This window comes from Protobothrops mucrosquamatus, unplaced genomic scaffold, assembly GCF_001527695.2.
Source record: "Protobothrops mucrosquamatus isolate PMUCROS unplaced genomic scaffold, P.Mucros_1.0 scaffold600, whole genome shotgun sequence".
NCBI classification, from domain to species: Eukaryota; Metazoa; Chordata; class Lepidosauria; order Squamata; family Viperidae; genus Protobothrops; species Protobothrops mucrosquamatus.
Window position 1 is genome coordinate 55,565 of NW_015386899.1, and position 62,408 is coordinate 117,972.

The 62,408-nt window shown below is 37.3% G+C and overlaps 3 protein-coding genes across 6 annotated transcripts in view; 2 read left to right on the top strand and 1 right to left on the bottom strand.

Annotated features, from left to right (window-relative positions):
* Positions 1–10,529, bottom strand: part of MBTD1 (mbt domain containing 1) — a 44,833-nt gene extending 34,304 nt beyond the window's left edge. Inside the window, exons 1-4 of the mRNA XM_015817511.1 lie at positions 10,490–10,529; positions 5,039–5,240; positions 3,632–3,765; positions 121–235 (exon numbers count right to left, since the gene is read on the bottom strand). Coding sequence (XP_015672997.1) covers positions 121–235; positions 3,632–3,765; positions 5,039–5,240; positions 10,490–10,510 — 472 coding nt within the window. The 5' untranslated portion in view covers positions 10,511–10,529. The remainder of the gene's footprint in view (positions 1–120; positions 236–3,631; positions 3,766–5,038; positions 5,241–10,489) is intronic.
* Positions 10,530–11,427: 898 nt separating this feature from the next.
* Positions 11,428–25,155, top strand: UTP18 (UTP18 small subunit processome component). The gene is made up of 14 exons (XM_015817512.1): positions 11,428–11,679; positions 13,402–13,532; positions 14,420–14,515; positions 15,083–15,165; positions 15,290–15,381; positions 18,059–18,184; positions 18,602–18,776; positions 19,170–19,270; positions 19,705–19,795; positions 20,601–20,724; positions 21,786–21,960; positions 22,631–22,773; positions 23,194–23,238; positions 25,065–25,155. Exons 1-13 carry the CDS (start codon positions 11,449–11,451, stop codon positions 23,216–23,218), a joined length of 1,593 nt encoding a protein of 530 aa, XP_015672998.1. The 5' UTR covers positions 11,428–11,448; the 3' UTR covers positions 23,219–23,238; positions 25,065–25,155.
* A 4,409-nt stretch (positions 25,156–29,564) lies between these two features.
* CSNK1D (casein kinase 1 delta) lies at positions 29,565–60,628 on the top strand. 4 transcript variants are annotated; one of them, XM_015817515.1, is made up of 10 exons: positions 29,677–29,786; positions 37,244–37,354; positions 38,196–38,344; positions 38,814–39,042; positions 39,969–40,139; positions 42,705–42,853; positions 44,810–44,981; positions 48,793–48,932; positions 56,979–57,043; positions 60,156–60,181. In XM_015817515.1, the coding sequence occupies exons 1-9, from the start codon at positions 29,711–29,713 to the stop codon at positions 57,009–57,011; spliced, it is 1,230 nt and encodes a 409-aa protein (XP_015673001.1). In that variant the 5' UTR covers positions 29,677–29,710; the 3' UTR covers positions 57,012–57,043; positions 60,156–60,181. The 4 variants fall into 4 exon arrangements, with proteins under 4 accessions (XP_015673002.1, XP_015673001.1, XP_015673000.1 ...); XM_015817516.1 differs by lacking the exons at positions 56,979–57,043; positions 60,156–60,181 and adding an exon at positions 54,640–54,864 and having other exon boundaries at positions 29,565–29,786; XM_015817514.1 differs by lacking the exon at positions 56,979–57,043 and having other exon boundaries at positions 60,156–60,628.
* The last annotated feature ends 1,780 nt before the right edge of the window (positions 60,629–62,408 follow it).

A 62,408-nucleotide genomic window follows, 5' to 3' on the forward strand; every position in this document is an offset into this window, starting at 1 on the left:
TTCCTGGAATATATTGTATATTTTAATCTAACCATTCTTTAGAAGGTTATTCCCTCCATTACAAAACTGGGAAAATTTTCCCCATAATTGTTACTTGGTGGTGATTAATAACAATGTTACCTGTTTTAGTCTTGGACTGGTTCTGTACCGTTGCTTGGTATTGAGCATATGCAGCTAATTTAGCAACTAAAGGTTGTTTTTGTAACACTTTAGCCTTCTTAGTGGGAGGTTTTCCCTGAAACAACAAGAGCTAAATAAGGTTCTTTTCAAAAACACAACACAAACGTTTGAAGCGGTGATTCTACTGGATAAAGCAACACTTTTGTTTTCAAATTTATTTGATATCCATTTATAATAATGAAAATTCATGACAAAAATTTGAGAGAAAAACATTTACATTCAGAGAAAAATTAATTAAAGTGTCCCACATTTTTAGGTTGACTCAATTTACCTTTTCAAACCATTTGCAAAAGATTCTAGCAACTGCTATTTTGATTTTAGATTTTTTTAAAAAATGTAATAAATAACAGTTCTGCCATGCCAAAAATGGGAAGATCATCTGGAGAAAATACAGATTTTTCACACGCTACAAGACTGATCAATGCAATAGTGTTTAAGAATTGGGTAAATAAATGCCACTTTGCTTCTTGAAGATAATGTACTAGTTATTCCTGCAATTTGAGTCGATGGTGCTATTCTCTTGCACCAGTTATCTTGCCTGGGTGCAACAAGCACAGCAAGAAAGGGGAGAATCAAGAGATGCTATCAACAAATTTATGGGATGGAGAGAGATCAGGCCATTAGGGTAAAGCTGTGAGATGGTTAACTGACTTTCTCACTGTTGTCCTGGTTCCCACATTAAAAAGTCTTTGGTTGTCATGTTGACTTCCATTCTGATCTAGCTACATGATTAATTAGTACTAGTTCCATCCAGAATAGAGATTCAGATGAGAGCAAAAATGAATTTTTCTGATCTTTCATACCTAACAATTATAGCTGAAAATACATTTGAATTCTCTGTACAAGAATATTTAATGCAACAAGTGCAATAGGCCTATGACAGTCAAATCATCTTATATTCTTCTTCCTAGAGTACTATATTAAAAATGCTGTTAAAATTAGTAGTACAGTTCATAGATAATTTCAGCACAGACATTCTTATTACTTTTTATTGAAATCCATAAAAGATATTTGGATAACTGAACAGTAAAGCAACTTTCTCACTTTGCCAAGGAGCAGCCATTGAACTAGCAATTAGACTCCTCCAAGCTGAGTCACCCATATATTTAGTGAACACACTTATGCTGATATGTATAGCGCATTTATTGCAATCACTGTAATATGAATGGAATATTTGTCAGAAGGGGATATGTAAGAAAACTTTCAGAAATTAATCACACTAGTTTGTTGCTAAATGGTAAAATGAAAAGGTTAACCTTCAATACTATGCACACCTATTTAGGAATAAGTCTAATTGAATCTATTGGGACTTATTTGTATAAGCATGCAGATAGGCAAACAGAACATATTTGTTCTCTTTGGTATAACTAAATTTATATGTTCTCTATGTTTAGTTTCATTGTTTATGCAAAGCCATGACATACATTCGGATGTAACATTGGAATTCTGCCACAATTGGTTAAATAAATACCAATATAGCATTGGGTAAATGAGGAAGTTAGATCCAAACTAGCTACATTTATTCAGGACACATTTTGAAGTTAAGTAACTAAATTAAAACACAAAGCTTTGGAGAATCAGAAATAACTTCTATGAGCATATCCTTATTCCAGCTTAGCAAGATTACAAAAACCTAAGTCTTGTCATGGTAAATGCTGACTTTGGAATTCAGGAAATGTTCAGTTAGGTATTACATGCAAGGAGGCTAAGAAATGCAGACATTCTTTAATCTAAATCAGAGTCTGGAAGCTTAGAGAAAATAACTTTTAAATATGTCAATACTGAAAAATAAATAATCCCACTGGTAACATTTTTAGAAAACAGACTGAAAGCATGAAGTATTTTAAAAAATCAGTACTGTAGTTATGCTTGCAGGTATACAGAGTGCTTGCATATTTATGTAGTGAAACACTGCCTATAGAAATATTGTATAAAAGATAAGAAATTCCTAGATAGGGAGGCACTTTACATGTCACTTACACCCTGGTCCCCTCATAGGAGGCTCATATTGAAGACCATCTGGAAGCTTCAACTGGTCCAGAATGTAAACCCAGGTAACACCTTTGCTTTACAAGCTATGCTGGTTGCCAGTTTGCTTCCAGGTGCAGCTCAAGCTGCTGGTCATTACCTATAAAATCCTAATTAGCCCAGGACTGGTTATTTGAGGGACTAGTTGTCTCCCATAGATTTAATCTAGTCGGGTGGTTTGCACACTCTGGGTTCCTTTGAATAAACGATGCCGAATATTGTGACCCTAGAAGCACACCTTCTCAATGGGCAAAACCTGTCCTCGAGAATGAGGCTCCTCCATGAGATCTGAACGGGTTCCATCCTGTTGTTTTGAAAGGCCTTGAAGACCTGGCTCTATATTCAGGTCATTAGCAAGAGTGCTCGAAGCCTCTTTTTTTGGGATTGCGTGGGCCGGTTTCTTTTTCATTCCTGTACAATTTTTGTTATCTTTGCCATCTTTTCTTCTTGTTTTTGTTTGTTTGTTTGTTTTACTTGTGAACTCCCCAGAGTAATTGAGAGGCGTATAATTATTATAAATCACTCAAACTGTTCAAAAAGCAAAGTGCTAATACAAAATTATCAGAAGATGAAACGTTCATATAATAATGAATTGAAGAGGAAAATCTGTTATGATGTCAGAGGACAATCAAGAGTCACTTATCAATGAGATGGGTGGCATAGAAATGTAATAATAAATAAATTACTAAAATGCTTATGGGTACTTACAAATCATATCCTATGTATTCATCCTGAGCTAGGCTGCTGAGGGTCCCCCACTCTCCATGAGGCAAAAGAAACAGTGGCCAGAAGGTATACTTCTCCAGGGCAGCTCTCTTACTATGAAATAACTTGTCTCATTAAGTACAAGGAGATATCCTTTTTTGCCTTTCAAAAGGCAATTAAAACCATGCTGTTCCATCAAGCTTTTGCTATGGGTGGTGGATCTTGCTACTGTATTTTTTTTTTTAAATCTGTGTTAATATTTTTTTATGAAGTTCTATTATAAACCCTACTGAGAGTTATATAAACAAACAAACAAGCAAACAACTAGACCTTATGGCATGTTATTGACAGGATGCAGTGATGGCCAAAGGATTGTGCATTGTAAAGAAGGATTCAGTAACCCCTCCAGGAATCTGTCTCTCTGCAGCTATCTTAGAATGCTCAGAATCACTGTACAATTGAATCCAGTTCTTAGCGATAAAGTAAGAAAGCTCACATTTGTACCCTTCCATATGATTTTACAGGAGGTCTTTTGATGGCTACAATTGGAAATTAAGTGCTTGATTCAGACCTTTGGACTAATCTTTTTTTTTTAATTTTTATTTTTTTAGTATTTTTGTTAGGATGAAAAGCCGTTGTTATGTATTAATCTGAACCATAGCATACCTTATAAGACTTTATATAGTAAAGATAATAAAATTTGTGACTGTACCGTTACCTGAAGTCTGGCCAGAATGCTGGCCTTCTTAGAGTTCGATGAGTAGCTTCTTGAGCAGGAAACACTGCAGAAGCGCTTGGTCTTGGAGTAAAAGGCATCTCTGACACCAACCATCCCGCACATTTCACAGGTAGCTAACGAGAAATATAATAAATGTAGGTTCAGTCTGCAGCTCACATAGAAGCTAGTACTATATCATCCACATCCACATCCCCTTTCCTTCAAGAATCTTATTCAGCATTTATTGGTGTATTAGTGTATTTATTGTGTATTACTAATCTTGCAGATGCCAGGTTAATTTCTTTCTTGACTTTACTACTTTCCTTGTAGACTTTAGACTCAGATAGTTATATTTCCGCTAGAGACTAGGCAATTGTTTGCAAACAAACATTTTCAAACAGTCAGATATTTTTGAATTTTCCAGATATTATTTCTTGCAATGTAAGCAATCACTTTTGTAATCTGCCTGTCGTACTTACAGTATTGCTATAGCGTTTTCCTGAATTTATGGTGAAAATTAGTTTAAGCAGTGAAACAACATATATTACTACATAAATAATTACTGTACTATTTATTCAATTTGTGTGGCTGTCCATCTCATTTAAGCGATGGTATACATAGTGCATTTTGTGAATATCTATCAGCCACTGTATCTCATTTATGGCATTTGTGTCCTGCTTATTAAAGCAGCAAAACACACAATTTTTAAACAGCCTTTCTATGGGAAGTAAATCATAATATTAAACATTACATTTGCTAGGCATTATAGCTTTATTATCTCATAAAGTAAGAAGTAATATTTAGTTAGGATACTTAAATATAAAATAATAGAACAGTTTACTCTGCCATGAAATTATGCCCTGTTGTATAAAAGGTTGGTCACCGCACCCACGTTTTAATAACCTATCTTTCCATTTTTTCTAAATATAGATCAAAGCCAGCCAATAACCCCATCAGGCTTAATATATTTGTATATATACATTCAAAAGGAAAAATGAAATCTGGACCGAGCTTAGAAAAAAATCAAAAGCAAAACATTTATGGTCCTGAATTTCTTCATAAAGACTACTATGATTTGTTAACATTTTTAACATGTTCAACTTGAATCCATCTTCCTATGTCCAGATAAAACAATATATCAGAATTATCTTAATATCAGGCAAAGCCTAAATGTTGTATAACAATAAATGCATGTACATTTAGTAGTGCATTTGTATAATATTATGGTACAAACATTTTTATAGTAATTTAATGCTAACAAGGAATATTCCAGCATTAACAAACTTATCATTTTTTGTAACAGATACACAAAAGCCACAATCTTTGGTTTCTAATAAGAAGAATGAACCTATTAATAATCTGCTTGACTGAACACTTCATTGAAAAATCTATAATATTTGCACTCACCCATGCCAGATTTGCCATCTGGATAAGTGTAAACCTGCCCATTGTTCTTGATTATTGGGAGATTGGAAGGTAAGGGAGAAACCTCTTCTTCACTTTCATCAGAACTAGAACTACTACTTGTATCCTCACTGCAGCTATCATAGCCATCGAACATCCCGAATGAATCACGTCTCTTCCTTTCTGACCTTGAAGGATGTTCAGTCTAAAATGAAAAAAAAAGCAGAAACCACTGAAGTATATGAATAAAAAGATGTGGACAAAATATTACAACAATTTAACAAGCTAATAGTAAACACATATGCCATTTCCTCTTTTAAATGGCACTGTACACAATTTCAATTGTTGAAGCAACTCATTACGTAAACTGTAAAAACCTGTGACATGTTGTTCAGCTACAGTTCCCGGCATCCTTTATCATTGGGCTTATTGGCATTTGGAATTATATCTTAGGAATAGGAATTACATTTTAGTAATATCAGAAAGCTATACAATTCCCTCACCTAGAATTAGAAGAACAAACAAAACATTGCAAAAGTTATATTGAGAAAAATCCATAATGTGGCTAGCATAAATTTTGTGTGTGGGTTTTAACCCAAGGAAATTATTCTCAACATAAAAAAATTATTATTTTATTATTGATATCCTTTCTTCTACTGCAGATCTCAAAAGAAAGCAACAAAGGGCTTTGTTATAAATAAGGAAATGTATATAAAATATGGCATCAATTTAATATACTATAATATGATGGAGGCCCCTCATATTATAGCCTCTCCAGTCATCTCTTCTCCAAAATATCATAGAGAGGTTAATGAATCAAATCAGGTAAACTCTATAATGTGGCTGTGGGAGAAAATAAGTTCCTAAAAATTGGAATGAAATGAAAAAAAAAAATGGAAAAATGAAAAAAAAATGTTCCTGATGCTCATGGATTCCCTTTTTCACTTGCCGTATTTTCCGGCGTATAAGACAACTTTCTAAACCCTGAAAATCTTCTCAAAAGTCGGGGGTCGTCTTATACGCCCAGTCGTCTTATACGCTGGAAAATACGGGTATTTTATTTTATTCCTTTACACATGTGGTTTGGCATATTACTCATCAAGTTTTCTCTCCCCCCACTCTCGCTCAAACTCTATATTTTAACTGGAAAAGTTGGGGGTCGTCTTTATACGCCCAGTCGTCTTATACGCCGGAAAATACGGTAACTCCCAATACAAAATCTCTGGGATTCAATAGTTTATGATCCTTTGTGCTAAATTTTTAGGTGGCTGAAAAGGCTTCCTGAGGGAGGAGGTCTACTTGCACTAGTCATTTTGCCTCTTACTTTAAAAGATTTCAATTAATTCCTTTCCTCCAGGACAGCAAACAAGTCACACTTGAAGTCCTATGACAAAACTCCACAAGCTACCTTACTAAAACTGTGCCTAAACTCTTATTTTCTGCCATTTTCCCAGTGGTTTTTAAAACAAAATTCTCTATTCCCACTAGAAATAAAGAAAAACAAACTCCAGAAAAGTTATCATTTATATTCTTCCAAATCTCTAGGGTTCTGATTCTGCTAATCACTAAATACTGCCAGCTTCTGAAATGTTTCTCTTTCAGAGAGTTTAAACTACTCTCATAAAGTTGACAATTTGCCACAGAAACATCACCATGGCAACTGACAGAATGAAAATGCAAGTATCACAAAACAAAACTTAAAAATCTGTGCGAATGTGGGTTCCATGCATCACCAGAACTATTCAGAAAGATTTTTCAAGATATTCTAGAAATCTTCATTCCAGATATTTCATATAGCAAAACAGCATAAAATAATATATGTGTAGAAATAAAAGGATATTTGGAATTGCATCCAGTAGTATCCACCACTGACAGAATGGTATCCACACATTAAATGAAATTGCTCCTGTTTTGTACTTCTCCATATCACATATTCACGTTTGTTTGGATTAACAGAGGCACAGTGAAAATAAGAGCTAGCAAATTCCATTAGTGAAGCACTGAATGAAATTGTTTTACAGATAAGAAAACTGGACCAGGAAGACCACAGCACAATTAACATTTTCACAAAACTAAGAACATTTCTTTTCCACACCTCTGTCTAAATTCAACTTGAACAAACTAATCCTTTTGGAGCCCAAAAGTATACAAGCTTTCATGAGTTACATTTTGCTCCTGAAACAGCTGCAACAGAAATCCTTCATCCAAATATTGATTACACTACTATAAAATGCATTCTACATAATCACTCCAATTGTCACATGTAAATACTGAAAAGCTTTGAGACATGTTATGTTCTTGCAATATTCCATACATCTGCTCCCCCTGCAGTCATTCAGTGGTATCTTCTGAAAGTGACCCTTTGATAAGAAAGTCTGTACTGTATACTGTACTGTATAAAATTGGAAAAATTATTACTAATGGGAAACATAGTACAATTCCATGTTCCCTCTTGTTTTATCTTGAATAGGCGCTTTCGGATCACTTGAACATTTATAAATATCGAAAACTTGGGAATATTTTTCTATATTTAAATAGTCATAAAAGGAATGCATTTGGGGGGAGGGCACCTAAAACAGGAAAATAATTCCTTGCACTGCTCAAACATCTTGAACTAAATAATTGATCACTTGACATGACTGGCAGCATCAAGAAGGCATTATTTGAACACTGATAAAATACAGTAATCCGTTACTATGAAGAGAATCAATTTATAACTATTATGTGTTTAGTACTGATTTTAAAGGCCTAATCCTGGAATTACTGAGACTTTATTTTATGATACACATAATAGTATCTTATAAATCTTCTGAATAAAAATTAGCTTTACAGACAATTCTATCCTGGTATTAATTTCAATAAAATAAAATGTAATAATTTTAATAAACACAAACATACATACATTGTTGTTTTCTCCATAGTAGTAGGCAGAAAAATCTTAAACTGAGTTATAAATTGAGATACAGGGAAGGAGATGAAATAACAGATTTGCTGCTTCATTCATAGCTTTATCAACTATGAAAAGATGGGAGATGGAAATTATTTTACATTTTATTTAACAAGACTAATTTGGTGGTTTGTTATTAAATTTCCCCTTGGGTGGTATACAGAAACCTTCTGTGGCTAACCTTAGGCTGAGAGTCTTGAATTGGGCTGTTTTTAATAGAAAAGAGTGGTGAGCAGGAACTTCCATCCTACAGGCACAAGAAAGATCTGTCCCTATCAAAATATGATACCTCCTGGAATATATCATTCACCACATAATAGTGTACCTATTTCTTAAACAGAAAAATAATCATGGCTTGTCCTTTACCATAACTAATCTATATTATAAAAAGACAGTAGTTTAATTCTCACAGGTCCTCATTTGCATGATTTATTAGTAGAACAGATTGTTTGAACTATGCTCTTTTACAGACTTACAACTTTATTAATTATCAAATATAAGCTATGCTTTAGATCAGAATAAAACATATCCTAGTTGGTATTTAGCACATTCTGACTAAATTCACCATCTAAAATAAGAAACATAGTTTGTTTTGGCTTAAAATGACCTTGATAAACAAACTATGCCTAAAAGACCTTGGCTTAGCATTGTTTAGATGGCCACTATCAAAGATTTTCACTATGTCCTATAATCAATGAAACTTTTTTACAACTCCATTTTCTGAAAAATCTAAATGCATTATAAACATCTATGGAGTTAACTGTAAATATAAATTTTGTTCATAACAATTTATATTAATCAGTTGATCAAGTATCCTGGAGATATTTATAATTGGAAAATCCAGATGAATTGTGTTTCAGAAAAATTAATTTCCCATTAATTTCTTATTGAAGATGACAAATTTACAAGACAAAATTCTTCCATGTTAAATATTTTGAAATACAGTGAGAATGGCCAGAATGGGAACATGTTAATAATCTGTGTTGAGTCTTTGAAAGAAAAAGAAACAGATATGCTTATAAATTCTTAGGCCGTTTGGAATAAGAAAAGGCATACATGAACAGTTTACACATTCAAATGGTAAACAAGCTTATACTGAGCACTTAAATGAAAAAGCAAACTAGCTAAAGAAAGTGAGAAAAAAATGTAGCTTAATGTCAACAAAACCAAGGTTACTTTGACCCAGGGTAAAAGGAAAGATGTTATACTTTTATGTAGCTGCCCTTTTCTACATACCTTAGAGAAATCTATTTTGACATATTGTATCTTGTCTAATGAATATCTTAAAGTACATTATATATAGCCATACATTGAATTCAGCATTAAATTGAAACTAGCAAATAAAATTCAGGAAACCCATTTTGCCCTTAAAAAGCTCTATATTTAAACACATAATGAAACTAGCATATGGCCAACATACAAGGCATGTTTATTTGACCATTTCCTTCTAATGTCCAATATTTATATTTAAAAAGCGATACAGTATATTGTAGTTCGGGTCATTTTAAAATTAATTTAGTTGTACATGAACCTAGGCCTTCCTCATTTATTTAGTTTAAAAGTTTAAAAAACACTGAATTAGTCCTCCTAAATTATTAGGTTTCTCTTTTCCCTAATAGCCATATTATCCACAGATTGTGACGTCCAAATCATTTTACAAACCCTTCTTTTTTTCCCCTTCGCATTCTCTGGGTGCTACTTTCTGTTTTCCCAAATAACAGATAAACCAAATAAACACAGGAAAAATGTAACTGGCTGTTATTTGTTTTAGCACTGTGTACATTTCCCTCCAAAGCATGTTTGCCGCAAATGTTACACATGGCCAAACAGCATATATACCTTCCTTAGGACCGCCTCCACTTCCTCCTCTTCTCCTACCACTTTCTGACCATAAACTGCTGCTGCTCAATGCAGCTACCACAAAAGAAAGGAACTGCTCTGTTCGTTACACAAGGGCTCTTGTACAACGAGAGAGAGGGGGGAAAAAACCCCTCTAAGTTATAAACCTTCTGACGGCATTTACACAGGGTAAACAACTTCACCAGGGCTTTGTTTCTGTTTTGTTTCTGCCTTTGGAGGAAACAGGCAATATGCCCCCAGGCTGTTCGGGTAAGTTAGCAGCTCAACGTTGTGCAAACCCGGAAAATGGGTTAAAATGCTGCACCCAGGCTACTACGAGCACCGAACCGACCGAAAGGAAACCTGGCAGGGCGAAAGACTTTTTCTCAAAAAAAAATAATAAATAAATAAAAAAGTGGGGGAGCAGAGAGGCTACCCAGCCTGGGGGGAGGGTGACCGAGTTTCTTCCCGACTCCCCCCGCTCTTGGGTCCCTCTCTTCTCAGGATAGGGGGGGGAAGAGACGCTGCCCTGACACTCTCGGCCCGGGACGGAGTAGGTGCCGAGGCGCCCGGCAGCTCGCTCTCTCCTCCCAACGGCCGGACGTCTGCCGCGGGTCCTGCCCACGCCGCGCTGCCCCTTCGCCGGGGCTGGCGGGAGCTCCACTTACCAGATCCTTTGTGTTTTCCATCAGGCCCTCATGGGCAGGGGATGCCTCCGACCGTCCCCGCTCTCCACCCCCCGCCCGCCCCTTCGGCTCAGCCCCCTCCCCTTTCCGAGGGGCAGGGCCAGGGTGGAGGAAGGAGACCGTTCAGCCTCCCACTTCTGCGAGAGAACCCGGGGAGCGAGAGAAAAAAAAAACAGTCCACTCTAAGCTCCAGAATATCAACAACATTAGCATAACTGGACCGCGCCTGCGCAGAACGGCCCCCCCTCCAGGGCGCGTCCTTATTGGCTGCCCCGCTGTTTGGGTCGTCCTCCCTCGCAGGACGGTACTGGCGACGTCATCTATGATGCGGAAGTGGGTGAGGAAGCAGGCGGTGGGGGGGGTGGAGTTCGGAGGCGGTTAAACCGCGAGATTAAGGAACGGCGCTGGCTGACTCGAAATGTGCGTCCGAGATGCAGATGGGCTTTCATAACCTCAGAAGAAAGAGACGTTGGTTATAAGCTTTTAAGCAAAATGATTTCTTTTCGCACCCCCCTCCCCATAACCTCGTAAGCAATGGCGCAACCCTTTGAATCTTTTGAAGGGGAAAAAAAAATGGGGGAGTCTGAATTGAAAAATGGATATCACGTGAGAGGAGGGCGGAGCTCGGGGAGTCACGTGAGACGGCGTCTCAAGAGAAATTAATTCGGAAGCCTAAAGAGTTGTCCAAATCGTACACTTCCGAGCCTATTTTGAACGTTACTATGTACGGGAAGGAAGGAGCGGAATGCGCTAGAGTGGTCCAGCTCCTCGGTTCAACTTCTTCAAAAGCCCCTGAAACAGCGCCCCAGCGGCAGGCGGCGTTTCGCATAAGTGCATTTATGCTGGGGGGGCAACTCATCCGAAAAAGACTTCCGGTTCCTGCAAAAAAAGAAAATGGACCTTTTCACTTCCGGTTCGCGTTTCCCCTATGAGGAGAAAGCATGGAGGCGAAAGTTGGGCTTCAGTCCGGCAAGATGCCGAGTCGAAAAAGACTTCGAGTGGGAGAGCGTCGGCGTGAAGAAACCGTATCTGAAGAGGACGACCGCCGAGCTCACCACTTGGCTCTTCTGGCGGAAAAGCCGCCCTCCGAGCGTGGCCTGGAGGAGCTGGTCTTTGGCGATGTGGACGAAGACGAAGGTCTGCTGCGGCGTTTTCAAACCTCGGGCACCCAGGTAACGGGTCAGGGGCCCTTTCTCACATGATAGCCCAGCTTTGCTATTTCTGTGTTGTTCCCAAAACTGGGTCTAAGCTTGGTGTTGAAGCCAATTGATCGCCAAACCCAAGATGTGGAAAAAAAACATTTTATTTTGGGTACCAAGAAATAAAAGTGATCTCGGCTTTGAAAGCCACCAAGGCCCCGATTACAGTCTTACAGCAGTTTTTATAACCAAAGGTGATTCTCAGACACCCCTCTGCACCCCCCCCGATAAGACACACATAACATATAATATTGGTTACCTGGATTGCAGCCCCCTAAAGCTTTCTCGCTCTTCCTATGCAAAATAGCTAAATGCCACGCCACCTTAGGTCACGGGAATCTTGCAAAGCTTCTAGTTTCCTGTGCCAGCTATGTGATTTCAACATTTCTTGTAAGCGAGCTCAATATCCTGGCTAAGTGGTTAAATCTATGAATCTGTCTCACTTCATTGTCCCTGCAGCCCCCCATCCCCCCCAGCCCCCCTAACATGTCAACTGTTAGCAAGCTTATACTGCAAATCCCTCAATGAGCAGAAAGGAAAAAAGCTGCCAAAGAAAAAGTTATTTAAGAGTAAATGTTCTCAGAATTCATCTTCCTCACTCCCATGTCCATCACAAACACACCTGGGTCCTATCTCCACATATGACCCTTCTTCTGATCCCCAGGGCTTCATGTGCACGTACATTCTTTCATTTGACCATCTGCCCTCCCCTTTTTTTTCAACCTCTCTATTTCTCTAAAACTGTATTTTTTACACTTGGCAACTGGGAGTTGAGGTCCACACATCGTAAAAATTGCCCAAGTTTGAAAAACACTGCTCTAAAATTTGTGTGTGTGTGTGTGTGTGCAAGCAGGGATTCAACAGGTAGCTCTTTCTTTATATGAAATGGAGCGATAATCCGCAGAGCATCAAAATATTTTAATGCTGCTGTTGTACTTTGAAGGTTATTTCTCCATTTACTTACTCCTTGCTAATGCTGATGATGTTACCTCGTTTGAGTATTGAAACGTCTAAAAGAAAACCAAGCTCAGGGAGCACCAACGACCCCTCAATTTCTCCATTTAGCCTAATAGTTAGTCCCTAACCTTCTGCACTTGAGTTGTGTTACATGTGAAGAAGAGGTAAAAGTGTTAATGGAATATTCTATTTATCCTGGGAGAGAGTGTTGATTTTTGAAAAAAAAATAGTGGTTTAGTAAATCAAGAGAAATGAAATATACTTAATTCCTCTGTGCTGTTTCATTTAGGGATACAGAATACAGGTAGTCCTCAACCTATGGCCACAATTGAGCCCAAAATTTCCATTTCTAAACAAGACGGTTGTTAAGTGAGTTGCCCCATTATCACTTCTTAGCCACAGTTAGATGAATCACTGCAGTTGTTAAGTGAATCATTTGGTTGTTAAGCGAATTTAGCTTTCCCCATTGACTTGGCTTGTGGAAGCCGGCAGGGAAAGTTACAAATGGTGATCACATGACCCCAGGACAGTGCAGCTATCATAAATACATGCCATTTGCCAAGTGCCTGAATTTTGATCATGTAATTGGGACTGGCATTTCCATTATTGAGTGATGCAACTGTAAAGCATGATGTCCAATGACCACTTTGCTTAGCTACATCAAAAATAGATTAAAAAACGTTTAACCTTTCTGCTTTCAAGTTTTCCTTTTAAACAGTTTCGCTTTAAAAATTGTAGGGTGGTAATGTGGTTGGCAGTAACTTTGGAGAAGAATCTGGTGATTCTGAAGCAGAGATTGATACAGAAGACAACTTCCTTCCACTGAAAAAGCCAGTATGGGTAGATGAAGATGATGAAACTGAAGAAATGTATGCAATACTCAGTAAATTGATTTCAGTCAAATGATGTCATAAGCAAATTGTATTCTTTGCACTTTCCTTTAATATATTTAAATATATTGGGGTGTAAATGTTTTTAACTAACTTTTTTAACTTTTCAATTTAAGAATTAATTTTAATGCCTTCTTCGCATTTTTAAAAATATTGCCCAACTACTCTCTTTCACTTGGGTATTCTTGTTGTTAATCAAATAATGTTAAATGTGAATACAGACTGCTGTTTGCATTATATACACTGACTTTTTCCATTTATGCCTTTCCTCCAGTGAGCAAAATATGTTATATAATTGCTTCGCCATCCCTCTTATTCTAACAGTAGCCAGATGAAATCAGCTAAACTGTATGGAAAACTGTTTAGTGAATTTGTGTGTTGAGACCTGAATCTTTACTTATATCTGGTATTTCAGCCACAATGAAATATTAATATAGGATCTACACAGTATTATAGATTTTCTCAACTTACTCACCCCGGCCATGCTGAGAATTTTGGGAGTTGTAATCCTGATTAAAGAAATCTGATCTAATATATAATAACAGTATTTTGTCACATTTTTATATAGTTTAACAATCATACTGCCCCGGACATGTTCCAATCTATTAAAATATATATCATAAGGATAAATAGAATAATAATAAAGGCAATGGTAATATGATTGTCATGCACTACATCATTAAGCCATTTAAAATTGTAGAAAAAGATCCTGGAATAAGGTACAGAAAATCATTTCCATAGCATTGCCAAAATTTGCCTGGATGTGTCAGTTCAAAGGAGTGAAATTTGGAATCTTTACCTTTTAAAAATATTAATATGAATAAATAGTCAAGTGAATGAATTTAGTATATGGCTTTTCCCCCCAGAATTGACATGACACACCGGCATCGGAAGAACATGATGAAAAGTGATGCTGAAAATAAGCTTTCGAAAACAAAACTTCAAAGAAGATTTCAAGAAGAGTATGTTTTATTGGTAACATAAGTTATTTTATATAATGCTATCTTTGGAGATTTTATTTCAGTTACAATCTGAAATATTTGTGTTGAATGCAAGAAGTAGTGACACTTCTTTTGCCTACTAAACATGGCTTTCGTAAACATTTTCTTACAATCATCAACATGAAAATCAGTTTATATATCATCATCATTTTAGCCATTGTCTATCCACTGCAGGATGAAGGCTTCTTCCACATTCCTAATAAAAGATTCAGTGATACAAAAGTCAAATTTGTAGAATTCAGAATGTATACAGCATGTACTATACAAAGTTCTATATAAGTTCAAGTGTGCTATCATTCATTTAAATAATTCTTCCGTCACAGCGTGTGGCTGGGAGGCGCAGGGAAGAAAGATCATATATTGCTGGGTAACAATGGTCACCCATTTCTTGCCTTTTGTCCCTCACTTTATCTGCTGCTCATTCTCTGTTTCTTCATATTTTGCTGACTGTAACATTAACTACAAATTTTTGACTTATCCTTATTTGACAAAGGCTACTTTGTCTTTAGTAATAATACTTCTTTACAGGTTTCAAGGTGCTATGGGAACAACTCCTTCTTGGGCACTGAGAGGCATGAAGAACAAAACCAAAAGGAAAACTGAACACGAAGGTAACTGAAGCTAGTCTTTGATCGCCTGTATAAATAGAAGATGCAGTCTTGTGCAAACTTACTGTTTGCACAAGATATCTAAGCACAGATTATTAATTATTGACAAGGACTTCCTCTGCTTAAGGTGACACTGAGGATGAAGAGGATGATGATCTGTTGCACAAGACAGGCAATTTTGTGATCGCGTCAGACTCTTTACCAAAAGGCATTTTACAGGTAAATAAAATTTACTGCATTTTTATTTATTACTGTTCTGGCAAGCTTATAAATGGGAAATGGTAAGTATGGGGGCATTGAGGATTTGTGAATGCTGTCCTAATGCTACTGATGCCATTGTTATATCTTGAATATATTGTTAAGTCGAAGTGTAATATAGTTGCATGGAACTTCAGCATTGAAGGAGAACTTTTTGCATCATGTTCATCAGCTCAAGGAAAGGAATAGTCTTACTGGGTGCATTTTTATGTCAAAGAGTAAGGTAAACATTTTTAAAATAAAACTTATGTTAAAGGGAGTATGTGCATAAATAAGAAACCCTTAGAACTTGGAACAAAAGAAACCTCAAGATAGAGTGAATCTTCTGCCTTGAAGAGTAGTGGAAATTCAAAAGTTCTTTGGTCCTTTCTTTCTCAGCCTACTCTTTGTTCATATTACTTGCAGCCAACCTACAGAAATATTAATGTAGACTTATTAAAAAATAAATAATGAAACAACACTGAATCAAACTGTTAGTACATTGGCTCAAAAAGTAAGCAGACATTGTTTTTGAGTTTTGCAACTTGGACACATAGCACAAGATAGCCATGCACAATCACAATGCTTAAAGCACAATGTAATGTATAATCACAATATAGGTATAAACATTTGTTTAGTGACAAGTTACAATGGCACTGAAAAAAATGACCTATCTTTCGCACTTCCGACAGTTGCAGCATCCCCATGGTCACATGATCAAAATTCAGGCGCTTGGCAAAAGGCATGTATTTAAGAAGGTTGCAGTGTCTCAGGGTCATGTGATCACCTTTTGTGATCTTCTGACAAGCAAAGTCAATGGGGAAGCCAGATTTAATTGACAACCATGTTATTAAACAACTGTAGTGATGCACTCAACAAACTTGGCAAGGAAAGTCATAAGATGGGGGAAAACTCACTTAACAACTGTCTTGCGTAACAACAGAAATTTTGAGTTCAGTTGTGGTTGTAAGTCAAGGACTACCTATATATGCTATATAAGACCTACAGAATCTACAAGAGCAAACTGATACAGTAGTCCTCAACTTACAACCATTTGTTTAACCACTGTGCAGTGTTACAACACTGCTGGAAAAGGTGCTTACAACCGGTCTTCACATGAACATTGCCTGTGTCCTCATGGTCACAAGATCAAAATTCAGGCACTTGGCAAAAGGCATGTATTTAAGAAAGTTGCAGGGTCCCAGAGTCATGCGATCACCCTTTGTCACCTTTTCAGAGAGCTTCCAACAAGCAAAGTCAGTGGGCAAACCAGGTTTGTTTAATGACTGTGTGATTTGCCTAAGGACAAGAAAAAAGGTACCGTGTTTCCCCAAAAGTAAGACCTACCCTGAAAATAAGCCCTAACTTGATTTTTGGGGGTGGGCCTAATATAAGCCCTACCCAAAAAATAAGCCCTAGCTTTGGGGCGAGGTGCATGCGTAAAAATCAAGCTGGGGTGGGGCAATGGAGCTGCCCCACATGCCCTGCACCCGCTTACCTTAGGACCGCTGCAGGCCTCCCACACCCTGACACCTGTCGCACTGCTGCCTGAGTTCTGCAGCTGCACTCTACATGGCACATCATCCTGCCACTCGTGGTGTGAGGCTTATAAGGCCATTGCTCACACCGCAAAGCTCCTTGCACCGCTACCGCCGCTCGCATCACAGGTTTTGTCACGCCCCTCGCGCCGTTACTGTCACTTACACCGCAAGGGTCATCACGCCGCTGCTGCCGCTTGCAGGAGGCCGCACAGCTTCTCACATCGATTACAGCGCGAACAGTGGTGCAAGCGGCCTGATGAGCCTTGTGCCGCAAGCGGTGGCAGTGGTGCAATGTGCTATGTGGCGTGCAGCCTCAGAAGAACTTGGGTGTCGGCATGACAAGTGTCAGGGCGTAGGAGTCTGGCTGCGGCGGTCCTAAGATAATCCCTCCAAAATAAGATCTGGTGCCTCTTTTGAAGGCAAAAAAAATATAAGGCCGGGTCTTATATTTTCGGAGAAACATGGTAGTAAAATTGGGTGTGACTCACTTAACTACTTTCAGTCCCAACTGTGGTCATAAGTTGAGGACTACCTGTAGTAAAATGGACAGAAGCAGAAGTCAACCTTATTATCAGGCAGACAGCATTATCTTTATTTCTGAAGGTGGGCTTAACTGACATCCTTCTCCCTTTAGCTAACTAAAAATAGCAGCAATTGGGTGGAACCTACCACTGCCATTTTAAGTGGTTCTCTTCTTCAGACTTCCCCAATCTTCCTTACTTAGATGATTTTTTTTACCTCTTCCTTTTTTGTAGGATTCGCAGTATCATGGGAATAAGATAAAGCTTTTTTTCTCCTTGAGAGCAAGGTAGAATTCCAAATAATATATAACGGTGATTCTTTATTCAGAACTTTTTAAAATTCAGAATGTTTTTTCTTGCCAATCATTCAGTAAGAATTAGAGTGATGTAATTTTTTGAGACATGTTATCCCTCCAAATGTTCCACAGTTTTTGTATTTTTGGTATTATATCTTTTAAATCTCACTTGCACCTTTAATTGACCTAATAGCAAATTTACTGAAACATGCTCTAATCCCAATAGAAATTTTCTACTTAAGGTTTTTTGTTTTTCTATGTTCTGTTTAAAAGAACTCTATGTTCATATTCTGTCTCTTAGATGAAAAATTGTGTGCACGCCAATAATGAACGTGTATCAGATGCCAAACTAACAACTGTGCAGTTTCATCCTACTGCTCAAGTTGTTATGACAGCTGGGCGTGATCGATCTATATCACTATTCCAGGTACGAATGATATAAATTTTACTTTATTTTTGTCCATACAGCTGCTGTTAAACTGAGCAGCTTGTTCTTTGCTATCACATCTATGGGTCTGGGATGAGAGCAGTATGTGGGATAGAAGATTAAACCCAAAGACTATGTAGACAAGCAGGACTTTCTCAGTATTTACTCAGAAGCAAAAGAATTATGTCGAAGCATCGTCTACCGTAGTGAGTAATAGTAACTTCATACTTGTGGAAGGCTTTGAATTACACTCATTTATTTGGGGAGGATTGAATACATGAATTTTGCAGAGCTTAATGGGCTTCTTAACTTGGAGACAAAAAGTTAGTTCATAAGAGCTAAGTATTGTATTTTGCATTTATACATCCTTAGTACACATGTAGGTATTGAGAGAACAGTGTTTCTTTTTTCTTTAAGGTGGATGGTATCACAAATCCACAGATACAGAGCATTCACTTGGAAGACTTTCCAATTTACAAGGCACGTTTCAGTGCAGAAGGAGACCAGGTTATAGCTACTAGCATTCATAACAAGCTATTTTATATATATGACATGATGGAAGGAAAAATTATTCCTATAAATCACATCAGAGGTAATTATTTTTCATTAAGGTTCCTGAATGTAATCATATTTTTTGTACCGAGAAGAAAAGACTAGGCAAATATTACTTGTACCTTTGTCTCTATATATCTGCTTTTATAACCTCAGCTAGATGTTCAGATGTGTGTGTGTGTGTGTGTGTGTGTATGGATGGATGTATATGGGTGTGTAATGGAAATTTGATTGCCTATCTATCTATCTGAATCAAACTTTCATTTTCAGATATGTACAACAAACTTTTACTTTCGTCTGAGTACTTTCACTTTTACCTGAGAATATATCTCCCTAAAATCTAGGGGATTGCGTTGCTAAATTGAATATAGATTTTGAAAATAAATTCTGTATATGGAAGAACTATATCTTACGTGTTTGCTTTGAATTAAAGGCTTAGAGGAGAAGATTGTCAAAAAATTTGAAGTATCTCCAGATGGAACATTCCTGCTGCTTAGTGGAACATCTGGTTATCTTCATTTGATTACAATGAAGGTAAAGTTTCTACTTAAATGTTTAGTTTGGGATAACATAGGTCAGATGGCAATATGTTACCATTTAATTAATACTAAGATATATTCATACACTTGTTAATCCATACAATATTTTATTGCAAGTTTGCTGAATCCAATCCATAGCTCTTTAATTTTATCTTTTATACTTTGTGTTATAAGAGTTTTCATTAAATAAATTATATAAATAAATGAGTAAACTAATATTACAAAAGAAAAAAAAACCAAGCTAAAGATGGCATCATAGTAAAGTAGGGTAACAATAACAAAACACACTAAAGGAAATTATATAATCTTTGTGTTGGCATATCTCTCATTTCTCCCAAGATAGAAGAGAATAATTCAGTAAGATTTAGGCTGTTTTGCTTAATAGTCTTATAAATAAAGGTGATTATAGGCATTATGTGTCCATTTTAGACAAAAGAATTTATTGGAAGCATGAAAATAAATGGAAAGGCTATTGCATCATCATTCTCTCCAGATGGCAGCAGAATCTACACACATTCTGGTAATGTTTCCAGACTTGATGACATGCAGATTTAATATTTGTAGTTTGGTGACAGAAATATTTTTTAGTTTGACTTCTGTTGTTGCTGTTGTATTAATTGTCCCCATTTCAAAACCACAGATAACAGTGATCATTAAAACATAAAATAGTACAGTAATATTTGGTTTAGTGCAGTGGTTCCCAACCTTTTCTATACCCCGCACCCCTAGAACACTTCTGATATATTCTTGCACCCCTTACAAAAGTTTGAAATAATGGCAACGAATTATGCATATACACTATAATTTTGAAAACCCAAGTTTTTGCACCCCCTGGAATATCGTCTCGCACCCCCAGGGGGTGCAAGCACCCCTGGTTGGGAACCCCTGGTTTAGTGGTTAAAGCACCAGACTAGAAAGTAGAAGATAATCACGTCTAGTCCCGCCTTAGGCATGAAAACTGGCTGAGTGACCTTGGGCCAGTCGCTCTAAGCCCAACTCACCTCACAGGATGATGGTTGTGGGGAAAATAGAAGGAAAAAAGACCATTAGATATGTTCACTGCTTTCAGTTGTTTATAAAAATAATAAAGATGGGAGATAAAATAAATATTTGTAACTCAATACAGCCTCCCAGTAGCAAAATAAAGGACCTTTATTTTGCTCTATATAGTTTATAATCCATATCTTCTATTAAAAATAACACAAGAACAATTTTAATAATTGTCAAAAGATTCACTGTCTAATCACTTCTTTGTTTTCTAAATCAAGGATGTGATGTTTAAATTCTTATAAACATTGTTTTCAATAACGTAACTTATCTGTCAGATGAGGGTGAAGTCTTCATATGGGATGTGAAAAGCAGGCGGTGTCTGAACAAGTTTACTGATGAAGGTTGTCTGCATGGTACTTCTATTGCAGTCTCTAAAAACAGCCAATATATTGCATGTGGGTAAGTAAGTAAAAGGAAAGACAAGTACTAATATGTCGTTAAATATTGAGCATCTATCTGCACAAGGGGAGAGACTGAATTACATACACATTAAACCATGGCTTGCTAAACCATGATTTACAAGCCAAAATATCTGCATGTTCGTGAAGCATTATCTTTGCAGTATATAATCCAGATTAGATTTGTAGAAGTATTTCGGTGCCAGCTCTGGATTAGTCCACTCCATGTAAAGAAAACTTCAATTGGAAGTAATTGCTTGGACTATTCATTCAGAGGTATGACTCACAAAATGCCCTCCAAACTACTGATGAAAGCAATCTGTCCTCTTAAAACAGGGGTCTTCAAACTTGGCTCTTTTATGACTTGTGGACTTCAACTTCCAGAATTTCTCAGCCAGGCATGCTGGCTGAGGAATTCTGGGAGTTGAAATCCACAAGTCATAAAAGGGCCAAGTTTGAAGACCCCTGTCTTAAAAAATCATTAAGATTGCTTCAAGGATCAAGGACATCTCTGGGGTAGTATTGTCTGTTCATTTCCACATATGTAACTTTTCCCTTTAAAAATTAAGGGCTACCAAGGTCAAGCATAATCATGGAGGTAGTTAACCAGCACATCTTATCCACAGCTTGAGTTAGACTAGCTGAAATCTGTAGGGTTTCTGAATAGATAACATATTTCATAATTTAAGGATAGTTGTAATAATTCTGATATTCTTTGAGTCAAATCTGAATGTTTTTAAATGTCCCTTTTTTCCGCAGATGAAAATACCAAATGGATAGTATTAAGAATAGTTTTTGTCTTGCGGTATCATATTTGTCAATTTTGTGAAATTATTTCCTAAAAATATGTGTACAAGGCTTTGAAGTCAATATCAGCCTGAACTACTTCGCCCAGAATTTATAAAAATGTAAAAGTCATTAGCATGTAATATAATTGTCCCCTTATTTATATGAAGTATAATTGAAGAGAACCTTTGGGGTTTGTTTTTGTTAAACATTTGAATATGTGCTACAATATAAGTAGCTGACCTGTTTCTAAGTCATTAAGATTTCTCTTTCTAGTTCTAATTCCGGAGTTGTGAATGTGTATGCCCATGATGATTGCATCAAAGAAACACGTCCTAAGCCTCTTAAGGCTATAATGAACTTGGTCACGCCTTCTACATCGTTAGCATTCAACCCAACCACTGAAATACTAGCAATGGCTTCTAATAAAATGGATGATGCATTGAAACTGGTAAGTACATTTTTATTAATGTTGTGCTGAAACTTTCATTTCCTCCATTTTGCATGGAAGAGGGCAAACCAAAATAAAAAGTGACGGGGAATTTCGAGCAACAGAACAGATTGCATTTTACTAAACATGAAAAGTTGTAAAATAATGCAGAACCCTTTATTTACACAAAATACTTATGTAACCCTACAACTATTTGTGATTACCCAGGGTATTTTAAATGTCGAAAAGAAAAATATCTATAATAAACACTTGATTCCTTTATAAATTGTTCCACCCTTTGCAGAAGAAACAAACAAATTTTTATTTTGTAAGGATTACAAATATTAGCATAAAGCATCTATTCAGAGAAAGATTAATTCAGTAATTCATTGATAATAAAATAATACTAAAAGCCTGTGTCTTATTTTTTAAAGGGAGGCAGTTTTAGTACTTACAACTGTTACCTGAGAAAAAGGTCTGGCTGAAATTTTATACATTACTCAAAAATCTCAAGACTTCACTGGCTCTTCTTGAATAAAATATTAGCTATTTTATTGCTGCATCAAAATTAAATATCCTGTAATAAATGAAGAAGTCTACCTAATGGAAAATGTGAATATGTTTAAAACAATGCAACAGTTTCTCTTCATTCCCCTGTATTATTTTTAACAATTTTATTCCTTTTTTACAGGTCCATATTCCTTCATTTACAGTATTCTCAAATTTTCCTGTGTTCAGGAGGAAGTTGTTCTATTTAGCTTACTGTATGGATTTCTCACCAAGAAGTGGATATTTTTCCATAGCAAACAACAAAGGCAAAGCTTTATTGTATAGGTATGTAATAAATAATTGATTAATGATATAACTTCTGGCATACTTTTAATACTGCTTTTCATAATATAATAAAAATATAGCATACAGCGGGAGTGTAAGGAAAACCAATTAACCGTGAGTCTGCTTCAGTCAATATTTGGCACATTTAAGTTCTATATTTTAAATCAAGTATTAAAAACAACTAAAAATTAATGGAAAGAATCGAGTTAATGAATAGTATTTCCAGATCATTCATAAGCATGACTAGGGTGTACTTAAGCCTAATAAAATCAGTGTTACCTTAACTCTTAAGTAATATAATAATGCAATATCTCTGATTAGAAGTCACCTCCAGAAAAGCCATATCAGATCATATGTGTTATGGATAGGTGATAATAGTTCTTAAACTCTCTAATATTAATTCTGTTTTACTTTTTTCAGGTTGAAACACTACTCTGATTTCTAAAATGACTACTTTAAAATTAGGTAACTATTAAATGAAGTAGGAGGCTTGAATTGTTGCAAACCAGAAAGGATTTATTTCATCTTTGTAAAAAATGTTTTATTTATATATAACAAAAATGTAGGATTCGAGAAATTGTACAAAAGCATGATAGAGGTTGAAGAATACCAAATTTGAAAGAGTTTATATAACTAAGAATTAAAATAATAAAATGACAGGAGTTACCATCCTTTTTTCTTTATATTCTCATTTTTTTTTCTTTCATGAGGATAAATACCTTTAAGGAAACAGAAAATAAACAGTACTATAGTACTATAAGTATCCTTCAAGCTGAATTTGATTTCTCTACAGATATGTAGTTTTCTTGAAAGTAACATGGATGTGGCTTGCTATTCCCTCCAATGGGATTTTTTTAAAAAAATCCCATTATTCCTTACAAGTAGTATCTCTCAATCAGAGATACTAGGTTTGCTATCTGAGTACTAATCAACCCAGAGCATGTTTAGCTTTCTGGTATCAGCCAAGGACAATTAAATGTTGCCACCTAGCTTGGGTTTTATAGAATTAAATAATTATTAATAAAGATGCCATTGGTATTGAATATACTTTGCGGAAGGAATGCTTACATCTGTCAACTGTAGTTTGAGATGGCTCAGCCTCAATCATTCCTTCACAAAATGTATTGATCTCATCACTTAAAACTGCAACATCTTAAGAGTGAGGTATATAAATTTAAAAGCAAGGGTATTTACTAATGTTATTTATGATCTTAGGTTGAGTATGACATTCTCTTAAAATTCGGGGGGGGGGGATGATTTGGAATGGAAGTTGGTGTATCCTACTAAGCCATTTCATGGCCTACAATATTTTTTAAATAATCACAATCTGTCCTTTTGGCTGAAACTTTTTGAGGAAATTGGGGAATAACACCCAACAGTCTCTTAGTGAATCCTGCTATGCTTCCTTATGCATGTAAATACAGCATAAGAAATTAATTCTTCATCGTTATCTCAAAATTTGGGGAACTAAAGGACAATTTTCATTGGATCAATTGAATTTAATACTATGAAAAATAATTCTGGCTGGAAAATTGTATTTTGCTCACCAGTTATATTAGCAGCACTTTTCCTAATGGACCACCTTCAGCTGTACAAATGTTATTTTGGGAAGAAATATTAAATATGAATGATTAAACGTCTGTATTTGTCTTTAAAATCACATTTGTGTTCATATGTCTGTGTGTCCTATTGTTTTCTCTAATCACGTTTGCTTTAATCTCTCCGAGTATTTAATCAGTGTAAAAAACATTGGAGTTGTCATCAACTATTCCTCTATACAGGGGGGAATAGAATAGAATAATAGAACATATTCTTTACATGATATGATTAGCAGAAGATCATACTTTATTTTATAAACCTTATTTGATTTATATAAGCAAGGTTTTCAAAGCAAAACTTCATATTGCAAATGTTATCAGTAAACTTCTAATAAACTAAACTGTTGCGAAGATGTGCATATTAGTGTGGCTCTACCAAGATTTTATATGAGCTTAAACTTCAAAAAAGAACAGTTAAATATCTGTGAATATTAGCTTGTGAGGACTTCTCTTATGACTAAGTCTAGAATTTCATTGCACAGCTTAATGTGTTAATTTTCTTAATTTTAGAATGCTGATTTTCTATAACTTTTATAAAAAAGATGTAATATAGCCATGTTAGTTAACATGGTACTAACATGTTTAATTATTTTAATGTCTTGCTGATTCACGTAGGCAATGAAAAGATTTCTGTGGAGTGCAATCTAATAAAAAGTGGTTGACTGACTTTTCATTTTTTTTTCTTTTATACAGATCCTGCAGCCTGTGGTTCTAAGAAAATAGATTTAATTTTGCCTTAAAAAAAAAAATTCATCACCAATACATGTTTTTGATAATTTACAAACTGGCATTCTTTTTTTTTACATTGTATTATCAATATATTTAAAAGAAAATAGGTGAAATTATGAAATTATACACATACTGGGCAATTGCATGGGTGTACATGGTGGAAGTACGGTAAACTGAAAAATGGAGTAGATTCAGTCCTGCTTTTGGCACATAGGATATTCAGCATGCTTTATGCTGGACATGCTTTATATTTGTCCCACCTTTATTACTTTATAAATAAGTCAAAGTGGCAAATATATATACTGTACTTCCTCCTATTTTTCCCACAAAAGCAGCCACCTTGTGAGATGGGTTGAGCAGAATGACTGTCCCAGAGTCACCAGCCAGTTTTCTTGTCTAAGGCAGGACTAGAACTCAGAGTCATCTGGTTTCTAGGCCAGCACTTTAACCACTTCACCAAACTGGCTCTCATTTGCTTGATTTTCAAGTAAATATTTAAATGTATTTAAATAATAGAGAGAAATAAAAAAAATACTGGAGCTTGCCAGTCTTACTAAAAATAAACTAATACAAATTTAGAATAAGTAACCGTTATGTAGAATTTCAGAATATGCATTTACATAAGTACTGGTTGCCACTAAAACAACACATTCAAGGAAATATGTATTGTGCATCCCTTCTATACAGTTTCAAGCAAGTAGCATATTAACAGGACACTTTTTAACATTTTATGTGTAAGCTAATATTTTAGAATAAGTAAAAGAAGCACTTTATATACAGAAAAAGGCCAACCAATGTTCTAGCTTCATGATTGTTTGCAGTGGTTTGGATGCAAATTATTATAGCTCCCACTAATAACTATACAGGTAGTCCTGAATTTATGACTATAATTGGTTTGATTGATTTACTGTAATAGTCATAAGTTGAGGCACTCATGTAACCAGACCTGATTTTACTACATTTTTCACAGCAACTGTTAAGCAAGAAACATTTGTTCATGGAAACACATTCTTTTGAATGGGAGCTTTTCACTGGAAATTGGCAAAAAAAAATGCTGAAAACCAGCAAATAACATCACAAATTGCAGCCATGTGACCACAAGATGTTGCAAACAATTATAAAGGCATGCTTGTGGCCAAGTGTCCAAAATGTGGTCATGTGACAATGGGAGCATGGTGTGACATTTTACAGTGGTCAGAAGTGACCTGTAAAGCACACATTCAGATTCTTAACAACCATTTTGAATGGTCATTAATCAACAGGTCAAAAGTTAAAAACCAGTTACAGGAGGGTAAGCAATTAAAATTTGAAAAAAGAGTATTTATTGCATGTACATTCTTTGAAAGTTGAAAATTGTCTACGTAGATATTTTCCCCCAATTTTAATTTCCTACAGGAATAGCTTTATGGGATTGATTGTTGTCAACCTTTCAAGGTACCGAGATCAGGAAGCACATTCCACAATAAATACTGGAACTTTATTGGTATAGGCTCAGTAATAGAATCTTGAAACCCTAACAGCATTTTCTCTTCCCTCACATGAGACCTGAGTCTTTGCACAATGTGTCCAAGAGATGATTTGAGCCTTATCATTTGTTCTCAAGTGAGAACTTTGATTTTTTTTTTCTAGGATCCATTTTATTTGTTTTCTTGGATATCCAATATAGGAAAACCATTCCGAGCACTCATCTGATCTTTGTAGGTGCACAGACTCATCACTGCATTTGAATATTCTTTCAAAATCCTTCATTGTTACCTTTTCAGTTGCTAGTCTATGGCATGATTGCTGTTTCTTTACTGTTGATAGGATCCTAAAATATAGAAGATCCACCACTCTGTTTTCATTGTCAGTTCTAAGGCCGATTGCTGTATCTGTTATCAATAGTTTGGTCTTCTTTATATTAGTCTTAGGCCCATTTTTTCACTATGTTCCTTGGCTTTCATTACAGAATAGGCTTTCAACTATAGAGAGTAGTGTCATAAGTGTAGCACTAGTTACTGTTGTTTTTTCCTCCAATTTTATAATCATACTCCTTTCTCCCTTAATATTGAGCATCCCTCAATATATATATTCAACAACATAAGTTGAATAAATAAGGAAAGAGCTTTGACTCACTTCTCTGCCAATCTGGAGCAAGCTTGTTTACAGTATTCTGTCTAGACAGTGGCTTCCTGTGCTTTGTGTAAATTTCACATGATGAGAGGGAGTTACTCCAAGATTCCCATTTTCTCAAGGACAGCCCACAGCTTAATATGGTCAACACAGTTAAAGCCTTTCCTTCATAATCATCGAAGCATATATTTTCTTTTTGGTATTCTTCAACTTGGTTGTTTGCTAGTATGTGTAAACTATAGTCTCTCATTCCTTACCTTTTTCTAAAATTGGCTTGATTACCTTTCTAAGTATGATTCTAAGAATCATTAATGTTGATTCTTCTGGGTTGCCTATCTCTTTGCTCATTGCTGTTTTTATCTGTTCTTCACACTGTGTGCTGCCCAGAGATGTTTTGAATTGGATTACAGATCCAACAAATTAATCTGCATTTCCCTAGTTTACATGGTGGGCTCTAATCTGTGTTGAATGATCCTAAGCATTATTTTGTCAGCAAGTGAAAATGGGGATATTTTACAAGACCAACCTCTCAATTTTTTTCTGTTCCCTCTAGTCACCTTCAAAGTCCCCTCTTTTTTCTCATAACCAGCACTTTCCCACAGGAAGGTTTCTTACAATTAGTTTCAAAATTATCTTAGTTTTGAAAAATTTTAAGCAACTCCCAGGAAGTTATTCTTATAATTTCAAATTCTTATTTTAAGTCCATTTGGCCCCTTTATTTATAAATTTCCAACATCGATGTTCTAGTTACCTTTTTGCTATTAATTTAGAAATTTTAAAAAAATTAAGTCCTTGCATGAAACTTGTTTGATCAAGGACAGAAGGAAACTTAACTTGGTGTAATGAAAGTTGCCCTTTTGAAGACTCTTAACATACAAAAGCTAGTAACAAGCTATTTCCTAAAAAGGTTAAGAAAGGGACTATGTGAAGCCAGTCTCCTTTTGAAGGTGCCAAACTGCACTTTAGGCAAGATGGTTTTCTCCACCGTCCTAGAGCTCTAAAACCTGCCGGAGACCACTGTCTTAACGATTTCCTCATGGGAAGCCACTGTATGGAGCACTTGGGGCAATCCTTGTCCTCTCCTTCTTCCAGAGAGGAATTCCAAAGAGCTGGTGCATTCACTGGCTCCTCTTTCTGCCCTGGTCATCAGAGCTCTGCTGTTGTGGAACTCTTCAATTCACCAATGCTTCTCCATAAGACCAGAACAAATACTCGATTTGTCCTCTTTTGTGTGCTTTCTATAATCTTCACACAATGGGAAGAGAACAGTGGGAACTGTCATTATAAGAAGTGATGTCTATTTCCGTGATGTTAGATGTAGCTAAGTATTCATTAGTGAATATCTAATTATTGGACTCCATCTTATTAATTTATACAATTTATACAATTACCTTAAACACTACCATGATCTGAATAATTCCTGTTGTTTCTCTTTTCCCTCTTCATTAGTAAACTTTTGCCAGAAAATATTTTTTGAAATTTTATAGTAATATTTTAGTAGCTAATTTAAAAAAAAAAGCCTGACCTAATATTTAGATCCGTAAAAATACATAAACTAAAACCTAAATAATAAATCAAAAGTTTCATTATATTATTTGACAAGCATAAAATAATGCAAAACATTAAAACAACACGCTAATCTAAATAATAGTAAAATAATTTAATTGCACATGATGTCTTTGATGTGAACTGTGACAGCAAAGTTTGAAACTTCAGAATAAACGCTATTGATAAATCCAATGCACCGTCATTACTTGGGATTTTACGGAAGAACACTTGTACGGGTGATACCTTCCAAAAACCCGTGTTTCCCGCCTGTGTACTCTCCGGATATACCGGATTTCGATTCCCCTAATTTTCTGTGTGGAAATCGTGGAGCTGAAGTCAGCATACATGGGAATGGGAACGGCAACAGGTTGGAAGGACTGCTCAAGAGTCGAAGTGCAAGTCCACTTCTGCGCCATTCTGTGGCTTGAGCACGGACACCAAGGGAAGAAACTGCAGGCTCGGTGGCTGCCTGGGCTCTTTCGGGGGAGGCTCGCTCGAAGCAGTCATCTGCAGGATGTCACCGCCATCCCACCCCGGAGATCGGACGGAATCAACGAGCGAGAGGTAGGCCCGGATGTTCCAGTCGCTGCGGTTGTCATGGATACGCGGCGTCTCTAAGCCTCACAATCTTACAAATCCCGCCCCGTTCCTGTTCTCAACCGGCTTTCAATCCGAGGATGCGCCCGCTGTCTTAGGCTCCACCCATTGTTGCCAAGGAAGTGAGGTCACATAATATGGCGGCCCGGTCCTAGCTGCGCTAAGGGTGGGGGGGGGGAAAAATCCGGGACTAAGGGGAAAATCGCTGTCCATCCTTCCCACCCGGGGTTCGCTGCCGCCCCCGAACACCTCGGGCGTCGAGAGACGGGACTAAAGGCCGCGATGGTCGCTGGTGCTCCGCTGCTCTGAGTCAGGGTCCTTACAACAGGGTTGGGTCCAATCGAGCCGCCTCGATGGAGTTGAGAGTCGGAAACCGGTACCGGCTTGGCCGAAAGATCGGGAGCGGCTCATTCGGGGACATTTACCTCGGTGAGAAGGCGCTACAAGATCCGAGCGGTTTCGGGAACTCGGGGTGTCGGAGGGCGTTGGGGGAGGGGGGGGGGCTGCGTCGGGAACCGGCTCCGGTAAGGGAAGAGTGGGGGGTTTTTGCTGGGGGGCCTTTCGTCCGGGCTGTCCTACTGGATTGACTCTGCCCGGCGAGGTGACAGAGGAACGCCCAAGAGCCGCAAATCCAGTATGAAAGCTAGAAGCCAGCCTCGGATCCCGTAACTGGGTCCCCAGCGGCGGTAGAGCCCTGTTTACTCGAAAGTAAGACTCGCTGCTTTCAGTGGTCTTTCCTCGAAGCGAACGCGATCGTGATTCTCCCTCTAATTCAAACCAGGGAGAAACGACAACGGAGTTGAAGTCGCGTCCAGTAACTTCCTTTGTGACCTTGGGCAAGTCGCATTCTGCCCTGCTTCTCCCCCATTTCCCTCTTCCTGGTTGCGATCGGAGGGGAGGGGGGAGAAATGTGGAAACAAAACGTAACAGTGCCTGGGTTGAAGACTACGGGCTTCTGCCAGCCGGTCGTGGGCAGACAAAAATCGTAGCTGCTTTTCTGTTAGCTCGGGAGGCCTTAAATAATATTCCAGAAAGTTTCGGGTATTTTGCAAACTAGCGGCTTTGGGGGAGGGGGGGGGAAGCCTAGAGTGAAAGTAAACGCTGGAAGAAATTTAGCTGGTTATTGTCAGCTTAAGTCTCCTGGTTTTAATCATACCGTAAACGTGAACCTTGAGGTCTGGTACCTTACATCTTGGGTAATGAATTTTTAATACATCCAGAAAGGATGATGTTGATTTTTCGGTTGCGTTTTATATGGTGTAAGCTCTTCTGGGTGTCTCCTTTCAGATTGATAAAATTTATGCAAAGGTAAGCCAGAAATACTGTTGACTGAAACTGATTCTGGTGAACAGCCCAGAATTCAGTCATACCAAGGTTTGTGACTACATTGCAATATACATTTGAATTGATACAATGGGATTGTGTACAAACGTGTCAGAATCTGAGCTGCTTCGTTTTAAATACTTTATGGATCTTAGAGCAATGAATCCGTCTTTAAGGTCCTCGTATTTTTGGTGACAACGTAACCCAGTGCTTTATATCAGCGACATCCACAACGAGATGACAACACATCCACACAATGACATAATCATACGAATGCTGTGATTACGTATTTCTCTCTCCATGTCTGACACAAGTATGTAAATCATGGTATTTGCATGATCATGTCATGTATTTGTTTTCTCTCCTTGTGGATACCCATAGTTTGTTAAAATGAATGAATAGCATTAAATAATGTATATTCAGCTTTCTTTTTTTAGCTGTTAGAGATGAAGGACAACATGAAAATCAATGCCAATTTGAATAATTGGCATATACAGCATGCTTTATTGTACTATTATGTTTTGAAGATTAATGGTGGATACTGTGCAAATGCAGCATTCTGAGATCTTTCCATTTTCTTAACTTGGAAAGGATCATGTACATGAGAAAGCTTAATGTGGTTTCCCTTCTACATGATACATAGAATGATATATAGTTATTTCAGTGTTATAAGGTAGTACTTTTGAAGCCATTTAGAAAACTCTGCACCCGGCACAAGAAGACCTATAATTCTCTTGCAGCTCCACCTATAATTAAAGTTGTTATACAAGTTTAAAAACTTCATATATGTATCTTGTTTCTAATACCCCGGCCCATTAAACTATCAGACAACAAGCAGATGTTTACCTTATGTGAGGGACAACTACATATTTTCCTTGTGAGAATGTTATATAAGAAAAGTAGATGTGTTTAGCTTATGTAGGAAATGGGTGTAGCAAAATTAAAGTAGCTGTTGGTGTTTCATATATCTTTGTACTTCAGCTATGCATATGATCTTTGTACTTCAGCTATGCATATGATCAGAATTTTTTTGAATACTGACATTTGCGAAGCTACAAAGAATAGTGTAGTGGGCAATATTTTAAAGTGTTTTTAAAAGATTTAAATATTCAGTTGAAATTAGGGCGGATTATCACTTCTTAGTATTTGAAGAGACTTTCTCTTAATAGCAAAGTGTTTGATATCAATGCACATTGGTGTGTTTGGTAATTGTCAAGACAGGAATAGTTTACATACTAAAGAACTTGCAGCCAGAACTTTCATATAATTATGCACTTGTTTTACTTCAGTTTGAATGTACTACAGAACTGTTGCCTTCCCCACTTCGAAACTTTAGAGTTAGGAAGTATGTCATTTCAGTGAAAATGGGAGAAGTACTCTTTAAAGTGAATTTCCTTTGTCCATTGAGTACCACTTCATATGGTATGCCAACAGTTAATAGTACATTCTGAGAGCCAACTTGATGTAGTGGTTAAGGCATCAGGCTAGAAACTGTGAGACCATGGGTTTTAGTCTGATTTTAGGCACAAAGCCAGTCGGGTGATCTTGGGCCAGTCACTTTTTCTCAGCCTTAGGAAAGAAGCAGGGGCAAACTTTCAAGAAAACTGCAGAGACTTGTCCAGGCACTTGCCAGAAATAAAAAAAAAAACTACTGACTAGGAAACACACAAAATAGTACATTCTACATGAATAAAATTCTCTTAAATGACTAGGAAGCTTGAAGTAAATAGTTATTCCATCAATGTAAGATTTCCAGTTTTATTTATTTATTTTTTGTTTATCAGATTTGCGTAGTTGCCCATATCACAAGAAGTGGGCAGCATACAAAAATCAAATAAAAAGAATGATATAAATACCACCATTATAAAAATAGAAAGCAATAATGATTAAAAATTAAAATAAACACAGACGTGGAGAGAGTAAATAAATATTGGAGCCATCATAAAATGTTACTGGATTCTTGGGACCCCCCAGCCTAGTGACATAACCAGGTCTTGAGGGATTTCTGGAATATTAACAGGGATGAAGCTAACCTGACTTCACGGGGGAAGTATGTTACATAAGGCAGGTATCACAGTACAGAATTCCTATCTCCTGGGATCTACTAAAAGTAAGTCCCTAGCAGATGTTATTCACAGCATGCCTTCTCTGCCAGATCTAATGGGAAAGGCTGATGTAATTGGGGATAACTTGTCTCACGGTTCAATTTTAATAAGCTTTTGAACCTTTTTTTAACATTCCCATATGTCATTTATTAGGTTCATATAATATATACTACAGCGTGCTGGAGAATGGATCTCAAATGTGGTGAACACTGGTGTTCTGAGAGGCTCAGAACATTGGAGTTTTCTAGAGAGGACGGTGTTAGCTAAACTGCTAGCAGATGCCAATGTTCTGAGCCTTCCAAAATGGCGGTGTTTGCCAGCGTTTTCACCAATTTGAGTTCCATTTCTCCAGCGCATCAAGGGATTTTGGCGTGCTGGAGGTAAAAAGGAAAAGGAGTACCTGCAGATTTTACTCCGCTAGTTATTGCCAACTCTAGGGGGTGGTGCTCATCTCTGTTTCAAGGCCATTGAGCCAGTGCTGTCCAAAGACATTTCCGTGGACATGTGGCCAGCATGACTTCACAGAGTGTTGTTATCTTCCCAACAAAGTGGTTCCTATTTACCAACTCGCATTTGCATGCTTTCAAACTGCTAGGTTGACAGGAGCTGCAGTGAGGGTGGGAGCTCAGTCCCATTGCATCGCGCTTGGCTCTCAAACCACACCGTCCCGTGCTGGAGGAAAGGACTTCAAATCTGGCAAAAGCACTAACAAATATTATTCTCACAATCATTCTCCCCGGTAGGCCGGGAAGAGGGCCCAGGGCTCTTGGAATCCTCAACCCTATTCCTACCCCACCCAAATCAGGAAGCCTGGCCCCCCTTTCTGGCACTCCACTTAATGATCTGTGCAGACACGTAATGATTGCAGCTTTGAGAGCTGGGATTGCAGTTGTTGAGCAGAGTAGTCATGTAGTGTCTCACTTAACTGATTTGTGCAGTGACTCAGATTCCAGACCCAATTGTGGTCATAACTGGAGGACTACCTGTATATAGTAGTAGGGATATGATTCACTCTCTCCACTCAAGCCTAAGTTTCCATTCCTGACCCCTGGTTTAGATAAGGCTCAGCTAAATTTCATATCAAGTAATATTGTGACAGTATATTTAGAATTCAGTTTGTTGTTTTTCTTTTCTTTAATAACCAGATTACAAAGAAATAATAATGTTACATGCCTACGCATTTGAGATTTATATATTCCATTTATTTATTTGCCAGCTGACTCCTAGCATCTCTGGGCAGTTTATAAAATGTTAAAAAACATTTTAAAACAAGAAAACAGCATAAAACCAAAAAAAAGAAAGAAAGAACAAAGATGGCAAATTTAATTATTGAATTAAGATGAGAACAAAGAAAAGGGGCTTTGTTCACCCTTGCCAAAGGCCTGGGTGAAGAGCCAGATCTTTAGGACCCTTCAAAACATGTAAAGTGGGAGCTACTCCATGGTTGGGGGTGAGAATCTCATTCCAAAGGGTAGACACTGCTACAGAGAAGGACACCTCTGGGATCCTGATAGATAGTATTGGTTAATTGAATGAGCCTAGAGCACCCTGCCAGGTTGGATCAGATGGGCAGATACTATGGGAGACATAGTTTGAATGAGAACCCAAGACTTTGTAATGTGGGATGAAATTGATTCCTGAAATGGAAAAAAAAAGATCAAATCCCATGATCCTGCCTATTGGAAACACAGCAATACTCTTGTTTCTACAGCCATCTATAATCAGTCTCGTTATATATACACATTTTCCTAGCACTGAAGAATATTCTGAATTTTTTGCCAATTTTTTTTTGGTACAATAGCTTTAGATTTCCAACAAATCATATTATTGTAGCAGACCAATAATCTAGTCATGAAACTAATTTTATGTATCCGAGATGGCTTTCAACTTGTTTGTGACAACTTTTTGTACAATATGGTCAGCTTCTCTTGAAGCTGAATTTCAAAATTACCAATAGTCCTCATGGCAATTTGGACTATAATTTATATTGCTAAGTGATGCGGCCCTAAAGCATGAAGTCATGTGACCACACTGCTTAGCAACATCAGTCCTGATTGCCATCATAAGTCCAGGGCCACACGACTCATGAAGTAAGGCTCTCCCATGACTGTATCATGGGAAGAGCAGGAGTCACAGGCAAACAGGCTGGTAAGCAAGAACTACAGGTAGGCAGACAGTTGTCATGGAGGGAGTGCCTTGGGTGGCTGCTACAGAGGATGAATGGGTGGCTACACAATGGAGTGCAGGCAGACAGGTGCCATGCAAGGGGGGACACTTAGAGCATGGATTGGCAGGTGCTGCAGATTGGTGCTATGGAGTGTGGGCAGGTGAAAAAATGGTAGGAGTGAGAACAATTTGCAACAGCTAGTTGACAGTCATTCGAATCGTGATCTTGGGAACGCAATCACAGACTTTTTTTAGTCCCTTGTTCGGTGATGACATAACTGAATGGTTATTGAACAAATGGTTGTAACCCAAGGACTATCTATACCGTAATTTATTGAGATCACATGGGAATCATGAAAAAAATACTCAGTTGTTTTATTTGGCTAGTATGAATTCACAAGTGTGTTGGATTCATACAAAGTTTAGCCAAATTTGGGGTCCACTGATTTCAGTAAGAAAAAGTCAAATTGAAGGGAATTTGTGTGTCTTTGTCCCATACAGTCTTTATCATTTTGTAATGCATTTTAAAAGTTTTTTCCCTCAGACATTTCAAGCTCTTAAGTAATAGGATTTTAATGTATAGTTTTCATCTATTCTGGATGTCACATTTTTATTATTTATATTTTTTTATGGAAGAAGATGATCTTTTTATGATTTCAATTGAGTTAATTTAAAAATAAAACTACTGTAATGGTTTCTAACATGCATTGGTGACTTAATGTGTGATATGAACCTACCCAGTTGTTACCATGGATTAGCATGATATGCAGATCCAATCATCCAAACAAGAGAAAGTAAAACCTTGTCTGTATTTCATTTATTTTAGGCAATAGATCAAAAATAAAAACCAAAGAAGAGTGAAAACATGGATAATATTACTGCAAACATGGAAATTATTACTGCAAACCTGGATGTGACACAAAACAGACAGAATGAAATTGAGATAGTTAATACACTGCAAAAATATTTTCTTGCTTTTATTACCCTTGACAGAAGTTTGGCCACTTTTATTACACAGTTAGAATATTCCGATTAACAGAGGTCTAGTATGAAATTAATGTGCAGAACGTTGGTAACAGCTATTATTGGGGCAGTTATCTTCTGGCTCTTCAGCATTAAATCTACAAAACAGGAAATATGTTCAGCTGAGTTTTTCTGTTGGTTGTTATAAGAATAAACTTGTAAAGCTAAAGGAAGTCTTGCTTATCTCCCACAGAGCATTTTGAAAATTATTCATTGAATGAGACCAGAGAGAAAGCTAATTGGTATTCAACTAGATTGATATTTCAGCTAACTGAATTTTCATGGGAAATGTCTACAGAATTGTATAACAAAACTTGTACAAGCCGTAACAAGAATTTAGGTGCAGTTTCATTTGAAATTTGATTCACTCTGGGAAATATTAGAACAGTTGAATCTGTCTGCACATATGGCAGGTTCATTACTATTGTAGATTGATTTGTTTTTTGATTTTATACTGTACTAGACCACCTGTGACCCATTGGGTCATCCTTTGAGAGAAAAGCAGTGCAATATGGTGTGACCAAACAAAATAATAAATTTTAGGTTGAACATAATTCCAATATTGCCCAGATCTGTAATCATCTAAGAAGAATATCTATCCTAAATAGAAAGATTATTGTAGTGGCAAATAAATTTCCATAATAAGACAATATTTACTTACCTAAATAAACAGAATGACTACAGGTGGGGAAAAATGCAGTGAGAGTGGGAGCTACTTCTGACGTCTTATCAGTTTCCCTGTTGAATTTGTTTGTGGGAAGTTGGCAGATCACATAACTACAGAGACTTTGCAACAGCCACAACTTTGCAAATGAAACCCTTTTGAACATCCTGGAAATTGGGTCCTGGATTTTTTAATGCATTTTTTAAGTTAGAACCTTACTTTTTTCACCACTGAATTTCATTTTGTTAGATAGCGCCAAGTCTGTCAGGATCCTTCTGTATCTTAAGCCTACTTTCTGGAGTGTTGGTTATTCCTGCCAGCTTGGTGTCATCTGCAAATTTGATGATTTCCCCATCTATCCCCTCATCCAGATCATTGATGAACATGTTGAAAAGCACTGGGCCTAAAAGAGAGCCTTCAGGTACTCCACTGCATACTTCCCTCCATGTAGATGCAGTTCCATTGAGGACCACGTGCTGAGTGTGGTTGGTCAGCCAGTTATGAATCCATCTGGTGGTGATGTTGTCTGGTGGATCAGATGCCTGATAGCAAAGCTCAAAGCTTGTCAAAGCATTGAATTATAACATTGAATTATTTTCTTTAAGGTACTGACATAGCTGCTGGAGAAGAAGTTGCCATCAAATTGGAATGTGTCAAAACCAAACATCCTCAACTCCACATAGAGAGCAAAATTTACAAAATGATGCAAGGTGGAGGTAAGCTTTTTTTTCCCCCTCATGAATCATGCAGGCACAAATATTTCACCTCTAGAAGTCTTTCAAATCGGTAAAGAAGGGTGATGCTTACCTGAGCAGTGCTGTAATGAGAGAGTTTTCATTAACAGTACCACCTGAGCACTTTCTACCTGTATTTTCCCCACATTTCATAAATTATTATTAAAGAATGATATTGTCTAAGCATAGGTATAAAATCAAAGAAAAAAAGTCATGACGATGGCTTTCTTTGCTTTGTGCTAGTAGTCACTGACTTATTTTTTAAAGCTTTTTAAAGCTAGAAAAAAAAAGCAGAAATCTTCATAACACGTTGAAGATGGGAGAAGTAGAGAGGCTGAGCCTGTTTCTTTCCATACTTGAAATATTCAGTTAAAGCTGTATGTTGCCTGCTACAAGTTTTTGCATATTCTATATGCAGATAAGTAAGGACTTGAAGAACACTATACAAAAAGACTAAATAAAAATCTGCCATGAACATTCCTTTGAATACTTAAATATTTTGGCACTCTTTTTCCTTACGTTCCAGTTTGACAGATTAAATTTTTATATGATTTGGCCAGCAAAGAACTGTGATAAAGCTTTTGCCCTCTTTTCATTTTTGACTTCCTACTTGAATGTGCTTTAAGGAAAGGATCATGTATTGTGAATGTATAGTATTTTAGTAATTTCCAGAAAAGAAAAATAATGTAAATTAAAGTAAATGTGAAGGCATCACATTGATTTTCAGTGGCTCTCAAATCTATATTGTGAAGGCCTCACATTGATTTTCAGTGGATATCAGATCTATAACGTGCTATGAATAATCTATTTTTACATATTCTAGTGGGCATTCCCACAATCAAATGGTGTGGTGCCGAAGGTGACTACAATGTAATGGTGATGGAATTGCTAGGACCAAGTCTTGAAGATCTCTTTAACTTCTGCTCAAGGAAATTCAGCCTCAAAACTGTTCTTCTACTTGCTGACCAAATGGTATTAGAATCATTGTATTTCTTGGCTATTAGAAATGAGAGTTTCCTAAAAACCTCTCCCTGCTTATGTGTTGTGCGCTTTTTCTGAATAAATGTTGTAAATACTACAAGTTAGCTTTTCTTTCTATAAATGTCACCCAAAAGCTAGCATTTTTTTTTGTATAGCAGTGATCAAATGTTGTGGTTAGGGCTGCTTTATACTGTGATTTATAAATTAAATAATGATTTACAGTTTATATTTTCAAACACAAGTCCTATCCAGTGAGATCACAACCTCCTTTTAAAGAACATCGCTTTTCTAAATGTGGTTCTTAGAACGTGAAGATCAAATAAGTAAATAAAATAGTGTACTTCGTTTAATGTTTAAATGTTAGCAAAATATAATTTTAGTGTTATTCAGAATAAAGGAAGAGCTGAATGTATAGAGTTTCATGTTTACTAATTCTGGAATTGTGTTTTTCTACAATTAGATAAGCCGAATAGAATATATTCATTCAAAGAACTTCATCCATCGAGATGTAAAGCCGGATAATTTCCTGATGGGATTAGGCAAGAAGGGCAACCTTGTCTACATCATAGATTTTGGGCTGGCCAAGAAATATCGTGATGCTCGTACTCACCAGCATATTCCTTATCGTGAAAATAAAAACTTAACGGGAACTGCCCGCTATGCCTCCATTAATACTCATCTTGGAATTGGTGAGCTGGTGGTAGATTTTTGTAACTGTTAACTAAATTGTTGTAGAGTAAGAGTACCAGAAAAATCAAAATATATAACTTAACTGATATATGATAGGAGATACTGTGTATTATGAGCACACATTTAATATTTAAATCACATTGCATTGCAAACAACTTGATGTTTTTCTAATTGAGTCAGTTGATAGATGCATCATTCATGGATGGGTGGTTGGGGTGGTTGGTTGGGTGGATTTGAATGGGATTTATCTTATCCTGGATGGATGCATGGCTGGATGGATGAATGGTTGGTTGGATGGATGGATGGATTTGAACGGGATTTATCTCATTCTCGAACCCAGTGGATTCTAAGCAGTGTAAAATGTAAGAGTACAATTTAACAATAATAATACAAAATGCAACGTTTTAAGTTTAGCACTTATGACTCCATGTTCGTCAATTATGAAAGGCCTTCCAGAATAGTCAAGTTTCTACCTGCTTCCAGAATGCCATGATGATGGAGCCATTTTTACTTCAGGGGCAAACTAGTCTAAAGGAGGAAAGCTCCCATAGAGAATTGGAACATGAAATAGTAAAGACATTCTTTGCAGTTGAAGCTGATAGAAGTTGTCATTTCCTGGATGAGTGATTGAATACCTTGCTATTTTATTCTGGGCTGAAAAGAATAACAATAAACTTTGCAGATTGTGATTTGGCTCAATTGTCTGAGTCAACTTTAGTTTCCTGCTTTTACTTGTGTATGCACCAGTTCTCTGATCTTGCAACATTATTTACAAGCCTGCTTAAAATAACTATATAATAGTGTTTTTTCTTGTAGTTAAGTTGTAACTTTAAAATCTTGCCTACATAATTTATTGCTTTAAACATCTTTGCACTCTTTCTCCAAATAATAGAACCTAATGGCTGTACTCTTATACTCCTTGTAGAACAATCTCGCAGAGATGACTTGGAGTCCTTGGGCTATGTACTCATGTATTTTAACCTGGGCTCCCTCCCCTGGCAGGGATTGAAGGCAGCTACAAAAAGACAGAAATATGAACGCATCAGTGAAAAGAAAATGTCTACTCCCATTGAGGTTTTGTGTAAAGGATACCCTTGTAAGTTCCCTCTCTAGAATAAATTTCTTTACTTTATGTTTAAAGCTAAGTTTATAGTAATGCTTCTTTTAATGTAATGTCACATATTTTGCTGTATTTCTATTTTAGGAATAATCCTGGAACTAACTTGCATAAATTATCTCTGAGTTGAATGAATGTATGTAAACTGGCTATTAAATAACTTATTCCCTTCATTCCCTTTGTCGTTTCAGAGAATAATATCTGTTCATAAATTATCTATTGTATACAATATTCTTATGACGAACAGCTCACTGTATAGCTAGCCCTCCATTAACAAGTATTTTTCTTATTGATTGAATTTTTGTATTTCTAAATTTGAAAATCTAGCACTTAATTCACCTGCATTGTTCGTTTTGTAAAATTCTTCTTTAAGAATACATATCCTTATAATGTTAGCATTTGAAACCGTATAGAGCAGATTCCCCATTTGTACATTGTGTCATCCCAAAGATGACACAGTGAAATCCAGTTGAGTCAAATCTTTCAATTTACTTACACCTAATGGACAGAAACTTGTCGAGCTAAAACTATAAGCCTCTACCCTAATAAACACAGTAAATACATGCAAAGTCTTAGGCCACCATTAATTTTGTTGTTGGTATAATGTTGTTGATGGTATAATAACCATAATATAATTATATCTCAGTCTCCTTATTAGAATACAACCAGAAAATACAGGAAATTTGTATGCAGTATTCAAAAACAGAAAAAAGCAGGAAAAACAGCTTCCATAGGCGAAAGTGGCAAGTATGTCGTGTGACTTCCCCTTACACTTGAGCAACGGTAGACACTTGGATCCTATAAACCTAAATGGAATCCTAAGTACTATTATTGTTAGCACCTGTTTGTGTCCTACTATTTCATGCCGAAATGACTGCTGTGCCAAAAGGTCTATTATACCAGGTTTGTGCAAGACGTGCTTGAACATTACATTCAGTACATACACATGTTGTATGAGTGTAATTCATTGGAAACTGGCTAATAAGACCCAACTTCCAATCACATCATTCCAGTCAAAATGTCAAAGATCACAGAATGTGACAGACATAAAATCATACCTTTGCATCAGCAAAACCATTCTTGAAGGGAAATCAACAAACAAACTGGATATTCAAGATGTGGTATTCAAGCTGTTATACAGAAATTTGAGGAATCAGCAGAGATCAAGGACAAAAAAAAGGACTGTAAGGCCAAGGAAACTTTTAAATTCAAGGTCCTCAGAGTTTCTTCTTTGCGAGACCAAAGAAAGTCCAGCAAGGATCTGACTCAGCATCTGGCAGCTTCATCGGAATGCCAAGTTGGCCCTTCTACAGTCCAGCGAAGCTTGATCAGGAATGGACTTTGTGGAAGGGGAACAGCCAAGAAACCACATTTGTGGAAGTGGAACGGGTAAAAAGGCTAAGATATGCTAAAGTTCACAAAGATTGGAATGAGGATCAGTGGAAAAGAGTATTATAGAATGATGAATCCAAGTCTGAAATGTTTGGGTCTAATCATTGACAATATGTGAGAAGACGACTTGGAGAGAGATGGATGGATGAGTGATTGCAGCCTTCAGTGAAACATGGTGGAGGGTCTCTTCTGTTTGGGGGCTGCATTTCTGCCAGCGGTATTGGTGATATCCATATTGATGGGATCATGAAATGCAGAAAAGTACAGGCGTGTTTTAATTCATCCTGCCATTACTTCTGGAAAGCACCTGATTGGCAGTAGGTTTATATTTCAGCATGGTAACAATCTCAAACACAATGCTGCTGCAGTGAAATCATATTTAGTGAGAAAAACAGCTGATAAAATCCTGAGAGTCATGGACTGGCCTCCCCAAGGTCCAACCCTGAATATTATAGAGGCAGTGTGGAATCACCAGGACAGAGAAAGAAATAAAAGACAACCTAAATTTGAAGAGGAACTCTGGAAAAGGCTGAAAGAAGCTGGTATAATATACCAGAAGATTACCTCAGAAAACTTCGGGACAGTCTCCTCAAAATAGTTCAAGATGTGCTTAGAGCCAAGGGAGGTCACGTCAGTACTGACTTTTGCCAGAAGAAGCCATTTTGATCTGAAAATTGTGTTTGTTTAAATTTTTGTGTACATTATTTCCTGTCTTTTCTGTTGAAATCTTAATATAGAGATTGAAAAATAATTATGGATGGTCATTAACACTTTGCTAAACAAACAACAAACAGGTGGTGGCCTATAGCTTTTGCACAATACTGTATATCCTAAGGGATACTAGGGTGTAAATACCCCGAACCTCTTCCTCATTCAGCCCAGGACTGTGCAGTCTCTTAATTTGGGCTTCTCTCTGGAATGTGCTGCGTCCTCCTTAGGAAAGCTCTGGGCTGCCAAGACCATGGCTTCTTCAGGGACACATTCCATCACAATTACAGGATGAGCAGAGCCTTTATTTAGTTTAACAGCCACCCCAATAATTACATAAAATCCTAAGGCAAATATGGAAGTATAGTGTGTTGGTACATTTACAGTGGACCTTTTGTTTGCGTTGATTTTCTGCTAATATAAAATTGGGATTTTTCATTGCAGCCGAGTTTGCTACCTATCTGAATTTCTGCCGCTCGCTGCGTTTTGATGACAAACCGGATTATTCATATCTAAGACAATTATTCAGAAATCTCTTCCATAGACAAGGCTTCTCCTATGACTATGTATTTGATTGGAACATGCTCAAATTTGTAAGTATTTAATTGTCAAAAATTGGGAATGCTAAAAAGGAGTTTTTGATTAAATATAATGTACAGTATCACGGGACTGTTACTCCAAAGCCTAAATTCTTATGTTGAAATTCACTTGATGGTGAATTTAATGAAATGTAAAGCAACATTCTCTGTTGAACACACAGCTTTCGGGTCTGCAAAGAACTTGTTCAGAAGGCTTTAGACCTTACAGGTTTTTTTTCAGGAACCATGTACTATGTGTAGAGGTAGTCCTCAACCATTCATTTAGTTACCATTTACAATTAAAAAGGCACTAAAAAAGGTAATTTACGACTGGTCCCTTACATTTAGGATTATTACAGCATCCCCATGGTCATGTGAGTAGAATTCAGGCACTTGGCAACTGGCATGTGTTTATGACAGTTTGCCCTGTCCCAGGGTCATGTGATCATCATTTGTAACCTTCGTAGCTGGCTTCCGACAAGCAAAATCAATAGGGGAAGCCAGATTCGCTTAACAGCTGAAGTGATTTACTTAAGAACTGTAGGAAAAAAAAGTTTGTAAAATGGGGCAGAACTCACCTAATAAGTGCCTTGTTTAGCAACAGAAATTTCGGGCTCAGTTGTAGTCTGTAGGTTGAGGAGTACCTGTATAACCTTTTTGACTCGGCATGGCTCCTACTTATTCCACTCAGTTCATTTTCAACTACATCAACAATAACAGTGTCATGCTTTAATTCTTCTGAAATCTTCCAGTCTCAGATCTTTTGTGCTTTTAGTGCATGAAGCTTTTGTTGTTTACAGCCTTTCTCCTCCCCCACATACTTTTGACCTGGAAGACCCCATTTCTACAAATACCAAATTTGTAGTGGTGAACATCTTTTTTCAGATGGGCAGAGCCTTTGCCTTGTTCACTTTGGGAAAAATCATGCAATAGGTTCTTTCAAATACTATATATGAAGACTCATAATCATTTGTTCCCATTGTGAGCCATCTGCTGGGAACAATATAGGGCGGATGACAAGGCTACCATAGTTTTTTTATCCTCATCTTTCTCTAGAATTTGTACAATGCCTCAGAAGTTGTCTGGGACTTTTCTTGCCCCTTTTGAATCCATCTGAGTTCCCTCAATCCTGCTGCTAGTACTCTGTCCTATTCAATGGCCAAATCTTCTGTGGTCAAGTCGTCTATATTCCTATAGTTATACCAGTATGGATCATCATTTGTAGATTCTTTGCCCAAGAGGAAAACTTGATTCAGAGCGGAAATTTACATTAGATCTCAATCAAGATGCCTCTCTCCATCATCCTTACTTCCTCCAAATAACCAAGCCAGGGCCTTTCTCCTTTCATTCTGCATAAATAGATTTTAAGGTGCAAAATTCACTCTTCCCCCACTGCTGTTCTAGAGAAAAAGACAGCAGTAACCAACCCACTATATACTGTACATAGCCAGTTATATTTATGTGCATTAATATCTGGTAACGTTGATTGAACTTTAATGTCTAAGGCAGCACTAGAATTCACTCTTTATGGCACAAGAAGAAGAAGAAGGCTTCTAACTAGTGCTTTAACCACTAGGCCAAACTGACTCACTAGTTCCTGCTCTATTGCAGAACTAAAGAAATAAGGCTGATAAAATTACTTGCCTAAGAGCAGCTATTAAGTCAGCATCTGATTTGGGCCAGTTCTAGCAAGATATTATCTATGACTTGCTGAGTGGTGTAAATAAGAACAGCCAAATGGAAACTGCTAGCCTAAACCAGGGGTAGGCAACCTTGGCTCTTTTATGACTCGTGGACGTCAACTCCCAGAATTGCCCAGCCAGCATGGCTGGTTGAGGAATCCTGGGAGTTGAAGTCCACAAGACTTAAAAGCTGTCAAGTTCTAAAATATAGAGTCCCTATTTATAGGTTCTGTTCTGGCTGCCTGCATTATCTCCAACTACTAGCCATGGTAATTGTTTTTTCTGGAAGGGTGCAAGCCGAGCAGTAGAAGATGCTGAGCGTGAAAGAAGAGAGAGAGAAGAAAGAATGAGACACACACGCAATCCAGCTGTTCGTGGATTACCTTCCACTGCCTCCGGGAGGCTAAGGGGGACACAAGATGTAGCTCCACCAACTCCTCTTACTCCAACGTCACATACAGGTAACTGAACAAGCCTTAAATAATAATTGTTTTGTACTAGTTCTTTGTTCAAAACTGAAAAAAATGTGTTTTCAGAAAACTCTTTTGAAGAAAAGAAATGGGAATGCTGATAGTTATAAGAAAAAGCAATGTCTAAGTTTGTTTTCTGTTACTTCTTCCGAGAAAGGGATCAGGTTACCTCTCTTCTTTTTCTCCCTCCATATTTTTCTCAGCAGTTATGTGAGATAGATTTGGCTGAGAGACCCTGAATTGTTGCAAACTGATCCAGTGAATTTTCTAACTGATCAGGGATTTGCAACAAGGTCTTCTCAACTCTAGTCTAACTATAATACAATGTTGCAATTATACCTAGCATGGCAAAATTTTGAGGTACTCATGAACCAAACTTCTGTTGTTTTCACTGTACAAACCATGTTTCCTCCTGCTTACAGAACAACTGGTAGTGATACATTTAGGTTGACCGATGCCCTCAGCCGTCATTGAAGACATACTTTTTCATGGCATTACAAATCGGGGTCACCTACATTTAAATTAAATGCTGTTTATTACCTAATGCTAGTGTGGCCAGCCTTATATTACGAGTAAATATTACTATCAAGAAGACTTCACATTCTAGTGCTCTTTGAAATGAATTTATATGTTTGTATTTGGGAAGGAGGCACTTGAGTTGGGACATCTTTGTCTCTCTGTTTCTGTGATGAATATTAGCAGAAAATCTTAGTATTAAGGTTGTAGGTTCTTCAAGGTACACAGTACCCCATTAGGACCCATAGGGCAGAGCAGTAATAGCAGATCAGAGGTTTGAGGGATTGCTTGATAAGAAGCCGCTTCCTGCAATTTGTACAATCTCATTGAAGGAACTGCACAATACTAATTACTTAATTTTGGGATTAATATCCCACCATAATCAATCCAAGTCTTGGCAGTGAATATAGTGAAATGATCATTTAAACATCGACATAGAATATCAGTATAAATGACAATAAGTCCAGGAGAATGAAATAATAAAAATGGCGCAGCAAAATAAGTCAGCATAACTATGAAAATGCTCTCCTGGAATAATTCAGTTTTTAATAGCTTCCTAAAAGCCAGGAGATAGGGAGGGGCGGGGGAGAGTGGCAGGACTCATCTCCAATAGAAGCCCATTCCAAAGCTGTATAGGTAGTCCTTGGGTTACAGTGGCAGTTAGGACTGTTATCTCTGTGGCTAAACAGTGCATTTGTAAAGCACAATACAATATGATTGCATTGCACTGAAATTCCAGTAGTCCCAGTTGCCGTAATCTCAAGGCCATGCAGGTTGTTAAGTGGGGACCTCCCATGACCACAACATGGGAAGAGGCAGAAGTTCCCAGTAAGGTCAGTGGGTAAGAGCTACAGGCTGAGGGAGATGAGGTGCTGCTGCTTCCAGGCCTCTATTTTAGGCCCAGCAGTGGCCTGAGTGCCACCTCAAGCACCACACTGCAACAAGCCTCAGCAGCACCAGTGGCCTGAAACCTCAATTCTCATGTCCTGGAGTTGTGGAACCAATAGCAGCTATAGTAATGTTAACATTATTCTTTGTGGTTTATGCAGTGAATCTATAGCAAAAAAGGCCGTGCAAAATGAAAACGTTCAGAATGTCCTATTGGAATGTTTCATGTTGAGTGTATTTCAACTGAATAAAATGCAAAATTCAAAGTGTAAAATCTTTCTCAGGTTATGCTTGTCTATTGATTTAAAGCTGTACATGCAGTGCACAGTTTGTGTATTTGTCCTTGCCCACTAGATGAGGCATCCAAGCAGCATGATGTGTAACAGTCTTGAAAGATCAGCAATTCAACAACTATTGTGTGTAATGCATTGCATATTCTTGTGTCTGTAAACCTGCCCGAAGAAAAAACACAGTACAAGTGAATCCCATAAGTAATATCATTATATCTCATGAACTAATTTCCTACTAGCAACAAATTTAAAAACAGCAGTTTGTATTAGGGAAATTTTTGAACAAAATTAAACTTGGCTAATATGTCCCTCCTTTCGTTTTATTGACTAATGGATTCTGCAACTCTCCATGACTTAGCAATTTAAAAATAAAAACAAGCCAATCTCTTGACATCTCAGTGAAACAATTTGGCACAAAATGCCCATTTTGCAATGATCTCGGGATAGATGATTGAACATAGAGTGTTTTGTTCCAAGTTTATAATGCTCAAAATGGCTATTTTGAGCCTGTAATACTTTGAACACTTCCTGTTGTTGGTATTTTATTTCAGAGGGAATTACATCATACTGTAAAATACAAAACACAATAAATACAAGTTTTAGGACTGTATTTAATGGATTGTGGATTATACAAGCTAAGCAATAGATTCTGTAGCTCTTTAGTTGAAAACATTCATAGTGCACAATCCATTAATATTTAACATTCTTCTAAAGAGGGGCCAATAAGGAAACATGGACTTGACAGAAAGAGTACAGAGAAAAGCAACAAAGATGATCAGGGGACTGGAGGCTAAAACATATAAGGAACGGCTGCTGGAATTGGGTACAGTATGTCTAGTTTAATGAAGAGAAGGATGAGGGGGGACATGATAGCAGTGTTCCAGTATCTCAGGGGCTGCCACAAAGAAGAGGGAGTCAAGCTATTTTCCAAAACGCCTGAAGGCAGGACAAGAAGCAATGGGTGGAAACTAACCAAGGAGAGAAGCATCCTAGAACTAAGGAGAAACTTCCTGACAGAACAATTAACCAATGGAACAACCTGCCTCCAGAAGCGGTGAATGCTCCAACACTGGAGGTTTTTAAGAAGAGACTGGACAGCCATTTGTCTGAAATGGTATAGGGTTTCCTGCCTGAGCAAGGGGTTGGACTAGATGACCTCCAAGGTCCCTTCCAACTTTACTATTATTATTATTATCATTGAGATCAGCTCCTGATCGAACAGACATTTGTGTGTCCTGTGCCAGATCTCCCAATGCCTCCTCCGCCATCAGAGTCACCCAGGCTCCTTACCTTACCATAATGCCTCTCTACTCTCTGCTTGAATTTTGACTCATTCTCATTTCTGGGGCTGGCTGAAAGAGCTACCCACCAAAGTATTTTATCTCCCCCCTCCATGCATGGAAGAGCTCCTTTGGGGGGAGGGGTGCAGAAATGGAACTGAAAACTTCAAGAGTCCTTTCAGCAGGTGGCAGCAGCTTGCCATTTTTCCTACTGCTTCCCTATTGACTTTCTGGGGAAGTCAGCAGAGATTACAAATGACAATTACATGATCACAGGAGGTTTGGTACCCAGATCACAATAATGTGACCGTGAAGGTGATAGTACAACATTTGTGCGGCCATCGTTATTTCAGACTACTGTTAAACAAATGGCCGTAAGTCAAGGACTATCTGTATAAGATTTACATCTTTTATTCAGGAGTTCAAGCCAGTATACACAACTAACAACGCACTGATGATGTTTCCTGGTTGGGTAATAAAATGTCAGCAAGCAAACAGCCAAGGCCAAAGAACACCAAGGATTTCACAGTTCAGCCCCAAGCTATAGATACTGTCTACACTTCTGTTGGAATATGTAATACTCCCTTCTCCAATTTTTCCAACAACAATCCTGTAAGGTAGATTGGGTTTAGAATGAGTGACTAGCCCAGAGCTACCCAGGGAGCTTTCGTGGTTTTGGGCAAATTAGAACTAGGGTCTCCCTAATGACAGTTCAACCATACTGACCTATATATTATCTCCAACAAGAATTTCTATAGAATTCTGAAATAATTTATAACCAATTTTTCTATGTAAAAAATCTGATAATAGCTTACTTTTTTTGGTCAGCAAATACATCTCCTCGACCAGTTTCTGGAATGGAGCGAGAACGGAAAGTGAGTATGCGATTGCATCGTGGGGCCCCTGTGAATATCTCCTCATCTGATTTAACAGGTCGACAAGATACCTCACGCATGTCAACCTCACAGGTACAAAACTATTCATTTCATGGGAAAAGAGATAAAGGGGTATAGTGTTGTTTGGCATTCATTTTCAATTTAGAAATGTTCTGGGCTCTGAATTGAAAGGCTTACCTTACAGTTGTTATGTTTTAAACATGTCGATCTCTTACTTAATCTGAATCAGCTGATAAAAAGCTATTTGTGAAGGCCTCTGTTCTTGAGGCTGTAATGTGAAGGAGAGGGACTAATAGCTGTGGAAATCTATAGCTAGGTACCTGGGTGCCACCTTTCCTTAATGCCTTTTTGGGCCTTTGTGTATTCACAGGGAACAGACTTTTAACAGCCATGGAAATTTCAGTGACTTTTGCTATACTCTGTGAATCGTCAACTGACATAAAGATCCATGTTTTTTCTTAACCACTGCAGGTCTCGGAAATCTTGTACAAATGAATGAATATTGGTCTTTGTTAAATTTGAGGAAGAATTAATAAGCATTCTTCTTTTAACGTTGATCAAATACAATTTGTCCAGTATTAGAGATGGACAACATCAGTGGTAGCCAGTCATTTAGCATTTTGTTTGGTAGTGCTTAGTGATAAATACTCCCTGACAAAACAACAGCATCAAACCCAGTAACCAACAGTTCTGAGATCTGGACATAATTTGTGGTTGTATTTCCAAATAAATGGCCACTGAATGGGAAATACCTACCAGCTTTTGTCTGGTATAATCATTATCTGTAATAACATCTATTGTATAAGGAGTTTTCCTGAAGAATACTAAAGATCTGAAAAATGGTGATTAATAAGAGATGGAAATAGAAAAGGATTTTCCATGCTTCCTTTGTATATTTTTGTAGTAGTTTGTTAGGTACCCTTCATGCGTCTCTGGTTTTTTTCTTAGCACTTTGAAGAATCCTATTTAATTTGAGAAGCAGAAATGCTTTTTAAATTATGTGTGGGCGTGTATTATTATTTGAAACACATAGCTAAATTAAGAGTAATAGTGAAATCTGAACATGTCTGCAGGAGTCAAGCACCTTGACTTTGGGACCATTAATCAGGACTTGCAATTTTTCCCATAAAGCATACATCATTTTTTGAAATGTATGTCAGATGTTCAAAGTACATCTGTATCAGGTTTCAACACATTGTGTAACTGGCTATAAATAAAATTTTCAATGTATAAAGGCCAGCATATTCTAGAAGAGAAATGCATTTAATTCTGCATTTAATGAAAGAATAATGTTAATATTATTTCCTGGTTTTTGTGTATTTCTAAACCAAAGACAAACACTTATCAAGCTATTGAATAATATTGGTTGTAATTTTTTTTGTTTCATTTCACTATGTGTAGTATGTAATCCCATCAGATTAGAAGTTCATATACAACATGGTACAAAACTGGATTTTGATTTGTAAATGGTTCAACAATGAAATATTGCTCTTGGAATCTTACATCCGGATTGAATTGTCTTTTTAAAAAGCTGGGAATTTAGAAACAATAAGTTTGAATTAGATGCTAATAGGAGAGCATATTATAAACATTTGGAAAGTTAGTCAGAAAGCAAGTGCCTTTCAGAGCCTTGATAAATTAGGCTGTAATTTTGTCAGCTGAAGAAGTCAGGTAGCAAAAGTTTCTACAGGTGAATCGGATAGTAATGTAGATGTTTTAACTATAAAAAATGATTTTAGCAACAGAGGTCAATAAAGAGGCTCAAAGGTTTTAATAGAAGTGGAAAACTCACCCAAATAAGTAATTATGGGTGAATATAAAAGTAGTCTATAAAAGCATAAGTGATTACACTTACAACTGCCACACCCTGGCTGCAAAAATTCAGAAGACCATTAGACACCAGCAAAGAATATTAGTTTGCTTTCTGCTCTTCAGTAATAATTTGTATTTTTCATTTTGGGTACAAGTCGCTCAACTGACGCTATTACTTGCAGTTAGAAAAGGAGGAGTTTATTAGGAATCCAGACACAATTGTATTTAGTAAACTTTCATAGCATTGCTCATTAACACCCAATTAATAAAACCCTGATTGTTGATAGCATGCTTTTATAGATGAAAGATATGTAATCTGAATTTATGCCAAAAGGATATTTGAAACAAGCAGTCTTTAAAGCAAAATTAAAAAGATCTCTGATCAGAGAATAACGTTTCAAGGAATATATAATTTAAAAGTTTTAGCTCCCACAGGAATATAGCTTTTATTACCTAATGCAAGCTTTTGCAATCAAGTACTTAAATAATATGACTACTTTCTGCAGGTCCAGAGTCTTTAACATATTAATAAAGAAATTATTTAGCGTTGTAATTATAACTACTTCTATATTATTTTTCTTGAAATCTTTATATTGGATCAGATGGCGGCCTGCTGAATACATTTCTGAAATACTTGTTTCTGAGCAATTATTTCAGAAAATACTTCATTACGCACTACTCAAAGTTGCAATAAATAAAATGGTGTTCTCTTTGGCTCTTTAATGCAAGGGCATTTCCTTACCTGCTGACAAATATATTTATCTCTAGGGCTTGAGTAAATATATCCTACGGGAGATTTGCTAATTTTGAAAAAAAATGAAACCTTGTGAGGTTTTGAGACTCTTTCTTTTATCCTTTCATCTGAAAAGCCAAGCTCCTGCAGACCTCGAAGGAAGAGGAAGAAAGTGCGCATTTTAACCTCTTAAGTTACCGGAAATAAAGCACTTTTGGACTCTTGAGGTGTAATTATTTGCTTTCCTTTACATCAAAATCACTGAAGTCCAGCGAGCTACATTATACAAAATATGTGTAACTGTTTCTTTGGTTTTGATATTGAATTTAGAAGGCATTAAATTTCAAGCCCATCTTGCCTTATCCCAGTATTTCATTCTCTTGGTATATGGTTGATGTTTGCCTTGCACACTTGGGAGGCATCAGTAGCCAGTTATTTTTAAATTATCATTTTATTAATGACTATAAACTGATATGGAACAGAAAAGCTGCCAATGACTGCATATCGTTAATGGTTTAAAGGAGCTGTGAATGATTAGGTACCGGTCACCAAAGATTTTGGAATTTAAATTTTATGCAGATAAAGGGATAATTTTCAGCCCAAATCCTTAGGTAGCAATAGTTGAGTTCCATAGAACAGTATTCTTCATATTCATATTCTTCATATAAACAAAGACTAAATTTTCCATCTACAGTTTTGTGCGTTATTTTTCTAATAAAAAAGACTGCCCCCTCTTCTATATCCTATATAATAATGCAACTAGCACACAATTCTGTTAACATAGACAACTTTTTAAAGTGGTTTCTTAATTCATTAAAAGGAAAATAATTAGTTTGAAGTAAATTTTATCGATGGGCATGATAATTTAAATCATTTTAAATTCCTTTAGGTTGTGAATAATATGGTGTCTTTTATTTTCATCCAATTGTAAGAGAGGGCCTTTTTTAGATCAGGAGTTTAACGTTTCTTAAGAGATCAAACCTTCTGTAACTCCATGGCTGTTCTTGCCTCTTCTTTTTTTACTGGTCCCAAAAAATTCCAAAATCCACATATTTCAGAAGTAAATTCTGATTCAATTATGCAGATCTGGGTCGCAAAAATCCAGATAACCACCCTATGGAAGCAGAAATATGCCACTATCTAATAATCTTCTGGATTTTTACAACCCAAATCCAATAACTCTACATGTGCTGAATCAGTTAGAGCCCTTGATTTGTGTTAGGCAACATTGATTTCTCTAAATGTCATACTCTAATGCAATTTGAATTCTCATTCTAATGTAATTGAAATTCCTTTCCGGGATGACTGTGAAAGGTCCAATAATCTTTTTTCCTAGTGAAAAGCAATTAGAATAGGTTTTACAATAAATAAATTGAAAAGTTTCTTTTTTAACATTCTTGCAAAATTAGAATTGCCATCTTAAGAAGGGACTAAGAGTCCTATGGTTACTTCCTAGGGGCTATGTGACATTGCTTAGAAGCCCCTTCTCCTTCCTGTTTCTTGTATACTAAGATGCAGAGAACAAAGAGAAAACAAGGAAGAAGCCTTGCAGACTAGATAGAGAGGTTTTCCCTTTCTAATGCTAAACTGGGATCTAGTACAATATGCACAAGCTTTCACATTAACCAACCCATATAGTCTTCCCTTCTGAATGGCTAGCACAGTGGTGGCGAACCTATGGCATGGGTGCCAGAGGCGGCACTCAGAGCCCTCTCTGTGGGCACGCATGCCATCGCCCCAGTCCTAGGGCTTCAGCTGGGTTTTATAAAACCTTTTCGCTTTAGGCCTCCGCCGCCATGTGCAAAAAAAAAAAAAAAGTTCAATCAATTTCAACTTCTCGCGGGAAAAAATAAGATCTTGCAAAGTTGGAATTGATTGATTGAACTTTTTAGTCCCACCCAGTCTGCTGTTACCACCGCAGCCACGCCCAGCCAATTGGCAACACCCAGCCAATGGGCCACACCCACCCAGCACTCGACGATGCATAAGTCGGTTTTGGGTTGCAGTTTGGGCACTCAGTCTCTAAAAGGTTCGCCATCACTGGGCTAGCAAGTATTTCCCTTAAGAATTAAGTAATTGCAGTTTCACATCTGATCCTTGCTAAGTATAATTTATTTCATACAAGCCATCTTTAAATTGTAGTTATGGTTTTTAAATATTGTTTTATAACTTTAAAATGTTATAAGATCTAGAGTAAAATGGTCTTCTATTTGGGCTTTCAGAATTAAAAGAAATATTTGCCTTATCTATAAGCAAGCTAACTAAGCTCTTGTAATTTGTTATTTGATCTTCCACATTCCTTGGCCCTGGTTTGCTATAGAGAAGCAAAAATTATTATCAGGGTTGACTCCTTCAAATAGGTGAGCTAGACTGTCAGGGTATCAAATTAAGTAGGGTTCCAAATTTTGAGGGGGGAAAATCCAATTTAAAAAATGGAAATCTTTTTGTGGGGTGAGATCACCAATTACATTGATCACCTAAGATACTAGATGGAGGCAGTATTCTAGGTTGCCACAAATGGTACTTGCCATGCTTCAGTGTTGTCTTTTCTGGCAGGGTACCTGTAGCATAAGAGCAATGTCATACTAATCGGCAAGGGAGGAAGATTAGAACAGCAATCCCCAATCTTTACAGCTTGGCAGCCTGGCAAGTGGGGAGAGGGGAACCAGCCTGCCACTTACACAAGCTGAGCTGCGTGCACGCCAGCCAACTGCTCACGCGGCCCGATTCCAAACAGATCACGGCCCTGTAGTGGGCCACGACTTGGGGGTTTGGGACCCTCAATTAGATTTAAAGCCAATAACAGGCAGAGGACCAGGAACAAAGCAATTGGGCCTGGGTTAGAATGGAATACTTCAAAACTATGAATTCTCTTTCTACATTGTGTTAGTAAAATTAAAGTTTTTGTTCAAATACAGTACTTTAAATATTTGGCCAAATAATTCTAAAGCAGACATTTTTATCATCCTCAGATTTCACTCTTAGAACATGGCTTCAGAGATCATGGTCCTTGTGGAAGATAAAATACAGCCTGTGTGTTGTATATATGTTGTGTATGGTCACTGCCCACACTTCTGCGTGGAAATCTTAGCCTCTTCTGAATGTTAAGGATTCAGCACTATTAAATTATGTCAATTCTTACCTTAGCACCCTGAATGATAATTCTGTCAGCATTAAATCCCAGTTCTGACTCCTTATAGTCAACATTAACTATTTCCTTGGTGACCACTCTAGCAGGTATACCAGGGGATGGGGTGTGAGTGGAGCCTGCTGGGAGCTGAGAATTTGAAGTTGCTGCAAAGAAAGAAGTGCAGGAAGAAGAGCAAATGAGGCAAAAAGCAGAAGATGGTGAAGAAAGAAGAGTTAACCCAGAGCAGAAACATGGATTAAAAGGGACATTTTCCTTCTTAAATGTTTGGATGTTATTGTGAAGTATGAAATAAAACTACTAAAACTTCTAGGTTCTGTAACCTGGCCAGATTTTTATTTTGGCCTCTGCTGAAACATACATGCAATATAAGTAGCAGTTGATTGTGAGCCAGATGGAAGTATTGCTATACCTACATAGTGGCATATAAGAGATAAACAAAGATTTTATGAGTATTGTAGTCCAGCCAGGGTTCTTTACTTGTAACAGTACAATCTATCTTGTAGTGGATAGAAACAGAGTCAGGATGGAGACAAATAGCATTCAAGTGTCTTACTCTTGATGAAATCCTATTGATGGATAACATTCAAATAGATCAGAGACCAGGACAGCTGAAGGAGCCATTTCTAAAAGAGCAGAGTTTTGCAGGAGATAATTGCAATGTTTTGAAGAATCTGTACACAAAGCCTTGATAATATACGCCTGTTTTCATGGGCAAACAGCTATCAGGAGTCATTCAACTTCCACAAATATCTAGTAATGTGTAGTGAGATCACAGGCAAGACTTGTCAATATGGAGGACTTGGATTATGGGTTTGAGTGGGTTTTTATAAGGGGGAGAAGTATTAATCATGTGAGTCTGAAGCCTGCATACATAGTTATTACCTTGTTGAGAAATAGATCAGCTGGCTGGATAATTGAAGTTTTAGTCTTAAAATACCTAGGGTTGGAAAATACTGGTAATTGATGGCAAGAATGATTGTGCAGGAACCACAGGCACCAGCATTGTCATGTCATGAGACTCATCTAAGTAAGCAACTTTATTCTGATCTCAAGGATGGAAGCATCACATGCTAACATACAGGTTCCACATACTCATTGTTTTTCTTAAATACTTTCAACATTTTAGTTGAGTATTTACAGAGTTACTTATTTGAAAGTCTCCAACAAGTAGTTCAGTTTATCCTGGTTTTTCTCAATGAAAGTTGGCCTAGATTTAGCTGATGTGTCTTTGATGTCCTTTATTATTATGATTCCTTTTCATGAGAATTTCAGATATATAGCTTTTTCTCAGTGATAAGCTTCAAGCATTGGTTCTGTAAGAAATGTTTTTTGTCGGCATGACAAAACATAGGGACTGGGTTCATAAAACTAATTGGAAAAATGCAATTGCTGGTAGATGGATGTTCTTACTATCTTTTGCAGTGCCATTTCTAGCTGGTAGGAAATACTAATTTTTCAGTTTAGTCACCATTTACAAGGTGATTTCCCCCCCCCCCCAGTGAAACCACTTAAGCTTGTTTTTTTGTTTCTTGATGGGCTGAACTTCATAGCAGGTATCTTTTATATAATTTGAATTTAACATTTTCTGCCTTATGGGTGATGTTTTATATTCTTAAACATATCATTCAGGTCTGTAGAACTGTAGAACAGACTGTTGAAAATGTGGGTGTTTTTATGAGAAGAGAATGAGTTTATTTAAGCTTCATCTGCCACTAGGAAGAAGTGTTGGTTTGTGTGTACACAAAGAAGTACTGAGAGAAAATGTAATTCCCGTTCAAAAATGGACTTCTGTTCTAGTGAACATATTCATCCAAAATGTTTGTATCTGTGGTTACTAGTCTGAAGGCTCTAGAGCAGGGCTGTCCAATCTTAGCCAACTATAAGACTTGTGGACTTCAACTCCCAGAATTCCCCAGACAGCCATGGTGGCTCAGGAATTCTGGGAGTTAAAGTCCACAAGTCTTAAGTTGCCAAATTTGGAGAGTCCTGCTGGAGACTGAGCTTCTACCTAATGGAGTGTTAATGAGAGATGCAGGTTTCCTTGATTTACTCATGGGTTAAATTTATCACTGTAATAAAGGAAAATGTTTTTTTGAATCAACGGCCAGCACAGACAATAAATCGTTAACCTGATGATCCTTTTGAGCTAGGAGTCATTCCAACATTTCCAAAATCCTGTTGATTGTTCCTGCTGCTCAGAGCAGTCATTCTTTACACATCAGTTCTCAAAACACATTCTCAAAGCAACCTCTCTGGTTATCCTTTTGGTGACAGCTTTTAATCTGTGAAGGCCAATGTCTCTGAGGCTTCTGAAAGGAGCATTGCTCTAAACGAAGGGCAGCTCCACTTCGAATCTTAGTTTGGAATTAATTTTGGGGCAGTGGAATTGTTTCAAATGGCTGTCTTTTCCCCCCCACCTCAGAATAGCATTCCTTTCGAACACCATGGCAAGTAGCTGCTCGTCTTCTCGTTGGAAAGCAGCACTGGGTGAGTCCCTTCTCGCTAGACTCCAGCTTGGTGGGTGGGTCTGGATGAACTCCTTTGGGGCATTCAAATGGGGTGGCTTTTCATTTTAATTCTGCACTTTTGTTTCCCTCTGCCTTGCAGATGACATAGCATTAGATGTGCTTTTCCCAAAAGCTTTTAGCGTTTCACTAGTTCTTTTTTTCCTCAGAGCTTTAGTACTTTACTAGAATGGTTTGTTAGAACATCCGTAAGTGAAACCAGTATTACTAAGTAAAGTGGAAGAATTTGGGATAACCCCATAGGGATGACTCCAGTTGCTACATTGCTTAGCAGTAAGTCTGCTTTTTAGCAAGTGTGCAAACTGAGTAGCCCATTTGAGAAAAACAAAACACCTTAAAGAGAGCATCAAAATATTATTACATATTTGCTATGCACATTTTTAATATTTAGTCGATTCATGTGGCTGCCCAACTTAGATTGTGACTGCCGATAATTTAGACTATATTCATTTAAATTAAATTATTCCAATATATAGGAATATCTGGGGGAATTTTAAAAAATCAAGTTGGCGGATGTTGCCATACAATTGAAGCCCTGCCTCCTGTTTAATATGCAACACATGGACATTAAAGGGGGCAGGGCTTTAGTTGTAGTGAAAACTAAGACTGGGAACATCTTCACTGCCTAATTTAAGCAGAATTATCTTGTAGGATGAACAAAAGATTAATGTGGCCTCTTTGTTTTTCTCCCTTTCCCACAAGCAGCCAAGATTAAAAAAACATTTTCAAAACTGATAAGTAGCTGGAAACTGCCTCTGGACTTGTTACAACAGACACTTAAATGTTTGTATTGGTATTGAATGAATCAGTGATAGCGAAAGCTTATCATTTGTTATGTCCTTTTGTCTTGATAGTAGGTAGTTTTCCCCAAAACAAAATGAAGTGTGTATGGGCAATATGTAGCATGCTGCCATTTTTAAATATTCCCAAAACTGTTTCTTTTGCTGTTTTATCCAACCTGAGATGCTTAGATTTTGCTAACAGCCGTGCTGTCTTTCCTGACCATTCATTTTATTGTTTGGGTTATGCTTTGCCTCTCTGCCCAAAGGACATTTGGTTAAGCTTCATAATATGCTAATTTCTATTATTAATGTTGAATCATTCTTGTTCCTCTTCTCATTACTGCTTTTGTATATTTGACTCCCAAAGCCTTTGCAAGTTATTATCCACTTGGATTTGCAAGTTATTATCCACTTGGATTTGATCAACTGGATAATCCAACTGTTGAGAATTGTAAGGAAGGTTTCTCTTCCAAATTAACCTTGATTGTAAAGATACATTATGCTAAAGAGGTGCTTGCTTGCATTTTCCTGCAAAGAAAACATGTCATGTTTCTCCTCCTCCCCAGTTTGGCAGGAAGAAAGTTGAAATGACAATAGGGAAGATGTAATAGCCAAACTCTTTACAAATTACAGTAAGGCTTAATTGCCTATTTTTATGTACAATTTATGTTGGAAAACCTCAAGTGTTTAGACTAGGCATGTCAAACTGCCGGCCCATGGGCCGGATGCGTCACCCCAAAACTGCGCCCACCCCATTGCCGGCAATGGGGAAAAAGTCGCAATACATTGTGTGACGTCACGTGACGTTGTGAGTTTGACATGCTTGGTTTAGATCAGGGGTGTCAAACTGCCAGCCCTCGGGCCAGACACGTCACCAGGAAACTGCGCCCACCCCATTGTCAGCAATGGGGGAAAAGCTCCGATATGTCGCACGACGTCACATGACGTTGCAAGTTTGACATGTCTAGTTTAGACAGAAAAACTGAAGATTCCAGTCTACTATCAAGTTCCTGATTTATATTTTAAAAAAAAAACTTCTTGTTACATAACAAGACATTAATGTTGCGGCAATTTGACAGTGTTTCTACAAAACTGCATTCAAGGATGATCTTAATTCAAAACAACACAAAGAAGTTACTTGTCATTTAAAATATGCATGAATCTAAACTAGCATAACTTTGGCTGTTGGAATACTGGTGCATTATAGAGTTCGGACTTGCATTAGCAAGGACATGGACTAGGTAAGGATGGGTACCTGGAAACACCTTTCTTCCTGCTCTCAATCATGTGCAAACTGCTCTCTAGAGATTGGCAGTGTTTTGGTAATCTAACTACTAAAGCTTTATTGTATAATTCTGAATAGGAGGATTTGCTTCCCACTCATAGCCAATACCTTTTTAAAAAGTGTTGCTTCTTGCACATCTTAATCCTGTTAGGGGAGCAAAGCTTGGTTTAATGCACACAAAGCAAACCCATTGCTTTTATCCTGATTTGGGGAAAAAAATGGATTTTTAGTAATTTTGTAGATTATACTTATTTATTAAATTTATATAGCACCCCTCTAATCTAGAGGCGACTCTAGGAGGCTTACAAACAGACTTGGTAGCAGATTGCCTATATGTTGAATAGATTTAGAATAAAATGTAACCTTATTACAAAAGAAAGCAATACTGACAGTATTAATAGTTTCCGCTAGGAATATTTTAAACCTTGACCGGTTTTTCAAAGCGTTTAGGTTTAGGATCTTTTTAATTTATTTCATTTCCACCATCTTAACTGGAATTGAAATGCTATCAAATTTCTGATGGCAGAGCTCACAGGGTTTGCTTGACGTTGCATCTTTGATGGGAACATTGTTATAAGTAATGCATATTTGTGTGTGTATACGCACACACACACACACATTTACAGTGCATTTGTCACCTTGCTCCTTGCTTTGGGTTTCATTGCTATTTTAAGAGCTCACCTGAGTTATCTAATCTGTTTTCTCTTTAACTAGCATGGGCTTTTCTTCACCATTCTGCATATATTTCTCCCTGCTCACAAGAAGCTTTTTTATACCATTCCTTTAATACACAAGGAACATGTCATTCTGTCATTCCCTTCATGGGCATTACAGGTGGGTGTATCATTGACTCAGTTGGCACATAAATCTCTGTACTGGCTTTTCATCCTTCTGAAGTAGACGTTGCTGTTCAGTTGTATACATGGAAAATGGTGCGTGAGTCCAGGTTTTATGCAGTCTCAGTAGGTGTGAGCTGATATTGATACCCTGTTCCTTGGCTTCAATAGATTCCTGCTCTGGCGACGACCAGCGTACTCCAATCTGCTGTGCATCGGTGAAATAATGTTGCCATTGAGGGGCAGATAATGCATGGCTGATCTCCTATGTTATCAATGGCTTTTACTAGCAAACTATCCCAAACTAGAGCAGAAGAAATATTCCAGTTGGAACTCTCCTTGCCACTGTCTAAAGATACTCACAGGAACATGGACAGAATCCAGCAGCTGCCACACTACAAGAGGCTTTAGCCCGAAACCCAATAACCTTATATGAACTCTAGCAACAGGGCTAGAAAAGGAAGCGATGGTATACAGCATTGCCAGCCTGTTATTTAATAGCCATTTTAGTTGTCCCTCAGCAGGCGGCGGTCTTCACCCCCCCCCCTTTTTATTGTTCTACTGTAATTATAAATCTTTTACTTGGTTTAAGAAAGTTTTGTATTCATTTTGCTAAGATTATTGGCTGAACTTCTCTATTAAAAAAAAAAAGTCTTGTCTCATTCAAACCCTGTGTGGAAATGTGAAAATTCTGAAGCTTGGTTTTAAAACAAACAAACAAACAAACTCAAGACTTGAAACTTCTTGTAAGCTTAAGTGAGACGGGGAATGTCTAACTGAATTAGAGGTGTTTCCTTTTATTTTACACTATTTACTTTTGTATGGTCCCGTTCGACAGGACAAGGGGGATTCTCAAGGGTTTTTAATTTTTAGTTTGACTTATGGCTGTCTTGTTCTTCCCGCGTTGTCGGGGGGTTTTTTTTTTGTTTTTGTTTTTAGAATTTAAACCTCCATGTACCACCCACACTTTTTTTAAAAAAAATGTTGATTTGTCTCTCATATTGTCAAGAAAGAGCGGGAGATCTTTTGGAAGAAAAAGCTGTACCGAGTAGAGGTAAAAAAATAACGCTTCATAGATTTTGAAGGACAAAAAGTGCGAAAATAATCTTTCAGGAAGTTTTTAATGTTGGACGTAGAATGTATTACCTTTATCCATAATAGAAAAGGGTTTGGAGAGGGGCAGGGTACCTTGTTTCTGCTGGGTTGTTCCTACAGATGCCAATTAAGCACTGCCACTGCCGTCGGAGCAGTGCGGTCGTGGGCGGGCCTCTTGAGCGCACAGAGGCAGGAAGTGCTGCCAGCCCAGCTGCATTCCGCCAAGGCTCGGGAGTTATAAGCAATCTGTTCCTTCTGCAAGATGTCAAAGAGAGCATTCAAGCTTGTTGAATTCTTTCATTCTTTATTAAAATGTGCAAGCCTGGAACAGCTGGCCTTCAGCTGAAGATATATTTATATAGTGGCCAAAACACTTAGTGTGCCAGCTAATATACATGAAGAATCTTCGTTTTCATGAGCAATATATTTATCCCTTAGTAATCTGGGAAAGTAGAAGGCATGTGAGTCATACCAAATACCACTCAAAGCACCATCAGTCCCACTTCGGGGATGAAAATGCAATATGTAGGTGTGTTGTTACTACTTTTTAATAAATGTGAGATTCTTGCCTCCTTGAAAACTTGGTGGCGAGTCTAACTCCATAAGATTTTATTTTCCTGTTACTTTGCAAGCATTTTGTTTCAAAGCTTTGTCAGGTCATCTTTTGTTTCCTCTCTTTTTTCACTTCTGTGGATTTTGAACTATGAACAATCTTGTTACTTTTCTTTAGCTACTTTAGAACATTAATCTATTGCTTATTTGTATGTCCAGTCTGATTTGATGCAACCTATGATTGGGGGAGTGCAATGGGAATGTGTTTTAATGTTGGTCCATGGAAAATTTTGAATAATTGTATCACTGGTTGCTGTAGATGTTGGTTCTTTGCGCATGTGCACTTCCATTTGTACAGTTCTACACTTCAGTGTGCTTTTTGTAAATATTTGTTGTCAATGATGTAATGTTAGAGACTTTAAAAGGCAGCCTCTTCTTTCTATATATCTGGAACCTTCAATTGCTGTATTATACTTAAAAAGTTGACTGCAAACTTCTCAAATTGTTCTTGATTGTGGGCAGTCTCTGCCCTTCCATTATACTTAAATCTCACCATCACCTGCTGAAAATATAGTTAGAATGTCTCTATAAACCTGTGTATTGGTAACAATATCTCAGAACACCTCATTTGTATTACCACTGTATTTGTGTACTTTAATAACTATGTAAATAAATTCATAAGGACTTCTAATTTTTTTAATGTGTGGGCCTGTTTGCTTGCATGTGCCATCGGTGTTCGGCATATTAAAGCTTGTGTGTGTGTGTGTGTGTGTGTGT

Coding starts and splice junctions, on each gene's coding strand:
- UTP18 (XM_015817512.1), top strand. CDS start 11,449: ATGGAGGCGAAAGTTGGGCTTCAGTCCGGCAAGATGCCGAGTCGAAAA. Junction 11,680..13,401: donor TTCAAACCTCGGGCACCCAG/GTAACGGGTCAG, acceptor TAAAAATTGTAG/GGTGGTAATGTGGTTGGCAG. Junction 22,774..23,193: donor GGCAAAGCTTTATTGTATAG/GTATGTAATAAA, acceptor TACTTTTTTCAG/GTTGAAACACTACTCTGATT.
- CSNK1D (XM_015817516.1), top strand. CDS start 29,711: ATGGAGTTGAGAGTCGGAAACCGGTACCGGCTTGGCCGAAAGATCGGG. Junction 29,787..37,243: donor ATTCGGGGACATTTACCTCG/GTGAGAAGGCGC, acceptor ATTTTCTTTAAG/GTACTGACATAGCTGCTGGA. Junction 37,355..38,195: donor CAAAATGATGCAAGGTGGAG/GTAAGCTTTTTT, acceptor TACATATTCTAG/TGGGCATTCCCACAATCAAA.